Raw genomic sequence first — 72,089 nt, 5'->3', positions numbered from 1 at the left:
ACTAACTTACTATCAAGACTATAGGATTGGGGAGACCTCCACCATGATTCCATCATCTCTACCTGGTCCCTCCCACACAACGTGAAGATTCTGGGAACTACAATTCAAGATGAGATTTTTGTGGGGGCACAGGCAAACCATATCAAGCAGTGACTGTGATTTATACATCACATCACATATATCACCAAGAGTAGCAACAGAGTACCCTGCTCTTCCTTCATTTGTCAATGCACACTTGGTCTAGACCTATGCCTTGAACACTCAGAAGCATCCAAGCAAAGTTTTCATGACACTGAGTTACAATGAAGCATGAGCTATTTATACACACATATTAATGGTATGGCCACTGTGGGGAATGCATGTATATTATTTGTGTTCATTGGTCAGAGCTGAGAGGAAAGGGGGAACAGATGCAGCTGACCAAGAGGGAAAGAAAGACCAATTAATTAAGTTCAGTTAAGTGTTACTTGAGAGGTCTGGGTAAGGCAGGGTTAAATAAGTTTCTTCTATGTCTTGAAAAGCCATCAAGGAAGCAAGCACATCAAAAAAGTCATATTTCTGAATGGGAAGGAATATAATATACTAATTGATTTTATAGCAACAGGAGAACTTAGGTTCCCATGATTTTTGAAATGCTAAAGAATTGGAGAGTAGATACCATTTAATAAAAGTTGATGTTGGCTTAATAATTAAAATGCATTATGGGCTGAGCATTTTTTTGTATATGCATTGCACTGGAACAAGACTGTGAGGGATCTTGTGAGCTTTTGCTTTGCTTTGTGTGCTTGCTTCTGTTTTGGCAGAACCTGGAATTGAGAAAGGGACCTGGTAACTAATGTCAGAGGAGAATAAGGGACAGTGGACTCTAATTAAATCCTAGGTAAGGAAAATTCATAAGAACTGCCATCTTGACATACCTATTTCCAGGCAGATGAGGCTCTAGGAGATGAATTTATGAATAAAAAAGATCCCTAAGGCCTAGATACACAGTCCATCACCCAGGAAGCACTAACAATAAGATTCAATACGTAAACTGGGAGAGGTCCAGCTATAAATTTCTCAGGTAATAAAGAAATAAATAAAAGGAAGATAGTTCTGACGCTTACCTGAAGCTTAATACTCACTTCTGAGGCAAATGTGCTCTCCTTTGTGTAATATAACTTTTAGAGGAACAATTTACAAGTTGAGTAGTTTATGAAATTACAAATGTCAGTTTGCAGACTCTTAATGCAAGTGCTGCCTGAATTGCAATGACGTCATCTATGTATTGTAGGTGGTTCCATATTTGCTGCAGAACTACATTGAGGAAGACATGGGGTAATGTTTGTGATGTATTCAGTAAAGTTTCTAAACATGGTGGATGGTCAGAAATCGATATGGCAACTATAAATTTTTTACATTAAATTATAGCAATCCACAATGAAAGAATAATTAGAATCTTTTTTTTAAATCTTGAACACAAGAGCCAATCAGTATTTGTCTATTAGAAATAAAGATTGTTGCCAATAAATTAAGTGAAAAGGACATTTGAGAGTCATTGAATATAGGACTTGAGGGGCAGCACCTACAACAGAAAAGGACATGACAGCAAGTCAGGTGAGACAAGTTCTAGTATTCCATAGCACTGTAGAATGACTGTAGTTAGCAATAACATACAGTTTTGCATAGCTAGAAGAAGGATATTTAATGTTCCCAACAGAAAGAAATATTAAATGTTTGAGATAATAGATATGCTAATTATCTTGACGTGATCACTATACGTTACATGAATCAAAACATCACTAGGTATCTCATACGTGTGTACAATTATTATATATTAAATTTAAAATCAAAAAATTGAGCAAGAAAATAAAAGTTCAGAGCAGGAGACTCGGGATTCTGAATATTAATTTCAATGACATTATAGCTTAAACCAGGGCAAAACCCTGGAAGATCAACCTAAACTTGTCTTATTCAACAGGCAGCTCCCTTTAGAGTAGCACCAAGTTGCCAAGGAAAGAATCCTGGGCCCTGGCCCTCACTGATTCTGAGTGGGACCAGTACGTGAAGGGGTGTGTGTGATGGGAGATAGGTGCTTTAATACCTCTGGGCATATTTTCCTTTTAATTTAAATGAAGAAGTTTAAATTATTTACAAAAAATCAAATCTTAAAATAATTATTTCTACATTCTAATTTTTGTTGCTACTTATAGGCAGTTTGACAACTTAATGGCCTTGAATTGATGGCATATGAAGTATACATTAAAATAGATAAATGTACTCTATATGTTACAGTAAAATATCAATCACTCAAATTTAATTTTAATAACCTAAAAATGATTATCTACAGCTGGTTGCTTTTGTCATTTTCTTTTTTGTTTGTTTGTTTGAGACAGAGTCGCTCTGTTGCCCAGGCTGGAGTGCAGTGGTGTAATCTCTGTCACTGCAATCTCCACCTCCCAAGTTCACGCCGTTCTCCTGCCTCAGCCTCCCGAGTAGCTGGGACTACAAGGTGCCAGCCACCACACCCGGCTAATTTTTTTTTAATTTTAAGTAGAGACAGGGTTTCACCGGGTTAGCCAGGATGGTCTCAATCTGCTGATCTCATGATCCGCCCACCTCGGCCTCCCAAAGTGCTGGGATTATAGGTGTGAGCCACCATGCCCAGCCACTTTTGTCATTTTCAATTATTCGCATGTTCAACAAATACGTATTGGCCACCTACAATACATAAATAATGTGTTGTTTACTATGAATATCTTGAGGAACAAAATAGACACCACTTCATGGAATGTCAGTCTGTCAGAATGGATAACTATTGTTTAATGTAGTAAAGTATATTCTGTAATTTTTAACAATTAGTGCAGTGAGGGAAGGCTAAGCAGATGTGAGGAACAACATAATACAAAAGGCGTGAGACAGTATTTCTCAACTAGAATAATCAGAGATCTTATAATGATCTTCAATGATAAAAAGTGAAGAATACTGGGGCTCAACCCAGATACCTGCTATATCAGAATTTCTGCAGGTCTGGTGGGGAAATACACATTTTTCATAATTTCCTCTATTGGTTGGCTTCCTATATACAGTGAAGCTCAAGAACCAGTGCACTAGGTGGTGTATAACATTTTTACCAGTGACTAGAAGCAGCTGACTGCTTTTTTAGGTTACAAGTTACAGACCTTCAAAGGAAGACTTGTTTGCTTGGATGTTGCAACTTACAAGGATGTGATATTGAAGTATGTGAATTTGCATTTGGAAATGAGTTCCCACAAATGTTTCCCCATGGAAACACTAAGCTTGAACAATGTCAGGTGTTTCAAATACCCTCCTTGAATACGTGTACAATAGGAAAACCCATTATGACACTATGCATATCACTTATACTGCAGAATGCTCATTTGACAAGAAAATTCTTTCATCTTCTGATATTCAGAATAGAAGAACTTACAAAGAACTTGGGATTCCCACAAGACACTGAAAACTGAAAAAAAAAAAAAAGTCTCTATAGACATTCTTCAAAATTATATAGCTCAAACATTAGAGTGCATAAAACTTTTCTAAATCCATGAGGAGAACATACATAGGAGATGAGAGTACTCTAAACTTCAATTACACTTCACTGTGAAGATACTCAGGCAAGCAAGTTCAGCTCCATGTGGTACACAAGAGTGTTTCCACAAAGAATACACAGGAAAAAAAAAAAAAAAAGTGCAGCTGTTTCTTAATGGTGATGGGACTAGATAAAATCATGCAAAAAAGAACAGGTCCCACACTGAAGGGGGATATATTGTGAGAAGACCTGAGACATCAGAGCACTCACTACCAACAATCGGAATCGAAGGGGCTCAGAAGTACACAGGGTCAGTGGGCAGTCCTGAGAGAACACTGATTCTAGGTAAGAAGCAGTGGCTTCAATGGGATGGTGGCCCTTGGGGTCTTGGGGATGAAGGGACAGAAGAAAGGAGGTGATAAAACTTAAGAATCACGTAGAAAAATGCCAGGCATGGTGGCTCATGCCTGTAATCTCAGCATTTTGGGAGGCAGATGCAGGCAGATCACTTGAGGTCAGGAGTTGAAGACAAGCCTGGCCAACATGATGAAACCCTGTCTCTACTAAAAATACAAAAATTAGCCAGGAGTGGTGGCACATGCCTGTAATCCTAGCTACTTGGGAGGCTGAGGTGGGAGAATTGCTTGAACCCAGGAGGCGAAGGTTGCAGTCACCCAGATCGTGCCTTTGCACTCCAGCCTAGGCACAGAGTGAGACTCCATCTCAAAAAAAAAAAAAAAAAAAAAAAAAAAATTCACATAGAAACAAAAGCATCCTGGTGTCATTGGACATACCAACACCTTCCCAATGCTCTTCTTGAACCAAAAGGATGGGCACTTTTAAAATATAAAATCTAATAACTCACCCAAGGACCTCACCACTACCATAAAAATGCCTGTGACTTCTGGTTAAGTAACATCTAAGAAGGTGATTTAAGAATGTTAAAACACCTATGAAATGACAGATATTTGTGTAAGCTACCTTAAAATGAGATGGAAAATGAAGTATAAATTTTTCAGCTGATGAGAATACTTCCCAAAATATGAACCATGAAGCAGAAGAAAGTGACTACAAAACACTCCAACAAAAAATTAAATATTAATAAATGAACATTTGCAAATGTAAAAGAACAGCTCAAATCAGAATCTTAAAAGTTAGAAAATTAGAAAATATCCATGTAAAGCTTATCTAATCTAGGTTTCCTAGCAAAAGAAATATACCACCTTATTTACAATGAAATGAAATCAGGATGGTATAAGATTTCTTTTCCATTGCAAAAAATCAAAGCATGATGGAAATTAGCAACATTTTCAGAAGGAGGCTGGAAATAAATTTATGAGCCAAAGATTTTATATTTTGCCAAGTCATCCTTCAAATTTGAAGATTATAGAAAGACATTGTAGGAAGTTTATACTCAAGGGTTCTTCCTGAGGGATTGGCCCCATCATGGCTTAATCATATTCTCCCTCTCTCTCTCCTTTCCTCGCTCCCTCCATGCCCCCATCCACTTCATAATAGTGAACCGCTATTTGCAGTTCATCCTAGAGTAACTTTTTGAGAGTGGGATCAACTGTTTTTATGTTGCAAATTGTACCCCTCTCTTTTTTTCCCCCCATTTTTGATGAGCTGTAACAATATTCTATTGCTTCCTTCAGCAGGCTATTTGCCCCTTTTCCCCCTTGAGTCTGATAAAATCTACGAGAAAAGGAGTGATCAAGAAAAGAGACAGAGAGAAGTATGGTAGGAGACACAGAGTAAACTGCTGTTGTGGATCCTAAATTCAGATAAAAATTGTGGCTAGAGGGAGAAATAAGAGCCGAAAAAGAGTAACAGAAAAACAAAATGTTATTGGGAAAGTGAGAATAGGAAAAGGGAAAATATTCAGTCAAAGGACACAAGGTTAGATGCATATTTTTATTTGTGAACTTGTTCAAAAATGTCAAAGCAATCTGCAAGCAATCACAATTTTTACTGACCTTTGAAAGCCTGTGTAGGTCACATGTACAAGTGCCTCAGCAGGGTTGCCTCTGACATAATGGCATTTCGCATTAAACAAACAAAAAAACAAAAATCCTGAATTCAGTTACCATTCAAATATATAATTCTTCTTCTGTTTGTAAAAAGAATATTAATTTTATGAAAAAGTTAAAAGACATAAAATTCAGTCAAAGAATATAACAATAAATATTCTATTACTAATTAGAGAGAATATTAGTAGCATTTTGAATGTCTTGATTTTTTTTTTTTTTTTTTTTTTTTTTTTTGAGATGATGTTTTGCTCTTGTCACCCAGGCTGGAGTGCAATGGCACTATCTCGGCTCACTACAACCTCCACCACCTGATTCAAGCAATCCTCGTGCCTCAGACTCCCGAGTAGCTGGGATTACAGGTGCCCTCCACCATGACCAGCTAAGTTTTGTATTTTCAGTAGAGACAAGGTTTCATCATGTTGGCCAGGCTGCTCTCAAACTCCTGACCTCAGGTGACCCACCTGCCTTGGCCTCCCAAGAATGTGTGATTTTTAATCACGTGACAAAGTACTTCAAAATAGCGTGATTTTTATCAGACAAACTGTTCATTCTGTTGGCAAATTACGTAAGTACCAGACTCTATAACTACATATTTTCCATATAACATGTTATTTAAAATATTAATGTGCCTCATAAACATATTTTTAATAGTTACTGTCTCTCTTCCTTTTAGCAGTTGTCAGATAAAAAGACTCTGTAATCATTATATATAGGCTTCAGGATAGTTTACAAAATATTCTTACCTATCATGGATTCTTGAGATCCCTGTCCATTATGGAGTAAACATTTGATCTATTGTCCAATTTATAGACATCTTTATATTGTTTTGAAAGATGGAAAATATTATTGATTCTTATCCATCCCCTAAACTGTTTACTCTATATTTGAATACATTACAATATACATAAAATAATAAACAGACTAATGGAGTTGAAAAAAGAGCTCAGGGAAGCATCAATGTATGTATGAAAAGTGAATATATGATGAAGTCAGTAACATAAACAAACGGTGAAAAATAAGTTGTTTAACATGATGTTGGGGACACTGCACTTAAGTTTCAATACAAATAGAAAAGTAAAGATACAAATAAAAATGTGAAACCTAAATAGACTAAAAAACAATTTTTAAAATATGGATTTATGTTCTTAATATAAAAATGTAAAATAATATTTTCTTGAATTTCTATAAGTGATATATTTTAAGCAATACATCTAAAGCATAAACCTTGAGATAAAACTGCATTAATATGACTATACAAAAGCGATCAATTATCTTCAGAAAAGGGCACCATTATCAAAATTAATAGGCAGATGAGCAGATTGAGAAAGTGATTTGCTATGTCTAAAATGAAGAAGAAATTAATCTGAAATCCTGCATAACATGGAGACACAGACAGTTGCTTCCATGGGAAAATGGGCTGAGGGTATGCAGGTGCAATGAATAGCAGAAGGAGCCATACAAGCTAACTGGCAAAGAGATGTTTACATCCATTAGTAAAAACACCAAATACAAATTATACATATAAAATATCATAAGGTATCATTTATAAATATTTTTATATATAATATATTAGTTTTAATTGATTAAACTCATAGGTGGTTATTGCTAAACTTTAGCAGAAATATGAGCATAGAGAAACCTTCGTATTAGTGAAAGTGAGGATCAGTCCAGACCTACATTTGGCCACGAATTGAAGAGTATGACTAACTCAATCTGCAGCACTTGAAGTCCAGACCAGACAAGACAAAACAGCACGTAATGACCCCAAAATCCCCTGTGCCATACACTTGCATTACCCCATTGTCTTTCGGGATGAAATAACAGATGCATAGCGCAGGGTACTTTGTTAACTCCTATGATGTAATAATATAAATACAATAATTCAACATCAGAAGGACATAGAACTGTGTTTCATCATAAAATCAGAGGAACATGATTAAAGTCAGAGCTGCATGGGACATTTGAAGGAAATGAGTCAGTGGGAGGAGGAGGTGACTGAGGAGGAGAGGAAGTATGAGTGGGGAGAAGGGAGAGCAAGGGCAATATCAGGTGAAGGACAAAAGCAGTGCAAGAATGATTTTTTTCTTTTTTTCTTTTATGTTTCAAGGAATCATTACCACTTTCCTCCTCAGCTGAACTGTATCCCTGCAGTTACCAGTTATGCTCTTCATGCTGCTAATCATCAGGGGGTTTCTTCTAAGAGGAGTCCGGAGGGAAACACTGGGAGGAGGAGCCTAAGCCACGAGTCCGGTAGCCCAGTGGTCAGACCAACGCTACTGCCATGGGGGGGGAGGTCCCAGGGGACACTAGGAAGGTATAGGGATTCTAAAAGTGCAAGCATCTCTCAGGCTGTGTTTAGAAGGGTGCTGTGCACATTTTAAAATTCTCCTAGACCATCTGCCAAATTAACATCAGTTCCTGATAATTCAATTTATTAAGACTTCACATGGTGCCAGGCATTATGAAAATATGAATCTAAATAGATTATTCATGCCATTGAAAGATTCACTCTTAAGTAGGAACTATAAAATGTCCATTTCTAATTGCGGTAAAATATACATTCTCCATGTGTTAAAATCCTCATTGGAATAAAAGAATGAAATTTAATTTAAAGGGGAGATGATATTGAAGCTGAAACTGAAGCCCAAGATGTTAGAGCTGAGATTTACCCATCTCTCCAGGAAGAGGGATTTGTGTGTATAAATTTCATAAGGTAATTACTACACTTGTTTTTTATTGAACAAACACTGTGTTTAAATATCTGATTATATTATCTCATTTAACCCATATATAAACACTTAAAATTTGCCATTTTTATCCATCTGTAAAGAGTGAAGAAACATTAAGTCAGCTGCCAAGGGTGGGAAGCTCAGCCAGACAGTGACTGAGCTGCAGTTGTCTAACTAACTTCAGTTCAGTCTGCATTTTAGCCTTCCTGTATTTTCTCCCAGCAGAGAAACTAACGTAATATTTTGAGAAAGTTTAGAGCTATTGCATGGCTAGAACATAGAGGATATTATCCACGTAAATATCTAAGAAAGATAAGTTAGGGCAAGCTTAGAAGGACCTTAATACCCAACAATAAGACCCTGTACACAGTTGGAAAATAATATCAGAGATATCTTATTTGGCTTTATATTCTCTTGATTTTTTTTTTTTTTTTTTTTTTTTTTAATTTTGGGTGATTACCTTTTGGGAGATTGCTCAACTATGATTAACTCTTCAGAAGAGAATTTTTACCTTACCAGAGAAGGTAAATTGTATGGATATTCTCATATCAAAAAATATCCACAAATATGACTTTTACAATGGTTTGGGCAGGAGATGCTGAATTCCTTAATAAGACATAGAAGATGTTTGCTGAAGATTGAAAACAGAGGGATGTTAGCAAAAGAAGCAAATCAAGAACAGTGCCTTAAATAAAACGAATCAACAAATGCCCCAACTGAATCCAAGAGGCCAGAAAGAAGGCACAATGGAAGAATCACCAGAGGGTCTTGCTTTTTAGCTCTTTAAACTCTAAAGATAATAAATCAGAGTAAAGCTACATTGATTAAATGAACTGGATTCCACCCCCTGCAGAGAATGCTTCCACTCTTCCCTACCAGTTTTCTTTAAAGTTGTTCTGTTGATAGTCTTCTCTCTGCAAGTGAATGGATTTTCTGACAGGCCACAACATTTTTCTGTCACGATCAGGTATGTAAATAGGCTTCTAGCCACTCTCAAATGGAGAAAGACGAAGACTAATTGAGCAATCACGTGAATCCACGCTCTTCCTCCATTTAAGGTTTATCCCTGCTCAGTGCACCCTCAGCTTATTCCTGCGGGGGAAACCCAGCAGTGGTGGAATAGACTCCTCCTGCTTCTGCCTTTCAGGACTCTGCCCTCCCTTGCTATGAGCTACTACTTGTGTCCTCTCAAGACAATTATTTCCTCTCACTGAGAAAAAGATTAGGGGCAAAAATCATAGCTGTGTCTTATTGGACGCTTGTCACCTGGATTCATTGCCTCTTAAACACAACAGTAAACAGTTTCCTGCAGGAAATAATTAATATAGAAGAAATCTAAATAAATTTAACTATCAGGTTGAGAAAATTGAGCCAGAAAAACTGAGCCAAGAAGAGAATCTAGAGTCATACACTATTACTGAGATAAGATGGATGAAGTCAATTATTCCAAACACTTGCAGACTAGTGTTCCTCCCAAAGATCAGTACTGGTGCACAGACTACCTGGCTGACCCCTGAGAAACTAGTCAACGTAAATACATTGCAATTCTCAAATAAAATGAAGTAAGCGAATTGTTCCTATTATGATGGAATGATCTTAAAGTTTCACATTTTCTTTTGTATTATGTTTCAGTCACACAATAGATAAAATGTTTTCTTCTTAAATTTTATGCTTCATATAGAAATCAAACATCATTTAAAAATGTGTCTCTAGGGGAAGTGGCTTCAAGCAACACCAAATATTCAGTTTACTAAAACAAGCTTTTGTGATACAACCTATCTGTGAACTAGAAAGTGCTCCTATGTGCCTATTGCAGTCAAATTAGGAGAAAATTTGGATATACCATATATGCTACTTATACTTGATACACTAAAATAGAAAGTATCAGGGAAAACCTCACCCCCGATATTTATCATGGGTTCTTTTCTATTCCCTAAGTGTCTTGGCTGGTTTGAGAAATAAAGGCAAAGAGTACAAAGGAGAGAAATTTAAAGCTGGGTGTCCAGGGGAGACATCACATGTCGGCAGGTTCTGTGATATTCCCCGAGCTGTAAAACCAGCAAGTTTTTATTAGCGATTTTCAAAAGGGGAGGGAGTGCATGAATAGGGTGTGGGTCACAGAGATCACATGCTTCACAAGGTAATAAAATATGACAAAGCAGATGGAGGCAGGGCGAGATCACAGGACCACAGGATGGGGTGAAATTAAAATTGCTAATGAAGTTTCAGGCATGCATTGTCATTGATAACATCTTATCAGGAGACAGGGTTTGAGAGCAGACTTCCTGTCTGATCAAAATTTATTAGGCGGGAATTTTCTCGTCCTAATAAGCCTGGGAGCACTACAGGAGACGGAGGCTTGTTTCATTCCTTCAGCTTCAACCATAAAAAGGTGGTAACCTTAAGGGGGCCATCTATAGACCTACCCTCAGGGACATTCTGTTTCTCAGGGATGTTCCTTGCTGAGAAAAAGAATTCAGCGATATTTCTCCTATTTGCATTTGAAAAAAGAGAAATATGGCTCTGTTCCGTCCGGCTCACCGGCAGTCAGTTCAAGGTTACCTCCCGTGTTCCCTGAACATCGCTGTTATCCTGTTCTTTTTTCAAGATGCCCAGATTTCATATTGCTCAAACACACACCCTCTACAAAAAATTTGTGCAGTTAACGCAATCATCACAGGGTCCTGAGGCAACATATATCCTCCTCAGTTTACAAAGAAGATGATGGGACTAAGAGATTAAAGACAGACATAGGAAATCACAAGGGTATTGATTGGGGAAGTGATAAGAGTCCATGCAATCTTCACAATTTATGTTCAGAGACTGCAGTAAAGACAGGCATAAGAAATTATAAAAGTATTAATTTGGGGAACTAATAAATGTTCATGAAATCTTCACAATTTATATTCTTCTACCATGGCTTCAACTGGTCCCTCTGTTTGGGGTCCCTGATTTCCTGCCACAACAAACAACATCATTATTCTCATAGAATCTATAGTAAAATTATTTCTAATTGCCATGACTAATTTCTGTTCAACACTTAAGCCACTTTCAGGTGCCAGGAAACTACTTTTCTTAGAAAAAAAGAAAATCAACCTCTGTAAATAGCTAAAATCAGGAACAAATTGAGGTAATTGTCTCTAGTATAAAATATTCTACTTATAAGAGAATGATATTATTAATTTTTTTCAGAGAAAACAAACTCTTGATAACACAATTACCAACCAGTTACAAATATTGAAATATAAGTTAAATGATTAGAAGTAATGTGTGTGTGTGTGTGTGTATTCTCAACTTTATTTCCCTAATCTTAAATCTGAGGTCTGCACACTTCCTATACATACTATCATTTGTCATAGTTGTCTTTTGCTTTTGAATTGGCGATACCAATGAGTGGGGAACTGGGGACAATGGCTACTCTGAAAGCATTGGGGAATGTGATAACATATGCCAGGCACATGGTAGGGCCTCAGTAAATGATAATTACTCTCCTTTTTACACAGTCTTGTAATTAGCTGGGAATGGCAAATTGACAAAGTTGTGCTCTCCAAAATAGTAATACTGTAAATGTTCCTGTAACAATAGCCACCATATGATGTAATTCTGAAAACTAAAAACCTACTGTGAATTGAGGAAAGAAAGTTACATTGGAGTAGACAGTATTGTGCTAGAATATTTATCACAAACCACTTACCATCCATGCTCTTCCCACCAAGTTTAGACCACTCACTACCTCTCAGTGTCCTCTGCCACTGTTTTCTTCAGTTTCTCCTAAACAGGCTGGATGATACTCCCAATTTAATGTTATCACTCATCTCTCTTAGAAGCCAGTGCATTCTAAAGGCTTCAAATAAAGAAGGAGCTGCCTAGAGTAACACTTTTCTGTGTCTTCTCTATGAAATAGATCCTTACAAGGGGCTCATAAAGCTATGATCTGTTAGCATTGTATCAGGCAATGTTCACCAGAGAAACAGAACCAAAAAGATATATAGAATCATTGATCTTTAAGTATGTCAACTGACTATGGATGTTAACCACACCTACAAAGTATCCTCACAGCACCATCTAGATTAATGTTTGATTAAATCACTTGGTCATGTAGATTAGCCAAGTTAACACATGACTCTAATCATCACAAATATCTAAAAATTGAATTTTATATATTTTAATGCAGATTTTATTGATTGATTTTATTCTGTTGTGAAGGCCTTTTAGTGTCTATTGACATGATCATATAGTTTTTATCTTTGATTCTGTTTATATGGTGAATCACATTTGTTAATTCATGTATGTAGAACCAACTTTGCATCCCACTTGATCATGTTGAATTAACTTTTCTATGTGATACTGGATTTGATTTGCTAGCACATTGTTGAGGACTTTTCCAAGTGTATTTATAAGGAATTTTGGCTTAAAGATTTCTTTTTAGGTCATGTCTCTGCCAGATTTTGGTATCAGGATGATGCTGGCTTCATAGAATGAGTTAGGAAGACGTCACTCCTTCTTGATTTTTTGCAAACGTTTCAATAGGATTGGTATTAGTTCTTCTTTGTACATCTGGTAGAAATTGGCTGTGAATATATCTTGTCCAGGGCTCTTTTTGATTGGTAGATTTTCTATTATTGATTCAATATCTGGACTTGTTATTGATCTGTTCAAGTTTTTACTTCCTTCCTGATTCAATCTTTGGAGGTTGTGTGTTTCTAGGAATGTTTTCATTTCACTCAAGATTCTCTAATTTGTGTGTGTAGAAGTGTTCATAATAGTATATGAGGACCTTTTGTATTTCTGTGATATTGGTAGTAACATCATCTTTGTCATTTCTGTTTGTGCTTATTTGGAACTTCTCTTCTTTTTTTTTAAATTTGTTAACCTAGCTAATGGTCTGTCAGTCCTATTTATTCTTTTGAGAAATCAACTCTTGTTTTCACTGATATTTAGTATGTACTTCTGAATCTCAATTTCATTCAGTTCCTCTCAGATTTTTCTTTTCCTTCTACTCGCTTTGAAGTTGGATTATTTTCTTCCAGTTTCTCTAGTTGCAATGTTGGGTCATTAATTTGAGATATTTCTACCCTCTTGATGAAGGCAGTTAGCACTATGAATTTATCTCTTCATTCTGCTTTAGCAATGTCCCAAACGTTTTGATAAATTGTCTATGATTTCCATTACATTCAAACATTTTCTTAATTTCTGCCTTAATTTAGATGTACACCCGAGTTATTCAGAAGCGCATGTTTAATTTTCATGGTTTTGTGTAGTTTTGACAGATCTTCTTGGTGTCGATTTCTATTTTCATTCCAGTTTGGTCTGAGAGTGTGTTTAGTATAATTTTGATTTTTAAAATTTCATTGGGACTTGATTTATGGCCAAGCATGTGGCCATTCTTAGAATATGTTTCATGTGCAGATGAGAAGAATACATGCTCTGTGGTTGTTTGATGGAATACTCCGTAGTGTCTATTACATTCAATTGCTCAAGTGTTGAGTTTAAGTCCAGAATTTCATTGTCAGTTTTCTGCCTTGATGATTTGTCTAACGCTGTCAGCGGGGTGTTGAAGTCCCCCCTATTAATGTGTGGTTGTCTTTGTCTCTTCCTAGGTCAATAGGAACTGATTTCGTGAATCTGAGTACTCCTTTGTTGTGTGCATATATATCTAAGATAGTTAAGTCTCCTCATAGATTTGAAGGCATTATCATTACATAATGCCCCTCTTTGTTCTTCCTGGTTGTTGTTGGTTTAAAATCTGTTTTTTTCTGATATAAGAAGAGTGATTGACCGGGCGCGATGTCTCAAGCCTGTAATCCCAGCACTTTGGGAGGCCGAGGCGGGCGGATCACAAGGTCAGGAGATCAAGACCATCCTGGCTAACACGGTGAAACCCCGTCTCTACTAAAAAATACAAAAAACTATCCAGGCAAGGTGGTGAGCACCTGTAGTCCCAGCTACTCGGGAGGCTGAGGCAGAAGAATGGCGTGAACCCGGGAGGCGAAGCTTGCAGTGAGCTGAGATCCGGCCACTGAACTCCAGCTTGGGCGACAGAGCGAGACTCCGTCTCAAAAAAAAAAAAAAAAAAAAAAAAAAAGAAGAGTAATTTCTGCTCTTTTTCGTTTTCCATTAGTTTGGTAGATGTTTCTTTATCCCCTTACTTTGAGCCTGTGGGTGTTATTACATATGAAGTGCATCTCTGGGAGACAGAAGACGTTTGGGTATTCTCTTTTTATCCAGCTTGACACTCTATGCCTTTTAAATGAGGTGTTTAAACCATTTATATTCAGCGTTGGTATTGACATATGAGATTTTGATCCTATCATTATGTAGTTGGCTGTTTGTTTTGTGGGCTTAATTATGTAATTGTTTTATATAAATATAATTGTATATTTATATATACAATTATGTAATTGTAGTCTATGTGCTGGAGTATAGGTAGCAAGTTTCAATATTTTGCTTCCATGTTTAGTATTTGCTTGAGAACTTCCTGTAAAAGTTCTGGTGGTAATGAATTCCTTTGGTGCTTGCTTGTCTGATAAGGATTTTATTTCTCTGCTTTTAAAGCTTAGTTTGGCTGACTGTTATATTCTTGGTTGGAATTTCTTTTCTCTAAGAGTGCTGAAAGTAGGCCCCCCATTTCTTCTGAGTTGTTAGGTTTCTGCTGAGAGGCTGCTGCTACCCTGATGGAGTTCACTTTACAGGTGACCTGACTGTCCTCTCTAGCTTCCTTTAAGATTTTCTTGATTTTCGACCTTAGTGAATATGATGACTATGTGCCTTGGTGATGGTTATCTTGGGTAGTATCTTGCAGGGGTCTCTGTAGTTTTTGAAGTTGTATGGCCTCATCTCTAGCAAGGTTGGGGAAATTTTCATGGACTATATCCTCAAATATGTTTTCCAAGTTGCTTACTTTCTTTCTCTTTCAGGAAAGCCCATGAGTCATATGATTTAATCTCTTTGCATAATATATTTCTGTTCATATTTTAAATTTCTTTTTTCTTTTTTATTTTTTCTGAGTTGATTCAAAGAACTGATCTTCAAGCACTGACACTCTTTCTTCGAGTTGATCTATTCTGCAGTGGATGTGTGGATGCTTCTGATTGTATTGAGAAATTCAATTTTTTTTTTTTTTTTTTTTTTTTTTTTTTGAGATGGAGTCTCTCTCTGTCGCCCAGGCTGGAGTGCAGTGGCACCATCTCAGCTCACTGCAACCTCTACCTCCTGGGTTCAAGTGATTCTCCTACCTCAGTCTCCCGAATAGCTGGGACTACAGGTGTGTGCCACCATGCCCGGCTAATTTTTGTATTTTTAGTAGATATGGGGTTTCACTATGTTAGCCAGGCTGGTCTCTAACCCCTGACCTCGTGAGTCACCCACCTCGGCCTCCCAAAGTGCCGGGATTACAAGCATGAGCCACCATACCCGGCTGAGAAATTCTTGAAGTGGATTCTCAAGTTCTAGAAGTTCAGTTTTATTCTTTTTTAAGATAACCATTTGGTCTTTCAGTTCCTGGATTATTTTACTGGATTCCTCAGGTTCCTTGGATTGGATTTCAACTTTCTCTTTGATTTCCATGAGTTTCTTTGCCATGCAGATTCTGAATTTTATATCTGTCATTTCAGACATCTCAATGTGGCTAAGAACCATTTCTGGGGAAGTAGTGTGTTCGTTTGTAAGGGGGAATTCTGGCTTTTTGAGTTTTCAGAGTTCTTTTATTGATTCTCATGTGTGAGGGCTGATGTTCCTTTAACTGTGATGTAAGTTGAGTATAGTCAGTTGGCTTCATTTCTGGGTGTTTTGAGAAGGCCAGGACCCTGTACAGAATCTATTTGTTTTCCTTGTTTTTTCCTTGGTTTTCACAGACACTGTATATTGGCAAAATGTTTTGGTGCTGTTTCGGCATTCTGATCCAGTAGATGATGCTTAAGAGTATTGGTCGGCAGATAGGCCTTTATTCAGCCAAAGGACTCTTTTGAGTTTTGGCACAGTTGGCAGTAGTGCTCTGTGGTTGATGAAGAGAGAGATGACCCCTCACCTGAACTGCGCCTGAGCCTTGGAGAGCCTCCTCTGATCATTGGTTCCATGCCCACATTTCCCTGGTTAGGTGCTCTGGCAAGCAGTGGTTGTGGTTGGCAGATAGACCCTATGCTTTCTGTGCCAGTCCTGTGGAGGGAGGCACACCCTTCTCCTCCACCAGCCCATGAGTCCAAACACCTCATCCCTCCCATTGTTTCAAGAGTGAGGGCTCTCCCTTGCTTGAGTGCTACCATGCTGGCGAGTCCTATCTGCTAAGAGCAGTGGATGTGGGTGAGGTCACCCAATCCACTATCTGTGTCCTTCCCAGGGAGCATGGATCTGCAACCTCCCAGAAAGTTTAGGTAGAAATGGGTCCACTGTGTGGGAATCCCCAACTGGTGTGGCTTGCCAGACTAGGAGGAGCAGAGGTGGTTGGGGTTACCCAGGCCACTGACTGGGTGCTTCCCAGGAGGAACACAGAGCTGCACCCACCCACAGAGTTCAGGCAGAAGTGGGTCTGCTGTGCTGGTCTCCCCAAAAGGCATGGGGTTGCGAGCAACAGGGGTGGTTGGAATTGCCCACCCTGCTTTCCAGATGTTCCATGGGGGAACACAGGACTGCACTGGGCTGCACAGTTCAGGCAGAAGTAGGGCACCGTGCTGGAAGCTGGCACTGAGTCTTGTTTGGTGAAGGGGAGTAGAGCAAATTTACTGCTCTTGGGCACTGCTTCTGTGGCCTCTGCTGTGACTATGGCACTGGTGCCAGGTTGCTCCATGTCTGAGACCTGTGGAAGTCTCCATGGATATTGCGTGTTGTCTCCTGAAAAACTCTGGGCACTCTCTGTATAGTTTAGAGACCCTGGGGAAGTTCAGGATGTTCCTCTCATTTACAGGCTTGGGCAGGTCCCTGCAAAAAGTGTGAACCTCTGGGGGCAGTGACTCACTCACTCTTTCCCCATGTTGGGAGCTTCTCCTGGCTCTGCACTGGTCCTAGATGGGATGCTGCCCAGCTTTGCCCTTCTCTGTCCTCTGCATGCCTTGCTGCCTTGATGGATACTGTAATGTTTCCTAGGTGATTGGCTTACAGTCATTACTCAGGTCTAGTGTTCACCGTCCACCTTGTTTCCTCATCCTGAGAGCGGTTCAAGAGCTGCGTCTAGTCTGCCATCTTGACTTGAATCTCATTACATTTTGTTTTATTTATGGCTTGCTTTAAGCTGTTTTCCTATTTTCCAGCTTTTCTTGAATATATTTAGGTATTTTACTTTATTTGTTTTATTATCTTCCTTCCTTATCTTCCTCCTTCATTGTTACTTTCCTTCCCTTTATGCTAACGATGTTTTGCATCTCATTCCATTTTTACCTCCTACCAACTTTGAAAGTTATATACTCCATTACTGCAGTTTTAGTGGTTAAACTGAAAATGTTAATTTCTCTATTAAGAAGTTAAACTTACCATAGTATTGTGTAAGGTATGCAGTACACTTTAGTATAGGGTTGCTCCATATTTTATCTTTATCCTCACTTCTAAATTTAGCGTGTACATGTATTGTTCTATAAATCAATATTTATCATTTTATTTTATTTTATTTTTTGAGACGGAATCTCGCTCTGTCATCCAGGCTGGAGTGCAGTGGCACAATCTTGGCTGACTACAACCTCAGCCTCCCAGGTACAAACAATTCTCCTGCCTCAACCTACCAAGTAGCTGGGACTACAGGCATGTGCCACCAAGCTCAACTAGTTTTTGTATTTTTAGTAGAGACAGGATTTTGCCATGTTGGCCAGGCTGGTCTCAAACTCCGGACCTCAAGTGATCCACCCACTTTGGCCTCCCAAAGTGCTGGGATTATAGGCATAAGCCACCACGCCCGGCCAAAACGGTATTTATTTTTTACTTTTGTTTCATTTTAATTTTATTTATATTTCTTAAAATTAGAGATGGGCTCTTACTCTATCACCCAGGTTGGTGAGCAGCGGCTCAATCATAGCTCACTGCAACCTTGAAATCCTTAACTCAAGCGATCATCCTGCCTCAACCTCCCAAGTAGCTGGGACTACAGGCACACTTCACCTGGATGATCTTATTTGGACATTTGCCACGTCCAAATCTCATGTTGAAATGTAATCCCCAGTGTTGGAGGTGGGACTAGTGGGAGGTGATTAGATTATGGGGATGAATTTCTCATGAATGGTTTAGCACCATCCCCTAAGGCTCTCCTTGAAATATAGTGAGTGCTTTCTCTTGACATCTGGTCTTTTAAAAGTGTGTGGTACCTTTCTCTGCCTCTTACTGTTGCTTTTGCCATGTGACATGCCTGCTCCCCCTTTGCCTTCCACCATGATTGGAAGCCTTCTCAGGCCTCCCCAGGAGCAGATTCTAGTACTCTGCTTCCTGTACAGCCTGTAGAGTTGTGAGCCAATTAAACTTCTTTTCTTTATAAATCACCCAGTCTCAGATATTTATTTAGAATAATGCACGAATGGCCTGGTACACAGGATAATTTATTTTATTTCGTTTTATTTTTGCAGATGCAAGGTCTCACTTTGTTTGCCATGCTGGTCTCAAACTCCTGCTTTCAAGCAATGATTTCATCTAGGCCTAGCAAATTGTGGGGATTTCAAGCATGAGCCACCTCACCTGGTGCAATGCTTCTTTATGTTTGTTCACATGTTTATTGTTTTATTTTTCATTGCTTCCAGTATTTCAATCTTTTGTCTGGAAGTTTGCTACTTCTTATACTATGTTTTTGGAAATTCTTTGCTAAGATTATTTTGTAAACAAATTTCTCATTAATTTTTAAACTGAAATCATCTTTCTTCTACCCTGATGTGTAAAATATTATTTTCTTATGCTTTTCTTAATTGAAAGTTATTTTCTATCACCACACAATGAAGATATTTTCCTAATATCTTCTGACTTTCAATATATATGCTCTCACATATTTATTTATTATAATTTTCTCTCTACCTTAAAAATAGTCTTCCTCACTGTTTCTCATTTTCTGTTACTGTTTTTGTTTCACATAGATTTTCTATTTATTCTACTGAAATATGTTGTGCTTCCTGTGTCTGTAAGCCCATCAATCTTAGAACTTTCTAAACCATTATGTTTTAAAGCTTTATTCTCATAACTTTTTTCCTTTCTGCAGATCTGTGTAAATGTTTACTGTTCTTCTATTCCTTGCCTCCACATCTCAGAATTTTTTGAAATTTTTATTTCTCAAATTTATCATCTCCTAATATCTTTGTGTTCATTCTGAGAAATTTTTTGATCCTTTCTCCAGCTCAACAAATCTCTTTTAAATTATGTATACTCTGATATTTAACCATTGCATTGAGTATTTTATAGAAATTATGATTTAATACAATTTTACATGAAAATTTTATAACTGTAAATTTAATATAAAATTGAATTAAAGATTTATTCTAGAATAGACCAACAGTTAAAAATTCTATGTCTAAGCTCTTAAACCAGAAACATGAGCAGGCAATTTCCATTCTGCTCCCAGAAAAAGGGAGCGGTTGTTTGCTTGGTTGGTTGACTGGTTAGCTGATTGATTGATTGATATCCACCTGTTCCTTTGCCTGCAGGATGTAGCCTCCTCAAAATGTCCCAGCTGTATGTGGATGTGGTGATTATTTCCCTGTGTTTTTGCTCATTACAACTAAAATTCTTATTTTTGGAAGGCATTTGTCTTCAAGATATCCAGGTGTCTAGTTTCATATTAGTATCCATCTCTGAGTGAATTCCTGTACTTTTATGTTGCCTCAGCATTATTCTTTGACTGTAAGTTGTGCTTTCTCACACCAGACACAGGGCTTAGTCACCCTTGACACAATTTCTAGTTCTCTGCCCTCCCCAGTTCCTCAAGGCTGTCAATCCAGATAACTGCCTTATACAACCAGCTCCTGGTGACCACCTTTTTATGGGACAGCTCACTACAACCTACGCAACTTGTCCTACTGATTCCCATGTCCTGTGTGAACTGCACAGATACGGTACAGTGACCATCTCTCAGTCATACAGTGACTCCACATAGCTCATGCCTGCTTGCTTGAAACCCACCCATCAGAATGTCACAAGGGAAACCTGCTTGGTACCCTGGGACCCAATAAAAGCTTCAGCTCACAAGTCCCCCTACCTCTCTCTTGCTCTCCACTCAGTACATCAGTGTATGTATGTCCCAGACAGCTCCCACTTTCCACTGGCCTTCCAGGTGTGCTGCCCCCTGCTCTGTGGTATCTGTGAGTAGTAAACTGATTCTGTTATTTCATGTGTTTTGTCAAGTGGCTTCATCTTACCAATACACCAAAACCTAATTTCTTTTTTGGTCCTGTTTTCCCAGAGAGTGGCTATCTTCATAGGAATAAACTGAACACATGTCAGATAAGAGCCACAAGGGAATCTTCCAATATAAATAAGTTTCCTGTGAGAGGCACACCTGGTCACACTTCAGCATTAGGCCATCTCCTGCAATAAAGAAGTACCCTGAAAGGCACACTCTGCACATCCACGAACAAATTCCTTGGGCTGAGGTTTAGAGCCATTCTCTAGAGAAGGACCTCAAGATCAAATTACAAAAACAAATAAGCAAATAGTCTCCTATCTAGTTGATATATGTCTTATCATTTTTGCAAGCTCAGCTATGTTTCACATCATTTGCATAACATCTAATTTTTTTTTTTTTTTTTTTTTTTGAGACGGAGCCTCGCTCTGTTGCCCAGGCTGGAGTGCAGTGGCACAATCTCAGCTCACTGCAACTTCTGCCTCCTGGGTTCAAGTGATTCCCCTGCCTCAGCCTCCTAAGTAGCTGAGACTACAGGTGTGAGCCACCATGCCTGGCTGATTTTTGTATTTTTAGTAGAGACAGGGTTTTACCATTTTGGACAGGCTGGTCTCAAACCCTGACCTCGTAAACCCTGACCTCGTGATCTGTCCGCCTCGGCCTCCCAAACTGCTGGGATTACAGGCAAGGGCCACCACACCCGGCCCACATCTAAATTTTTTTAGGAGAAAGACTTTTTGGCTATGTACTTCATAGTACTGTTGGAAGATGAAGTTTGTGGTTATTTTTATAACTTAGTTATAGACCCTGATCATTAGGGACTCTGCAAGTTAATCATTACTATCCTAAAAAAAGCAATGAGACATCATGACTGGAAACTTCCAAATGTGATTGTACACATATAATATCTGAAATCTTTAAAGAGAGATAAACAATAAAGTCAATGTTTGTTATTTTTGGTCCAGGCTTCACACAGGTGAATATCCTTCACTACTAAGTATACATGCTGATATTATACACCTTAGAAGAGAATAACAGAACTGTTTCTAGACAAAATTGGTAACAAAATAAACATTGAGGTAGCTGTGCCTTTTCCATTTTTGCAGGAAAATCAATTTTAGTTTATAAATGACCAAGTTCCTGGATAATTTAAAATGTAATTAAATCAGAGACTGTGAATCTAAGTTTAGATCCAAAATTTCATGATTAAATATTGCTGAGAACAGAAATTACAAACTATTTTATTGTTTCCTATAGCATAGTCTAATGGATTTTGAAGAACGTACCTTCTAAAACTAGCTTTTATGTAGGAAATTTCTGAAATATTTAAGCAAATGCACGTGAGAAGGAATGAATACATTTGACACAAACTTCCATTACTTCAGATATGTGTAATGGTCATAACATTTTATAAGTTATTCCTTTAATAATATTCCTTTAATGCAGTCTTACTAGTTTGGGTCTCTTCTTGGCCTAATGTAAATGCTCAAAACAAATCGTAGTTTAGAATTTGGATTGTAAGTCTTGTACATAACCAGTAAACTATGTATGCCAATAAACTCTTTCATGTGTCTCAAAAATAGCAGTTTAAAAACAAGTGTGGTAAACTATGCAGTAAAATCATAATTCCCTCATTAGTTTGATGATTTATTGCATGAAATATAAACCTCTGAGCAATGGCAGATGCCTCTGTGGGAAATAACTTTAGAATATCCTCACAGGTTCATCTCATGTCTCAGTGTGTTGAGAAACAGGATGTTGCTGAAACATGTGTGTCATGTGTTCTGATTTTGATCTGTACTTATAAACTATTCATTCGTATACATACTTCAAAGGATATATTAGAAGAACTGTGTATACTATCTGGTTTCTAAAAAGGAGATCCTGCCATTTGCAACAACGTAGATGAACCTGGAAAATGTTATGCTAATTGAAATAAACCAGACACTGAAGGACAAACACTTCATGATCTCACTTATATGAAGAATCTAAAATAGACTCAGAGAAGCAGAGAGTGGAATGGTGGCTGCCAAGGGCTGAGAGGAGGGGACAATGGTGAGTTGCGGTACAGTGGATGTAAAGTTTCCTTCACGAAGGATGAATCACTTTTAGAGATCTCCTGTACAACATTGCACCTGCGCTTCGAGATGTGTTAAGAGAGTAGATTTCATGTTGAGTTCTTAGCACAGTAAACAACAACAACAAGTCTGCATAGTAGTCCATGGAAACTTTATTGGCACCAACTCTCTGAATCTGCCCAGAGCTTTCTTCATCAGCTCCAATTCTACTCAAGTGCCACTCTGCAGGTAGCATGCGGCTCATCCATCTCAGGTGTGAATATGTTTAGGCTGCTAATGAATCGTGTTCTGGGAACTACAGAAACGATAATGCTCCTATCTTTCCTTTGAACCGCCAAATTTACTCATCTCTGGGATAGCTCAAACTTGAATTGCTCTCATGGTAGTGAAATGGCAGAAAGTCTCACATTATTCCTGTTGATTTCCAAAGCCAAGTTTTACCTAGGTATTACCTGTTCTGATTTTTTGTTTGGAGTGTCAGAAAAAAGGTAAGATTTTAGAGAAAGGCTTCAGACCAAGCAGTGTTGGGAAAAGGAAGGAAAATGTAGATATCAATTGGCACGAGCAAGACAAAGCGAAAAATATATACAAATACTTGTACTTTCTAATTTCTACTTAGAGATAAAAGTTTGGAGTAACTAGGGTTAAGTAGGCATATCTTTCATCCCTTTGTTTGTAAGAGTAGATAACTCACAATGATGGAGCAATAAAATAAAACCTGAAGAATTACTAATTATAGGTATTTACATAATAAAATATGAAGCATATGTTTCCTTTACAGCTTAATATTGAGTTATAATACATGGATTGCAGCAAATAAATATCATAAAAAGTGTAAAATAATAAACATGATTTCTGAGTAAACCATGTTTATTTGAGATTAAATATAGTTTTCTCTCAACATTATTTTTGCAGGCAAACAAAATTTCTAAGACATATTTTTAGGAACCTCTCTTTCATGAAAAAAGGAATGTTTTCTGTGATTTTAAGATCCTCAGCAGAACATAGTAACAGTTTTGCACCTAAAGTAAAACACTCTCTCAGCTTGACTGTTTTATGTGTGAATTTTCTTCAGGCTAAAAAACAATTTGGGAGAAAGAAAGTAATTTTCGAGGTGGTGCCATCTCCATTCACACTTACATGGACGAATCAAGTGCAAAGAAGAGACTAGGGGAAAAAGTGATATGACACTATAGTAACTAATTCATGCTATGCCTATATTTTCTTATAAAAACTAGAGTTAAGCAGGAGGTCAAATTCTTTTTACCCCACTTGAGGTTTTAGAGTCCATAAAAAACTGTGAAATCCATTTTTTTTTCTAATAATTCATGTTTTCCCAACAGGTTATAATTTTCCCTGAAAGCTAAGCTGCAGGCAGGGTCCATTGAAGAGCAAGGTCCCTCGGCCCTAACCTGAGATCATTCGTATGTGAATTGACACAAATAGGGTGTCTGCAGAGGCTGCAAGGCCAAGTCCTGCCCACAGAGGCTGAGCTACCACTTCCTCTCCATGACTCATCCCGGCACTGAACATGCCCTTGAAAGGAGAGAGCTCTGGGTGGACTGCTCTGAGACAAAATTGAAGAGGAGATAATTCTAGGAGAAATGACTGGATATAGACAGAAGGAAATAAATCTCAGACATATAGAAGGAAAATTGTCCATGATATGCCCAGATTGAATTTGGTGACTTCTTTCTGTTCTTTTATATGAAAGTCAGCCAGGTACAGTCACAGAAGACACAGGAGAAGCTCAGGAAAACTATGTTTGTTATGCTTCCCCATCCTAGGTACAGCAGGCACCCATGTTTCACAGGTCACACAGGGAAGCACAAACCTTGGTCAGGAGGCCGAGGGGCAGGAACACGGGGAAGGACTAGGCCAGGCCATTACTGGAATTTCTGCAGGGAAGTCAAGGCAGAGCAGGTGAGCAGTTTAGGACTGGCTAGTTTGCAGAATTTCAGTGGGCTCTAAGCTGAAAGAATGATCTCCAGTTACCTGGTACCTGGCCCGGATATGATTAAACAGAGCAATATTGCCTCCTGGGGTGCCAGGGCCAGATAGAAGAGGTAGGGCTCTGAATCTGTTAGTTTGCATAACAGAGAGGCACTCCTGTCTGGGCCCTTTATATGGAAGACTTGGCTAACCCCAGGAAGGGCAGTTGCTTCCCTAACAGGAAAGTATGTAACATGTCAAAACACCGTAATATAGAGAAAGTGAAAAGTAAAAACAATCCAGTGACTTACTAATTTTTATTGATCATTAGAAGGAAGGATTATTTTTATGCCTATTTTGAAATAATTTTAATTAATTATATGTGAGATACAGGATATAACAAGTGATATTTTATTTTGCAGATCATCTGTTAAGTATAGAGAGGTGTTAGTGCAGGATATCAGGAGACAGTGTAGACACATGTTGTGGTGAGGAAACTTCAAATTGGAGCACTGAATGTTGAATTATGACGAAGACTGGTGGCTCTAAAAGAGTAGATAACTCAGAAGCAGGGTTTCCAAGCAAGAGTTTGCTGAATACATGTTTAATGGCTAAACCTTTAGAGTCCGAATGAGAAAGGTGTGGCTGGGTCCCTGCTGCTCAGCACAGCGGCCTGCAGTCTGGTACGATGATGTGATGAGGCAGGCTTGTCCCTGATGACAGGGTGCCGTCTGACCTTGTTTTGTAAATACTCTCAGAGAGATTATTGGGGCACAGGGGGGCCTGGAGAAAGGCAAGAGGAAGGAAAAGTGCAGAGAGGCGAGCATGAAAGTGAACTCCCCAGTTGCTCCTTGATTCGTAATCCATGGTACAGTAAAGATGTGTTACTGCCTGCTCGATGCTCCATACAGTGTTATGAGTTGCAATGATATTTTGTGACAATAGCAAATGTATAACTCATGGTTGAGAAATTGTTAGTAATGATAAGATTTTCATTCTAATTGTCTGATAAGTGTGTTCCTGAGTGGCATCTGCAAAATCTTATTGGAATGAATAACATTCAATCGAGTCCTTTCAACTGTGCCAACAATGGAATGAATCCATGCATAGTCCACTTCCAGCCAAAGCATCAGTAAACATTGACCAAAATGATCATATACACAGTAGATGAGGAATTACTCTTATTGAAACACTAATTCCCTCATAGCAATAACCCCCACAAATACATACATTAAATCAGTATTTCAGGGCATGAATAGATTTAATATGATCAATGGGTAGTTGTTGAGCTGTAAAAAGAGTTAAACCAAACCGCAGGTGAAAATTTATTATTTATTATTTTCTTATATTTCCACTGAAATATTCATGGCAATCTACAAGGATTTAGAAACCACTGCATGTAGTAATATTAATAAGTGATCCATCAAATTATTGAAATGTATTCATGAATAAAGGCTTATATGCAGTCCTCAGGAAATATAATGGGGACACATATGAGAAATGGTAGAAAATGTATATCCAGATGCTTCTTGTAGTAAAACTATAGTTAGCTCAGAGTTGCGGAATTCTTACTATATGTCAGGCATTATGTTAAATGCATTATCTTATGTAATTCTCTTTCAACACAGAGGTAGGAACTGTTATAGTACTCAATTTACCAATGAATAATGGGAAGTTAAAGAACTCACTAGGGTCACATAGTAAGTGATAAAAGCAGAAACTAAGAAACTTGCTGCACAAACTACACTTAACTAGAAGCCCAACTCACAGACATTAGAATTTTGCCTACTAAAGGATTTTGAGTCCAATGATACTGCAAAAACATGCTTGCTCTTTAGCCATACCAGCCACTGACTTTCATCCCTCAAAGTATAACCTCTCCAAGATAACCATTGGTTGGAAAAAGATCATCTATGCAAAAGGAGATGTGGCTACTCCAGAAAGTGAGGAATGGCCTGTGTGCAGTTGGAAGCAGATTGTAGTAGTCCATTCTCACAGTACTATGAAGAACTGTTTGAGACTGGGTAATTTATGTAGAAAACAAGTTTAATTGACTCACAGTTCTCCAGACTATACAGGAAGCATGGCTGGGAAGCCTCAGGAAACTTACACTCATGGCAGAAGGTGAAAGGTAAATGTGATGGTTAATACTGAATATCAACTTGATTGGATTGAAGGATGCAAGGTATTGCTCCTGGGTGTGTCTGTGAGGGTATTGCCAAAAAAGATTAACATTTGAGTCAGTGGGCTGGGAAAGGCAAACTCACCCTTTTTGTGGGTGGGCATAATCTAATCACCTGCCAGGACAGTCAGAATATAAAGCAGGTAGAAAAACATGAAGAGACTAGACTGGCCTAGCCTCCCAGGCTACATCTTTCCCCTGTGCTGGATGCTTCCTGCCCTCAAACATCAGACTCCACCCTCTTCAGCTTTGGGACTCAGACTGACTTCCATGCTCCTCAGTCTGCAGACGGCCTGTTGTGGGACCTCACCTCGTGATCGTGTGAGTCAATATTCCTTAATAAACTCCCTTCTACATATGCATCTATCCTATTAGTTTTGTGCCTCTAGAGAACCCTAATACATGAAGCAAGTATGTCTTACCATGGCAGAGCAGGAGAGAGACAGAGAGCTAAGGGGGAAGTGCCACACACTTTTAAGCCATCAGATCTCCTGAGAACTCACTATCATAAGAACAGCAAGGGGGAAATCTTCCCCCATGATCCAATTACCTCCCACCAGGCGCCTTCTCTAATTCAGACATGAGATTTGGTCAGGGACATGAATCCAAACCATGCCACAGATCATCTCTTAGAGAAAAAAAGAGGGAAGATATCTGTGGAGGTTGGGTGGAATTTTGCCCAATGTAATGTACCTGGTCAATAATTCTATTCAGAATAGAAAGGGAGAAGAAAGTACCAGCAAATTTTATTCTAGTAAAAGTGATGGGAATATATCAAGGATTTCGAGACAGTAGCAGAGAATGTCTTTGAGGTTGAATAGCACATTCACCACGGATAGTTTGTCTCTGTAAACCAAGCCACCAGTGCCCAAGGCCGAAGCAGTGAAGTTCTCCACTGCCTAGTACTTACTATGTTGTATGTGCCTGCAGAGCTTCTAAACCTGATTCCTGAACAAAGCAGGGCTTCCATGAGCAGCCCTACTGTGCAAACTTTCTGCTTTAATTTGTTAGAGTAAATATTGTTGTTTGCAACGCAATGTGCTAACTGGACTGCTAAAAAATAAACTCCTTCTCTCAAAATAAGGCACATGTCCATTAAGTAATTCCCAAAGAACTTATTGAACAATACTACATGTCAGGCACATTAATACATCAGTACAAGAGAGAAAGAAGAATAACACAATTACTATTTTAAAGAATCCAAACTAGTGGAAAGTACATAAAAGACTCATTTGCAGGACAGTGAATTCAAATGTAAATAGGAAAAAGTATTAAACAAACACGATTGTATGAGAACATATAGGAAGGTCAGAAAATCAAGTCTTGGGTTAGAACTTGGGAATAAGAAAAACAAAACAAAACAACACAGCATTGGAGAATTGACAGTGAGTTGAGTGAATTTACGCTTTAATCAGGAGAAGCGGTAGGAAGAGGTTTTCAGTCAGGTACAAATTTGCGTGCAAATCTTTGGAGATGAGAGTCCTCCTGGCACTTTTAGGGATCTGGTGATGGTTCCAGAAGAGCAGTAACTTCGATGGAGAGGGGGGATTGCAAAGAAATGGTCTGCAGATCTGCACAGGGGCATATGACAAGGATCCTCAGAAGCAGCCAGAGCACTGGGGAGGAAGTACCTTATTGGGCTGCAGAGCAGATAGCCCACTATGCAAAAACGTATCAACTCAGTAAAAGGTACAAAGCCCACAAAATCTTGGCTACAAGCTGTGCTCATCAAACATAATCTCAAATTAAAAAACAGGAAGATTGAATTCTCTCAGCAACCTAGGGAAATTTTAGAATCGGCTCATTTAATGGTATTTAATGGTAAATTCTAGCACTAGCTAAAACTCTATTAAGGTGAGCAAACAGGGAAAATTGACATCATGAAGCCAACAAAATACGATGAATTTAAAATAATGAAAAGATAAAGATAAAGAAAAGCTTTCCACACACGGGTTTGTTTCAGGAAAAAGTATTGCATTATAGAAAATGTTTTGTAATCTTGATAGAATTCAGGGAGAAATTAACTCTATCAACATGGTAAGAACGATATGGCAATTCTATATATAATGTAAATCTGCAAACATCAGTAAGAAATATACGACAACCCTGATAGAAAAAATAGTTTCTCAGTGATTTGGGGACTAGGGTGTGGAAATATTAGATTTTCCCATTATTTCCTTTTCTCTAACAAAAAAAGTCAAAGGCCTGATAATTTTAAATTGTAGCACATATAAGCCAGATGACATCATTCTCAAACACTAGCAATCAAAGTTATTTACATTAAAAAGACTGTGTTTATTTTCTGTCCTAATTAGTAAGAATCATGATTTTCTAGCAAAATAACCCTTCTCATACACTCTATGCTGATAGTAGTGATAGAGAAGCAGGGCAGGGAAGTCCTGGGTAGAAAAGAGTGGGTCTGGCTGGGCACGGTGGCTCACACCTGTAATCCCAGCACTTTGGGAGGCCAAGGCTGGCGGATCACGAGGTCAGGAGATCGAGACCATCCTGGCTAACACGGTGAAATCCCGTCTCTACTAAAAATACAAAAAATTAGCCAGGTGTGGCGGCGGGCGCCTGTAGTCCCAGCTACTCAGGAGGCTGAGGCAAGAGTATGGTGTGAATCTGGGAGACGGAGCTTGCAGTGAGCTGAGATCACACCACTGCACTCCAGCCTGGGCGACAGAGCAAGATTCCATCTCAAAAAATAAAATTAAATAAATAAATAAATAAATAAATAAATAATAAACTAGCCGGGTGTGGCGGTGGGCACCTGAAGTCCCAGCTACATGGGAGGCTGAGGCAGGAGAATGGTGTGAACCCGGGAGGTGGAGCTTACAGTGAGCCGAGATGGCATTGCTGCACTCCAGCCTGTAAGGTTCTGTCTCAAAAAAAAAAAAAAAAAAAGATAAAGAAAAGGGTGGGTCCCTGGCTATGGCTTCACCCTCAGGCCTATGCCCACGGACCTAGATGAGGACACGCCCTCCTGTTTATGCACCCAAGGGTTGCCTTTACCAAGAATCACCCTGGCCCCCTACTCCATCCTGTGCCAATAAAAACGCTGAGACCCTAGTGGGTACAGACACAAATGGCTGGATGTCCAGAGGAACACACTGGCAGAAGAACACACCAGCAGATGCGGGCAGGCCATCCACGTTGGAACCGCGCAGAGGCTGAGGGAATTTGGTTGGAGGAGAGTGTGGCTGAGGGGAATTTGACTGGAGGAAAGACCGGCCGCTGGGTGGCCCCACTCCGTGGGAAGACCACCTTCCCACTCCATTCCCCATCAGGCCTCCCCATCCACCACCCAATAAAAAACCTTACATCCATCCTTGAAGCCCACATGTGATCCAATTTTTCTGGTACGCTAAGACAAGAACCTGAAATACAGAAAGTTCTCTGTCCTTGCAATAAGGCAGAGGGTCTAACTGAGCTGTTGAACACAAGCCACCTGCAGGTGGCTAAGCTGAAAGGGCACACTCTAACATGCACTCACTGGGGCTTCAGGAGCTGTCAACGCTCAACCCTGGAGGCTGCCATGGTGTCGGAGCCCCAAGACCTGCCTGTCTGCATCCTCCCTCTAGGGGTAGGAGCAACAAGGTACTGAAGAAGCAAGCCACAACTCCATCACGTGCCCTATCATCGGGGGTAAGAGAACTTTTCCCATTTCAGTAGGAGTTTAAATAGGCAGATTTAAAATAAAAATTGTCAATGGCTGGGCCAGGCGCTGTGGCTCATGCCTGTAATCCCAGCACTTTGGGAGGCAGAGGTGGGTGGATCATTTGAGATCAGGAGTTCGAGACCAGCCTGGCCAACATGGTGAAACTCTGTCTCTAGTAAAAATGCACAAAAAAATTAGCCCGACATGGTGCCTCGTGCCTCTAAACCTGGCTACTTAGGAGGCTGAGGCAGGAAAATCTCTGGAACCCGGGAGGCAGAGGTTGCAGTGAGCCAACATCTTCCCTTTGCACTCCAGCCTGGGAGACAGAGAGAGAATCCCTCTGGAAAAAAAAAAAAAAGCCATTGTCACTAGCTATGAAATCATTTTTTTCTTCTAAAAATAATTGAACTATTTCACTTTTTTGAATATATTAACAAAAAGTTTTCTATGTGAATGTTCAGTCATATAGCATTTGAAATTAAAAATATTAGAAGTAATCTAAAATTCAAGAACACAGAAATTGATTAAATAATATGTTCTACATCCTTCTGGAAGGATTACCACTACCAAGAGGCTTTAAGAGCACAGGTGGTGAGATAATAGATTGCACAGTCCTCATGCTCCATATATTCCATATATTGTCAAGTGAGAAGACCATTTTCAAAGCTGTATATACAATGCAATTTCAATTATGTAAAAGTCTTGTGTGGCTATAAATTCTGACTTCATCTAGTTGTTTTATAACCAGCAATTCAAAATTTCATCGGATTTTCTGCGTATTACCAGGTAGAAAATATTATGCACCTATTTATGTTGATAGGTATTTATTTAAGTCAAAGAGCATATTACACATACATTTTATTTGACAATATTTGCTTATCTTTTGCTACATTTTAGCATAAAATTATTTTATGGAAAATAGTTACAGTAAGAGTTAAAAGAATTTCCTCACCGTGTTTTCACCACTGCGAAGAATCTTGGTGAGATTTCCAACTGCTACACCTTCCAACAGATTCCAAATTACCCTAAGAACATCTTACAGAACTTCTGTGGCCCACTATAGTTATTTTCTTTCATGCTTTGCAGACAGATATGAAACATATGCCTCCCTGCCGACAAGCTCCTACCAAGGAAGACATGGCTGATTATCTGATGTCGTTTGAATAACATCATCTTTGGGAATCTGTCTTTCTCAAAACCAGTGTTCAGTGTACTGCCAATGATCTGTTTTGGAGGCATGAACAATTATTGTTAATTTAAAAATTCCCCCTAAGAGATGAAATAGTCCTTTCCTCTCATTTTATTATACCTAATATGCTCACGGGAGATTCGGAATGAGACGCTTGGCATCAAGATTACCACGAACCATTCCTCTCAGGAAAAAAAAATCATAAAAAGGCGAAGTAGACAGGAGAGTGTTGACTAGGATTTTATTTTGCTATGATGGCTGAATATCTGAGTTACTTTAAAAAATTATTAACACTTTTTACGGAATATTAATGAAATATAAAGGTTGATGAGAGGAGCTAAATTATTATTTTAATGACAACCAGAAATCCTAAAATTTTTGTTATAGAGAAAAGTTTATATATATATATATATATATATATATATATATATATTATTTTATTTTATTTTATTTTATTTTATTTTATTTTATTTTATTTTTTGAGACTGAGTCTCGCTCTGTCACCCAGGTTGGAGTGCAGTGGCGCAATCTTGGCTCACTGCAAGTTCTGCCTCCCAGGTTCATGCCATTCTCCGGCCTCAGCCTCCCGAGAAGCTAGGACTACAGGCGCCCACCACCACGCCTGGCTAATTTTTTTGTATTTTTAGTAGAGACAGGGTTTCACCATGTTATTCAGTATGGTCTTCATCTCCTGACCTCATGATCTGCCCATCTCGGCCTCCCAAGGTGCTGGGATTACAGGTGTGAGCCACCGCGCCCAGCCTCTAACAGAAGATTTAAATATTTTTTATAAAATGTCTCTAGATGATATAGTAAGGTAAAAGGCAACATTGACATTAAAGTTGCACAAGTTTCATTATTGTTTTCCTAATCCAGGTGTTTGTTTAGTTGTTTATTTATTTTAGATTTGGGGGTGCATGTGCAGGCTTGCTACATGGATATACTGTATAATGGTGAGGTCTGGGCTTCACCCAAATAGTGAACATTGTACCAAATGGGTAAGTTTTCAATCCTCACCCCCTTCTCATCCTCCCCCTTTTTCAAGTCCCCAGTATCTATTTTCCTCTGTATGGCCATGTGTACCGATTGTTTAGCCCCCACTCATAAGTGAGAATATTCAGTATTTGATTTTGTTTCTTCTAATCCAGTCTATTCAAACATCATTCTTTCTCCTCTGCCTTGAAGCTCCAAGGCCTCATTCACCCTCAGCCACTCATTCATAACAGAACCACTCATTCAAAACAGAACCATTCATTCACAACAGAACTTCCAGCAAATTTTCACCACTGCCTCTTCTACCTGCAGGTACCCCAGCCACCCATGCTTAGCTCTTCGCTAAGCCTAGAACAGACCCTCATTCAAGCACTAGGGCCCAAACCTCCCTGCCGACCTACAGGTGTTGTTTCAGCAATTTCCAATCCCTCTTTCTGTCAAAAACTGGTGAAACATTAGTTTTTCACCTCTATACTTTTAATTCTCATCAATATACAAGTATTGTGCTATTACTCCCATTATGAAAGAAAATCTCACTTGACTCCACTTCTAGTATCCATGCACCCAAAGGTTTTGATGACCTTTTTTGTTTTAAATCAAAATACTTTAATTGAATTATCTCTGTCTCCAAACCCATTCATTCAATTTCCTCTCAACTCTATTACAATCAGTGGCTTAAAAGCACCATTCACAGACACTGCCTCCACTTGACTAATGCCAGCACTCGGTAATTCTCAATCTTTTATGACGTGGTCAAGTAACTACAGCTGGGATAGTTGATCTTTTTTTTTTTTCCTTCTAGAAACCTATCATTCACAGACTTCCAGAATGCCACATTCTCCTGGCCTGCTGGTTTTAGTCTCTTTCTTTTGTTCCTTACACCGCAACCCAAACTGTCCCAGATCTCAGTTCTGAGAGCTCTCTTTTCAGACACACTTTTGGTGAGCTGCTTGAAATATCTACTCTACTCTGAAAAGTTCACTTACAGACTCGACCACTCCACTGTAGAACATATCCGCAGAACCATGTGCCTTCCCTTCATTGCCACTGCATGCCAGACACCACAATGTAAACACACACCTAAACAGTACCAATGTCTGCTGCACTTACAGTCTTCCTTTCGGTTTATTAAAACTAAATACCTGCAATTGATGAAAGAGACTTCTGCCTCCTTGTATTTATTTTTCTCATACACACAGCCGTCTCATCATTTATGTTCCACCCTCAAAATCCAACCTGAAGGTGATCACTTTGCATGACTTCCACTGCCATTAACCTCACTCAAGCCCTGACTCTGACTGACTGATTACTGCAGTTGTCTCTTATTAGGGCCCTCCGTTCTACCCATTTCTTTTCCCTGTTTATGCTTAGCACAGCAGCCCAATGAGCCTTCCAACGTGCATGCAAACCTTTGCTAAGAATCATCTCATGGCCTGCTGCATCACTCAGTGGAAAGGGCAACTCATCTAGAAGAGACTGCAAGGCTTTGACAAGCAAGCGTCCAATATTCTTCTGACTCCATCTCTACTATTCTCTGCCTCCCCAGCTCATCTCCAGGACATCAGACTCTGGGATCTTCTGCAAACATGCCAGCCCTGAACCCATCTTTGGACCTCTGCACTTGCTGGTTCCTTGTTCAGGAACAGTCTTCCTCCAAAGTCCATGAGACACAAATTTTTGCTCAAATGTTACCTTCTTAAATTAATGTTTCCAACAGCCTTTGTTGCAACTCTTCCTGATATGTCGGCTTCATCTTTACTCATTAAACATATCACCTTTGAGCAGACCTAACTTACTTCTTCAGCTTGCCACCTGATTCTGTACCATAATGTAAACTTGGTGAAAGCAGAAGTTTTGTATGTGTTTAACCACAGTCATCCATACTTCAAATAGTTTACAACATCTAGTATGTGCTCTAAATATATTTTTTGAATGAATTAAGAATGTGGTTTTTCAAAGTCCTTCCCAAAGCATTCTTGCTTTTATGTTTAAATGCTATGTTTAATGTGCACCACTGCCTAGTTAGATAGGGAAAACCGAACGTTGTAGTATCTGGAGTCAGAGTCCTGAGCTCTAAACTCAGCTGTGCAAGCCACCACTGATAGACCTCCATTTCCTTCTTTGTACAATTAGGGATATTCACAAGACCTATCTCATGGGGTTGTGGGGAGAACAGAATGAGTAACTCCAAGTGAAATCATTTAAAGAACTAAATAGATACTGTATAAGTGTTCACTGTTATGAATTCTGTTACATTTTCAGGTTTTATTTTATCTGCCAAGGGTGTGTGTTTGAAAAAGAGGTTTTTGTTTTTATTTATTTTTTTTGGAGACATCATATAACATCAAGTTTCACCATATGCTAATGTTGTCACAATTTGGTCTTTGTTATTCTCACAATCTGTTAGCAGGAGCAACTCTTGTCTCCTGGTTGCTAAAGAAGAGCAGAGTCCTGGAACTTATGTAGAGATTTGGAAAGATTGGGAGGAGGGAGAGCTGCTCTGAGTGGAATTTAGATGTAACTGGCTTAGAGGAATATGGTCTGAACTCATTTGCCTAGAGTTCCTCCAGCCAGGAGCAGTTAAATTAGATAATTACCTCTGGGGTTAAACATCTCAAATGATGTTTAGTGAAAACGAATTGGAGGGAACAGACACACTGTGTTCTAAATATTAATTAAGGGTGCCAAAATTTTAGACCTTTTTATCTTATGTTGTTCTTAGCCTCCTCTCTTGCTCACTTTCTCTCTCTTTAATCTTTCTTAGTTTTCTCTATATAAGGTATCTGTGTTGCCATCTTCCCTGTATATTTCTAGAAACAATAAAATTAAATTTCTTAATATAAAATAAAAATTAACTTTTGGATTATGGTGCCATCTGATCAATAGCCCCAGTACAGCCTCATCAACTTTTCAGTATAGAACACATAAACGCAAAAGAAGACAACATTATACAATAGAGAAAATGGAAGTTAAGCCCAGTTTGCCCATATTTTGCTGCATGAGCAATTGCTTAGCTTTTCTTTTATCAGTGAGTGGGAGGTAAAAATACCTAGCTTTGGTTGTGATGGAGAGGGAAGGGATAATGTTTATAAAGCAATTAGCATAATGGTCTACAAAATCTAGGAATATATAAATTAAAATAAGCATACCTATAAACATATACATATAATCTTACAATGACAACTAAATATAAGGCTAATGGAGAAGGGAGTCAGATTAACTGCAACACTCACTAAACTTCAAAAGAACAATAAAAAAGCCTGTCCTTCCTATGCTGTCTACTTGCCAGCCCGGAGAATACGTTTCTCTAACAGTCCAAAAATGTAACAGTGATTTCTGATCTAAGATTAATGTTTTCAAGAATTTCTGTTGACCATGTGTCCTATTTTTATTGATTATAAAATAGTACAGTTTTCCAGTTAAAGGAGGAAAAAAGAAAGCCTTTCTCTTTTCCAATACTCCTTTGAGAACAATAAAAGACATAACTTAGAGATGAAAGTCCATCTTCAGGGGCCAAAACCATAGGTCCCAGGCTATAAAGAATAGCTACAAAATTGATAAAATGTGGCCCAGAATAGTGGCTAGGGAATCAATCTTCTCTTACAGCACACACATTTCTGCCTGGATTTGAAGGCCCAACGGACAGCCTCTGCCTTAGCCTACGCTTTTGCAGCCTGCAGGGACAGTGAGAGCTCAGAGGGCAGAAGCAGATGCCTGTTTTGGAGGGTCATAGAAATATTGGGGACAATCATCTTTTCAGCTGGTAACTAGAGTCATCTGAAGGAAAACACACTAATGAAATTCTCACTGTTAAGTACCTGAGCCTCCACTGGGGCCACACTCATCGAGGGTGAATGAAGCTTTGCTCTGACATCTAACTCCACTCCCACTGCCCACAGTCCTCACATGACTTCTCTGCCCAATGCCCTTCTCCATTCATCCACACATCTTTTTGTTAAGTGATTTTTTGGCTCAGATAGAGAGGACTTAAAATTATGACTTCAGGCCTTTGAATGGATACGATAAGAAAAGGGCAGGTAACAAATATCATTTTTTAAAAAAACAAATAACACAGAAAGAAAACTCAGGAAAGAAAAGGTGCTGGGCAATTCCGTTCCCAGGGTGAGAAATGATGCATCTCAGAATCAAAGGCTCAGAGAAACAGAAATTTTACAAACTCAGACAAAAGGAGAGGAAAACAGACCCAGCGGAGCAGAGAAACAAAGCAGAAGAGAAAAATAACTCCAATACAGAAATGAAAGGGACATTGGACAAAGCAAAATAGAAAATAGATGTTGACGCAAATAAAGTCAGGAACATGAAAGATGACCTTGTTAGACTCAGGCATAAGCGGTGGAAAACAGAAGCAAATGGTCAAGGATTAGAATAAACATGAGAGAGATGAAAGGTGAACACCTTGATGAGTGCATTTGCTTTCCTACAAACAGGGCAACAAAAGAGACAAACATAAAATTGAAGGTGAAACCAATGATGGTTTCCTAAAAATACAACCTGTAATCAATTTATCTCATCCCTGAAATATCAATGATAAAATATATCCTAGTGATTGTTGTAAAATTTTAAAAATAATAATAATAAAATAAGAAAGAAAAATAGATTAGAGATCCATTTAAAAAGTAACATCAAGGGGGGAAAACAGGCTTTTCTCAAATTTCCATGGAGTAATGTTCCATTTTAAATGACAATGTAGCAATGTTTGCCAAATCCAATAGTTAAGAATATAGGAGTCCCATAAAATAAGTAGTCTTGATAGGATATACCTGAAAGAGAAAAGACTAAAATTAGAAATTTCTAAAGCAAGACCATACTTTCAGGAAATAGTGATGGGATGAATAAATCTTTTGTATTCATTTACACACAAATATGTACAGCTTATTGTACATAAACATGTATTAATAAAGTTGTCTTAATAAAACAAGTTAAGACTTTCAGTTCCTAGTCCATCATGGAACAAATTTGGAAATCATTACTCTTGTCTACGTAACAAGAGAAAACCTGAACAAACTGAAAATCAACAACCCTTCTTATATCCGTGAGCGAATGGAGATAGCAGGGCACATCACTGCCCCCACAGATCGCAGAAACAGACAGGTAGAAACATAGAGTAACAGCTTCGCAGAGCAGCTGAACCCACAGACGGAAACCTCCATGGGCACCGGTATTGTGGAAGAAAAACTCAATTGTTTTTGACAAATGGCTGGTGGATCAGTGTGGAAAAGTTTGAGAGTGTTACAAGAACAACCTTACACAAATTAAATTTAAAATAGTTTAACTGAGCAAAGAATGACGTGTGAATCAGGTAGCCTCCCAAGCCAAAGTAGGTCTAGAGAGACACCAGTGCAGCTGCATGATGGAAGATTTAAGGACAGAAAAAGGAAATTGTCAAACAGAAAATGGAGCTGAGATACAGAAACTGCTGGATTGGTTACACCTTGGTGTTTGCCTTATTTGAATAAGGTTTGAAAAGTTGGACACTCTTGATTGGCTGAAACTCAGTGACTGGCACAAGAGTAGATTATAGTCTGTTTACATCTTCAGTTAGGTTATAGTTCATTATGCACAGAGAAACCTTCAGGCTGAATTTAAAATATTTAAGGGGCAGCTTTGATCTAAACTTAATTGAACAATTTCATCTTTTTGGTTATCTTCTCCAATATGAGAGATCAAAATGTGAGGAACATATCTCTGTCATCATCGCAATGTACTTATTCAGTCTCAAATCATACTGGGAAATAGCAAAAAAGTGGGTTTGGGGAGGTAGAAACAAGGTCTTCAGGTTATTTTTTAAGGGGTTAGAGTAGAGGGGACTTCTTTGTTCTGGCTTCTCCTATTTTGAGAAGAGAAAAAAAAAAAACTTGTCTGTTTTGAAATCTATCCATTTCCTTAATGATTTAGTTGAGTATGTCACATTTACATGTGATTCCATTTTGGTTTGGTCTTGTCTGTTGAGAACTAGTGCATGAGCTTTGTCTAAAACAATGGCCTCCCATAATTTTGTTTAACAATTTCCCTCTTTTGATCAAGTTGTCACTTATATGAGAGCGTGAGCAAAACTGAGGGCCTGAGCATCACTCTGTTACCATCATTTTGAATTCTGGTTTTAGCATGACACTCATAGGCTAAAGTTTTTTTAAAATATGGAGCAAAAGGAAAATTTATAACATAATACCTAAATTTGTATCTACTCAAACGATCTAAATTCGGTGAATTTAATGAAGAAAACTTTATTCTCTTGAGCAAAGTATGTATTTGTAAAGTATATATTTGAGCAAAGTATGTATTTAAAACAATCATATATACAGATATATTTTTCTTGGCTGCATAGACATTATAAATGCAGATTTTTTATTGATACAAAGACAACATGGTAGAGCTGTCATATCTCTCTATAGATATGACAATCTAAAAATTTAATTATTTTTAATAAGTGACAGCAGATATTCTTTATCTTGATTTTTTTTAAAGTTCATATAAAGATTTAAATGCTTGAGAATATCCAAAAACATTCTGAAAATAAGTTAAGTAATGACAGAGTACTATCATCATTTGTTAACATGTATTAAAAATTGCTGTAAGAAAAATACCTATGGGTGCAGCACACCAACATGGCACATGTACACATATGTAACAAACCTGCACATTGTGCACATGTACCCTAGAACTTAAAGTAAAATAATAAAAAATAAAATAAAATAAAATACCTTATGATGAGCATGTTATTTGAGAAACTGATCATAGGAATAAAATAGATACAATTAACACAATAATTCAGTCTATGATGATAAATATCATCAGAGAGAAATGTGCTATTAGGTAAACTAAAATGTTTTTAAAATCCATGTATAATTGTCATACAGCAAAATCTCCTCTTTGGTGCCCAGCTCTATGAGTTTTAACAAATAAATATTGTTGTGTAATTGCCAGAAAGACAAGACCCACCACCTTAAAATCTTTCCTCATACACCTTGATTGTCAAACCTGTTCCTCACTCCCAACTCCTAGGCACAGCTAATCTGTTTTTCATCTAGGTAGTTGAACTTCTCCAGAATATCTCAAAAGTTGAACCCTATAGTATGAGTCTGACAAATTTTTTTAAATGTTCTATGTAAATAATTGTGTCATCTGTGAGCAGAGACAGTTGTATTTCTTCCTTTCTTACCTATATACTTCCTATTTCTCTTTTTTGCCTTCCTGTACAAGCTAGGACCTTGAATTTAGTTGGAATGGTGATAGTGTACATCCATAATGTTTTACATTCTGAGGGAAAATAACTCAGACTTTGACCACAATATGTGATGTGAGTTGTTGTTTTTTGGTAGGAGCCCTTTTTCAGTTTGATGACATTGTCTTTATCTATAGTTTCCTGACATTTTTGTTCTGGCTAGATGGTGAATTTTTAAGAATGTTTTATCTCTATCCGTTAGGATGGTTCTGTGGGTTCCTTCTTTAGTGTGTATATGGGCAATTGTGTCAATTGACATTTTTTTCTTTTTCAAAATATACCAGAATTCATTTATTTACTTGTATGACTATGGACATATTAGTTGTTTCAAATTTGAACTCTTATAGGGACACATTGATCACCTTCAAGCATGTACCCTTGTGCACCCAGTCATGCATTTTCTCACATTTGCACCTAAAGATACTAAGGATGAGACTGGTGTAGGCTTTGGTTTTGTCCAATATACCAGATATTGCCAAATTCTTCTTGAATTTCTATGCATCAAGCAGCAACTTGTGTGAGTTTCTGTTTCCCTACGTCCTCTCCAAGACTTGACATTTCAAGATCCTTTGGTTTTCCCTGACTGGATGGCATGAAATAATTATCTCCTTGTTTTAATTATATTTCCAGATAACTAGTGAGGTTGTGTTGATTTTAATCTTTAATTATTGCTTACTTGCATCTTCTCTTCTAAGAGTTGCTATGCTATATCCTTTGCCCATTATTCTGTTTATTTTATATTTGTAGAGGTTTGTTATACAATCTGTATGATAATTTCTTATTATTAATATATGCTGAAAACACTGTTTCCAGCTTGTGACTTGCTTTTTTTATTAATATATCATAGTCATACATATTTTGGGGTACATATAATATATTGATACATATATGCAATATATAATGATCAAGTCAGAGTAATTGGGATATCCATCACCTCAAACATTGACCTTTTCTTTGTGTTGGGAGTATTGCAATTCTCTCCACTAGCTATTTTGAATGTTTAACCCACTTTGCATTTCTGGGATAAAATCCAGTTGAACACAGTATATTATCCTCTTTATATATTGCTAGAAGTAAGCTGTTAATATTTCGTTAAGTTTTTTTCATAAGGGATATTTATGACTACATTAACTCTCTGGCAATATCTTTGTGTGTGTGTGTGTTGGTTGATTTTATCAGCAATGTTGCCTCCAGTAAATAAACTGGGAAACAGACCCTCATCTTTAATATTTTAGAAGACTGTGTAGAATTGATATTATTTATTCCTTTAAAATTTTGTCAAATTTGGCCAGGTGCCGTGGCTCAAGCCTGTAATCCCAGCACTTTGGGAGGCCCAGGCAGGTGAATCATGAGGTGGGGAGATGGAGACCATCCTGGCTGTAATCCCAGCTCCTCAGGAGGCTGAGGCAGGAGAATGGCGTGAATGCGGGAGGAAGAGCTTGCAGTGAGGCGAGATCGCGCCACTGCACTCCAGCCAGGGTGACAGAGCGAGACTCCGTCACAAAAAAAAAAAAAAAAAAAAAAAAAAAAAATTGTTAAGTTTGCCCATAAAGCTATCTGAAATTTTCTTTGTTGGAAAGTGTTCAATTACAAATTCAACTTACTTAAGATATAGAGAAACTATTCAGGTTTTTTGTTTCATGACTGTACACTGGTAGTTTGTTCCTTTCAAAGAATTTGTCCATTTAATATAAAATTATAACAATAAAGAAAATAAGCAGAATATCCATTGTATCATTCTTATGCATTTGTATCATCATAGTTTAGCTCCCACTTACGAGTGAGAACATATGATGTTTGGTTTTTCCATTCCTGAACTGCTTCACTTAGAATAGTAGTCTCCAATTCCATCCAGGTTGCTGGGAATGCCATTAATTTATTCCTTTTTATAGCTTAGTATTCCATTGTGTGTGTGTATTTATCCACTCATTGATTGATGGGCACTTGGATTGGTTGCATACTTCTGCAATTGTGAATTGTGGTGCTATAAACATGCGTGTGCAAGTATCTTTTTCTTATAATGACTTCCTTCCTCTGGGTAGATACCCAGTAGTGGGAATGCTGGAATAGATGGTAGTTCTACTTTTAGTTCTTTAGGGAATCTCCACACTGTTTTCAATAGTGGCTTTACTACTTATATTCCCACCAGCAGTGTAGAAGTATTCCCTTTTCACTGCATCCACACCAACATCTATTATCTTTAGACGTTTTTATTATGGCCATTCTTACAGGGGTGAGGTGGTATTGCACTGTGGTTTTGATTTGTATTTCCCTGATCATTAGTGATGGTGAACATTTTTTTCATGTTTGCTGGCCATTTGTATATATTCTTTTGAGAGTTGTCTTCTCATGTCCTTAGCCCAGTTTTTGATGAGATTGTTCTTTTCTTGCTAATTTGTTTGAGTTCCTTGTAGATTCTGGATATTAGTCCTTTGTCAGATGTATAAATTGTGAAGATTTTCTCCCACTGTCTGGGTTACTTATTCTCCTGACTGTTCCTTTTGCAGTGCAGAGGCTCTTCGGTTCAATTAAATCCCATATATTTATCTTTGTTTGTGCTGCATTTGCTTTTGGGTTTGTGGTCATGAAGGCTTTGCCTACATCAGTGTCTAGAAGGGTTTTTCTATGTTACATTCTAGAATTTTTATAGTTTCAGGTCTTAGATTTGAGTCTTTGATTTATCTTGAGTTGATTTTTGTATAAGGTGAGAGACGAGGATCCAGTTTCTTTCTCCTACATGTGGGTTACCAATTAGCCCAGCACCATTTGTTGAATAAGGTGTCCTTTCCCTACTTTACGCTGTTGTTTGTTTTGTTGAAGATCAGTTGGTGCCAAGTATTTGGGTTTATTTCTGGGTACTCTGTTCTGTTCCGTTGGTCTAGTACTTATTTTTATTCCAGTACCATGCTGTTTGGTGACTATGGCCTTACAGTATAGTTTGAAATCAGATAATGTGATGCCTCCAGATTTACTCTTTTTGGTTAGTCTTGCTTTGGCTATGCAGGTTCTCTTATGGTTCCATATTAATTTTAGGATTTTTTTCTAGTTCTGTGAAGAATTATGGTGGTATTTTGGTGGTAATTCCATTGAATTTATAGATTTTTTTGACAGTATGGTAGTTTTTGCAATATTGATTCTACCCATCCATGAGTTTGGGACATGTTTCCATTTGTTTGCGTCATCTATGACTTCTTTCAGCAGTGGTTTGTAGTTTCCTTTGTAGAGGTCTTTCACCTCCAAGTTTAGGTATATTCCTAGGTATTTTACTTTTTTTTTTGCAGCTGTTGTAAAAGGGGTTGAGTTCTTGATTTGATTCTCAGTTTGGTTGTTGGTGGTGTACAGAAGAGCTACTGATTTGTGTACATTAATTTTGTATCCTGAGACTTTGCTGAATTTATTTATCAGTTTTAGGAGCTTTTTGGAGGAGTCTTTAGGGTTTTCTAGGTATACAATCATATCACAGCAAACAGCAATGGTTTGACTTCCTCTTTACAGATTTGGATGCCCTTTATTCTTTCTATTGTCTGATTGCTCTGGCTAGGACTTTGAGTACCATGCTGAATAGAAGTCGTGAGAGTGGGCATCCTTGTCTTGTTCCAGTTCTCAGGGGGAATGTTTCCAACTTTTCTCTGTTCAGAGTTATGTTGGCTTTGGGTTTGTCATAGATGGCTTTTATTACATTGAAGCATGTCCTTTCTATGCCAATTTTGCTGAAGGTTTTTATCATAAAGGGATGTTGGATTTTGTCAAATGTTTTTTCTGCGTCTACTAAGATCATAATATTTTGTTTTAGTTCTGTTTATGTGGTGTATCACATTTATTGACTTGTACATGTAAAACCATCCCTGCATCCCTGGTATGAAGCCCATTTGATCATGGTGGATTGTCTTTTTGAGATCTTTGATATACTGTTGGATTTGGTTAGCTAGTATTTTGTTGAGGACTTTTACATTTATAATGATCAGGGATACTGGCCTGTAGTTTTCTGTTGTTTGTTGTTATGTCCTTTACTGGTATTAGGGTTATAACTAGCTTCACAGAATAATTTAGGGAGAATTTCCTCTCTCTCTATCTTGTGGAATAGTATCAATAGGATTGGTACCAGTTCTCCTTTGAACTTCTGATAGAATTCAGCTGTGAACTCGCCTGGTCCTGGACATTTTTTTTAAATACCATTTCAAACTCACTGCTTGTTACTGGTCTTTTTCAAGGTGTCTAATTCTTCCTGATTTAAACTAGGAGGATTATATTTTTCCAGTAATTGATCCATCTCCTCTAAGTTTTCTAGTTTATGTGCATAAAGGTGTTCATAGTAGCCTTGAATGATATTTAGTATTTCTGTGGTGTTGGTTCTAATATCTTCTGTTTCATTTCTTACTGAGTTTCTTTGGATTTTCTCTGTTCTCCTCTTGGTTAATCTTGCTAATGGTCTAACAATTTTATTTATCTTTTCAAATAACCAGCTTTTTGTTTCATTTATCTTTTGTAATTTTTTCTTATTTCAAATTCAGTTAGTTCTGATTTGTTCTTGGTTATTGATTTTCTTCTGCAGGGTTTGGTTTTGGTTTGTTCTTGTTTTTCTGGTTCCTTGAGGTGTGACCTTAGAATGTCTATTTGTGCTTTTATAAACTTTTTGATGTAGGTATTTAAGGCTATGAACTTTCCTCTTAGCACCATCTTTGCCGTATCCCACAGATTTTCATAGGTTGTGTCATTAATATCATTAAGCCCAAAGAATTTTTAAATTTCCATCTTGATTTCAATGTTGACTCAATGATCATTCAGGAGCAGGTTATTTAATTCCCATGTATTTGCATGGTTTTGAAGGTTCCTTTTGGAGTTGATTTTCAATTTTATTCCACTCTGGTCTGAGAGAGTACTGGATATAATTTCAATTTTCATAAATTTATTGAGACTTACTTTGTGGCCTGTTATGTGGTCTATCTTGGAGAAAGTTCCATATGCTGATGAATAAAATGTATATTCTGCAGTTGTTGAGCAGAATGTTCTGTAAATATTGTTAAATTCATTTGTTCTAGAGAATAGTTTAAATGCATTGTTTCTTTTTCTGTCTTGATGACTTATCTAGGACTGTCAGTGGAGTATTAAAGTCCCCACTATTATTGTGTTGCCGTCTATCTCATTTCTTACATCTAATAGTAATTGTTTTATAAATTTGGGAGCTCCAGTGTTAGGTGCATATATATTTGGGATTGTGATATTTTCCTCTTGGACAAGGCCTTTTATCATTACATAATGTTCCTCTTTGTCTTTTTTAACTGTTGTAGCTTTAAAGTTTGTTTTATCTGATATAAGAATAGCTACTGCTGCTTGCTTTTCATATCCATTTGCATGAAATGTCTTTTTCCACACTTTTACCTTAAGTTTGTGTGAGTCCTTATGTGTTAGGTGAGTTTTTTGAAGGCAACAGATACTTGCTTGGTGAATTCTTATCCATTTTGAAATTCTGTATACTTTAAGTGGATCACTTAGACCATTTACATTCAATGTTAGTATTGACATGTAAGGAACAGTTCCATTCATCATATTATTTATTGCCTCTATACCTTGGTTACTTATTTATTATATTTTTATTTTATAGGTCCTGTGAGATTTACATTTTAAAGAGGTTCTGCTTGATGTGTTTCCAGGGTTTCAAGATTTAGAGTTCTTTTTAGCAGTTCTTGTGGTGTTGGCTTGGTAGTGGTGAATTCTCTCAGCACTGGTTTTTCTGGAAAAGACTAGCTTTTCTTCATTTATAAAGCTTAGTTTCACTGGATACAAAATTCTTCGCTGATAATTGTTGTGTTTAAGGAGGCTGAAGATGGGGCCCCAATCCCTTCTTCTTGTAGGGTTTCTGCTGATAAATACACTGTTAATCTGATAGATTTTCCTTTATAGGGTACCTGGAGCTTTTGTCTCACAATTTTGAAGATTATTTCCTTCATCTTGACTTTAGAAAACCTGACGACAATGTGCCTAGGCAATGATATTTTTGTGATGAATTTCTCAGGTATTCTTTGAGCGTCTTGTATTTGAATATCTAGGACTCTAGCAAGGCCAGAGAAATTTTCCTTGATTATTCCCATGAGTATGTTTTCCAAACTTTTAGATTGCCCTTCTTCCTAAGGAACACCAATTATTCTTAGGTTTGGTCATTTAACATATTCCCAGTCTTCTTGGAGGCTTTGCTCATTTTTTTGTATTCTTTTGTCTTTGTTTTTGTTGGATTGTGTTAATTCAAAAACCTTGTCTTTGAGCTCCAAGGTTCTTTCTTCTGCTTCTTTGATTTTTATTGCTGAGGCTTTCTACTACATTTTGCATTTCTCTAAGTGTGTCCTTTATTTCTTGAAGTTGTGATTGTTTTCTATTTGTGCTATCTATTTCACTGAAGATTTCTCCCCTTATATGTTGTATCTTTTTAAAAAGTATCTTAAGTTGGACTTCACCTTTCTCTGGTGCCCCCTTGATTAGCTTAACAATCAATCTTCCGAATTCTTTTTCAGACAATTCAGGAATTTCTTCTTGGTTTGGATCCACTGCTGGCGAGCTAGTGTGATTTTTGGGGAGTTGTTAAAAAACCTTGTTTCATCATTTTACCAGAATTATTTTTCTGGTTCCTTTTCATTTGGGTAGGCTATGGCAGAGAGGAGACCTGGGGCTCAAGACTTCTGCTCAGATTTTTTGTCCCATGGAGTGTTCCCTTGATGTAGTACTCTCCTCCTTTTCCTAGGGATGTGGCTTCCTGAGAGCCAAATTATAGTGACTGTTATTTTTCTTCTGGATATAGCCACCCATCAGAGTTACCAGGCTCAGGGGTGGTACTGGTGCCTGCATAGAGTCCTGTGACGTGAAGCATCTTCAGATCTCTCAGCCATGGATACAAGCACCCGCTGCAGTGGAGGTGGCAGGGGAGTTAAATGGACTCTGCCAGGGTCCTGTAGATGTTTGATGCACTAGTTTTGTGGTGGTTGACCTCCTGTCAGAAGGTGGTCCTTTCAAGAGGGCATCAGCTGTGGTAGTATGGGGAGAATCAGGCGGTGGGCAGGACCCTAGAATTCCCAAGAGAATATGACCTTTGTCTTCAGCTCCCAGTTGGGTAAGGAAGAACCATCAGGTGGAGGCAGAGTTAGGCGTGTCTGAGCTCAGACTCTCATTGGGCAGGGCTTGCTGCAACTGCTGTGGGGGATACGGTTGTGGTTCCCAAGTCAACGGAGTTACGTTCCCAGGAGAATTATGGCTGCCTCTGCTGTGTCCTGCAGCTTGTCAGGGAAGTCAGAGAAAGCCGGCAGCTACAGGCCTCAACCAACTCTTATGCAACCCAAAGGCTGGTCTCACTCCCGCTATGCCCCCCACCCCACCTCAATAGCATTGAATTTTTTTCCAGACAGTGGGTTAGTGAGGCTGAGAACTTGCTCCAGGCCACCAGACTCCCAGCTGAGAAAGCAAGCAAGGCTTTTGCACACCCATGCCTGTCAAGTCTGCACCAGATTTGTGCCCTCCCCGGAGTTCTGGCCAGGAGACTTCACATTTGGTTGGAATTGTTACAAAGTTTAACTGGATGTTTCCTTCTCACTGTGGTCTTTTCCCAGTTCTTCTGGCAGCCCTCCCCAAGGACCCCTGAAAGATAAATCAGAAATGACTTCCCTGGGGCCCAGGGAGCTGACAGGGCTTTTCCTGCTGTTTCCTCTACCCCTGTATTTCATTCAGCTTTCTAAATTGACACAGTTCCAGGTAAGGTAAGAGTCTTCTCCTGTGATCTAGACCTTCAGGTTCCCTGGTGAGAGTGTGGATGATCTCCATTTCCCATTTTCACAGTTTGAGCATTCACAGTATTTGAGCTGTCTTCTGAGTCCTGCAGGAGCAATCCACTTCCTTCAGAGGGTCTGTGGATTCTCTCAGCTTTCCTGGTCTGTTTCTGCTGTCGTTCTTGGAGCAAACATTCATGATGCATGTCTCCACATGCTGCTCTGTATGTCCCAGTGGGAGCTGCAACTTAACCCTGCCTCTTATCCACAATTTTCCCTCGTCCAAGATTTTAAAAAAACACTGTTAGTGGGAGAAACAATTGTAAGAATCGTGGAGGGGAGCCCAATAGAACTGAGCAGAGAAACTTTATACACCCTTAATGCGGTGTCCCCAAGAATACCCTGAGGATCAGTGATTCGTCAGAGGGACAAATGAAACTTTGAAATTGTTATACTCGTGGTTATAGTTTATGACAGGAAAAGGATGGAGGGCAAAATTAGCAATGGGAAAAGGCACATGGTGGGCATGGGGTGGAGTCTGGAGGAAATCAGGTCTAAACTTTCAGGTGCTCCTTCTAAGGAGAGAAGCATGTGATGTGCTTAATTCTTCCAACAGTGATGTGAGACAACACATGCAAAATTCTGCCAACCAGGGAGGCTCAGGTGAGCCTTAGTGTTTAGCGTTTTCATTGAGAGTTAGCTTTGTAGGGATATAGCACCAGTGTGATTGACTTCAGTTACTCGAGCTTCAAACTCCCATAGAAAAAGCACATGTTCATCCTAAATCACATTTTTACCATAATTTATCTGGACAAATGGGAAGAGTGTGGCTCAAGGTTTCAGGCATGCCAAAACACTCTTATCAGACAGGATTTTCCAACAGCTTGGTCCCTTGGAGCCAACCAAAATCCAGTTCAGAAAACAGGCCTTGCCTGGAAATGTTTAGGGTTTGAGCATCTAGACCTGCCCAGTTCGCTCTTTCCTGCATACGCTACAATCTAGGTTTTCCTATTCCATTCTCATTCCATGCACACAAGTTTTCTTCTTCTCCTTGTACAGCCTTTCATTTTATAATGTTTGTCTTGCCATTGGCATAGCCAAAAATATAAATATTCAAAAAGCTTGGGTATTGCGCAAGTCCTAGATTTGAATCAACTTTTCATAAAGTCATTGTCCATTTTCCCAATACAAGTGAACATTCTGCAACAGTAATATCTTTTTCTCTGAAATATTTAAAACTGTACTCAGCAGAAAATACATTATAAAATGATGATACTTTGTCATTATCAGAATTGAGAAAAATTGACTTAAAAGAGCAAACTACAGTGTGTGCTAAATAGTGCTGGGAAAAAATTGAGTTTGTACAAAATCTTCTTATACTACAAGCTGCAACTATGTATGATTCCTCCTTATTTGAAAAACAATCCAGTGCCTCCACACTCTGGATTGCTTTATATAAATATTATTTTTAAGTTTGACTGGCATAAAACTCTTGTGCCTGGTTACTTTTATTTATTGTGTTTGGACTTAGGAACCTAAGATTTAAATGTTCTATTGGGAATTTAAAGACTTCAGCTTTTAGCTCATATTTAAATCCACATCCACACTCACTAGGATTGAACAATTTAAGATACTTTTAAGATATTTTAATATAAAAAATAAAACAAATGACTTGTGACTTAAATAATTACCATACTATTCCTCAGCCTCTATATGGACTTGACATAGGCAATGCATTCACAAATACCTTGAAATATGTGTTTGATACTCTATTTATAACCTAAAATGCCAATCAAGATTTCCCAGAGAATGAATATCATTTTTAATTCACCATAAAGTTCCCACAAAAGTAGTTCCACTGATATGTAAAATCCTTAATTTCATATGTAAATGAGCAGTCATACTTTTTAACAATAACTTCTATTAGGCCATAATATGTTCTACTTGGGGTTGGGGCTTTATGACATCTTTAATGACTGAAAATTTTATCAACATTTTTCTAGTCCTAATACTAATTCTGTAAGATAGATCTATCTACACACATGTAGGTATACATGCATGTAAGGTATGTATACATTTTTGTGAACATGTATATATATTAAACATATGCTATTCTTAGATTGCTCCTACCACTCCAACAGAGAATTCTTCTTTAACAATTGGCAATTTAGTATGTTTGTTTATAAGTTCTTGGTGCATGTTTTCCCACTGCCGATAAAGTATCCAAATTTCAACAAGTAGACAAAATAAAATATTAGTGTCTCAGTACATAACAACACTCAATATGTAATAATCCGAGTTTAAAATATATCAACCTTTACTTTCTTTAAAAAAAAATTCATAATGCATTACAAGACAAAAGAAAGAATTTTTCTTCAAGGAATTTCATGCCCTGCCATGTTCTTATAATTCACATACCAATTTATATAAGGTTCTCTCTTAATTATAAGAAAATATAAAGCACAAATTTGTTTCGTGGTTTATAAGAAGGAATCACCTGTGTTCCCATCAGTCAGTCATATTCAATTTCTTCTAGAGACACATGTCTCTTCTCCCAGCCCAGGAGGGGTTGTGAGGCATGGCAGGGCAGAATTATTGTTCAGCTAGAGAGTATCAAAAAAGAATAAATCCTCCACTGCTGCTTTTCTTACCACTGCTCCTCCTCCACTGTCTTCCCTGTGGTATGAACTCTGAAATGAGCTAGGCTCACCTCAGACCCAGGAGAAGGAAGAGGGAGTTGCATGATTTTAAGGAAAGTGTCAGAAGAAAATATGTTCTTATTTAGATGTGGAATTATAATGTGCATATGAATAGGGAAAGAGCATTTCATGCAAACATGAATTTTTTTAAGAATATAGCATTTTCTTAAGGTTAATCAGGAAACTGACATATAAGCTAATATAATTTTGAGAGATAGGTTTTAGAGTAGCTTTCGATGCAATCAACACTCAAGAAACACACACATGCACACAGGAAAAAAAGTACCATCTTTCGTTTCATGTACATTTGAGGAAGGGAAAAGGGTGTTAAATTCATTTAATATAATATCATACATCCATTACAAATGACCACATGAGTCTAGGTTGTCATGGAAATATATTCATAGAATTACATCTGTGATAAGAATGTTTCAAGAGATATGCCTATTATGATTTCATTTTACTGAAAAAAATATATATATACACACACATATATATACATATATATATGAATACTTATTGTTTTGGTCCATTCTTGCATTGCTATAAAGAAATGCAAGAATTTATAAGAAAGGTGATTAATTGGCTCACAGTTCTGCAGGCTGTACAGGAAGCATGGCAGCATCTGCTTCTGGGGAGGCCTCAGGGAGCTTTTACTCATGGCAGAAGGCAAAGGGAGAGCAGGCTTCTCACACGTCAGGAGTGGGAACAAGAGACAGATGGGAGGTGCCACACACTTTAAAATAACCAGATGTCATGAAAACCTTATCACAGGAGCAGCAGAAGGGGGGTGGCACCAAATTATCAGAAACAGCACCCAAGATCCAATCACCTCCTGCCAGGCCCCACCTCCAACACTGGGGATGACAATTCAACATGAGATTTGTGCGGGGACACAGATCCAAACCATTTCACTTACAAGAGAGCTCAGGAAGAATTTCACAGTGAAATTATTCATGGGTTATAAGATTGTGTGGTGGTTAATACTGAGTGTCAACTTAATTGGATTGAAGGAGGCAAAGTATTGATTCTGGGTGTGTCTTTGAGGGTGTTGCCAAAGGAGATTAATATTTGAGTCAGTGGCTGGGAAAGGGAGACCCACCCTTAATGTGGGTGGGCACAATCTAATCAGCTGCCAGCATGCCAGAATATAAAGCAGGCAGTAAAACATGAAGAGACTAGACTGGCCTAGCCTCGCAGCCTATATCTTTCTCCCATGTTGGATGCTTCCTGCCCTCAAACATTGGATTCCAAGTTCTCCAGCTTTGGGACTTTGACTGGGTTCCTCGCTTCTCAGCTTGCAGATGGCCTATTGTGAGACCTTGTGATCATGTGAGTTACTACTCCTTAACAAACTCCCATGTACTTATATATCTGTCTCATTAGTTCTGTCTCTCTAGAGAACCCTGACTAATACAGACTGTAGGGATTATTTATTTAGTTTGTAAATTTATTAATCTGTTTAATGTTTTATTTACAAAAATGCAATTTATTAGATTACTAAAACAATAATCTGGAAGTAACAACCAGTTTTTAGAGAGAGAGAAAAGTGTTAGCATTAAAATAGAGGTCAAACAATGAGTGGCATATTAATATGCACATGTGTGTTATTTATGAAGATAGTATAAAATCTGAATCCATCTATGAACTATTTACCATCTATCTACACCTATATAACTAACCATGATCTTTTACTGCACAATGGCAGAACACATACTCTTTTGAATGCACAAGGTACATTATTAATTTTAACCGAATATGGGCCGTATAAAGCAAATATCAATAAACTTCAAAGAATTGCATTGCTTCTCAGTAATTTATTTAACCATAGAGAGATTAAGATATAATTTAATAGCAAAGGTGAGTAGAAAATCCTGACATATTTCAATATTATTTGATAGATTCGTATTTGCAAATAACTTCTGGTATAATTTTTCAATGCTATTTGCTCAGCTTCACACCAGCACACTACACACTTGCTCTGCTCAAGCTTGAGGATAAGGAAGACTGCTGCAGCTGAGGAACCTTTTTTCATCAAACCACATTGGCAAATGATTGCCGTTTGTGTAATCAAGGGGAAGACTCTATTGAAACTTGCAAGTAATATTTTAAAAAAGGAAAAAAAAAAAAAAAAGCTTGCTACCCATGATTTATTCTTTAAATATCTGTCCCTGGTTGTGTAGAATATTTTAGCTTGTACTAGCCAAAATATGTCAGCGAAATGATATTCTTCTATACAGCACATAAATATATACATTCTAAGTGTACTGAGGAATTGTATGGATAACACATAGACATTTATTTCACCAACCACAAAATTGTAGAATTTAGCTGGGACATCAATAAATAAGTTAACTCAAGGTTGTATTTATATGCATGCAATGAACCTTGAAGTTATGTCTGCAAATGAAAACTTTAGAAATACCGTAGAAAATTGTCAGTCTATTTTCATGTTTATGGGATAAACAACATGTATATTATATAAAAACATAATATCATAGCATAATATTCAAATGCTACCCATACTTGACTCTTATATATATATATGCAAGATTCATAGATTCAAAGGGTTATCAAATTTCACTCCCAAAGAAGGAGTGACATCGGACATGTAGTTTAAGTGTCACATTTTATAGCTGGAAAATATATGGTTTATGCAACAAATACCTCACCAATGTCTCACACGTATATTCTTATTGTAAAGAAAGTATCACCTAAAAAGGCTTTGTTACCTACAGTTTGATATTTGAGGAAAGACCTCTTTTAAGACCTTTTGTAAAAGTTCTTTCTCATTTATAGTGTACCTGTAGAACGACATCTGTGGTTGTAACGTAGACATGACATGTCTCAACTTATTTTAAAAAGGATATGGTGATTCACTGGCCAGTAGTATAAAAAATTGGCCTACCAATTAAATTCAAGGTAGCTTTAAGTCTATTTAATAGACACAGTATAAATGAATTACTACCAAAATCTTAGAATATTATACCTTAAGTATGCACTGACTAACCGTGCCAGACAAAATTAATTCTTATGTAATTGAAGCCAACAGGAGTAAAACATTGGCTAAAAGTCAATTTGTGTGATAAAGAGGAAGCTAGGCAGCCCCAAACAGCTTTTAGTGAATGCTTTTTTGCTTTTCTCCTATCATTGCTGAAGCTAAATGAGCAAGAGATAAAAGTCAAATACATGCAGACTATATTCTCCATGTCATTCTATTCTTTTTCTGAAACTAATAAATTGGACTGTGAGGAGTGTTGCTAAGGTTATATCTTTGCTCCTTAGAATAAATGAAAGAAAAGATAGAAAAGCCCCTGAGTTCAGGTCGATTTGCACAGCCAAAAAATGTGTTTCCTTTTACTGTATTAATGATTAAAATGGCCTGTACTGATTAATTATATTGATTGACTTTATAGAAATTCATCTATCAAATTCACAGTAGGTTCTGAATTAAAATGGAAAACTCTTGGAATAATGTAAGTGGACTGTATGGACGTGGGGCAACTTTAAATGTATGTATCTATTACTGTGTGTGTCTAGACTAGGGCTTCTCAATCTCAGTACTGAATTTTTTGACAGATAATTCTCTGCTGTATAATCGTGTACTCTGTTGCAGTCTGATGAACTATGGATGTTTAGCAGCACTCCACTAAATTCTAGTAGCACCTTCTTCCCCCAGTTGTGACATCCGAAATGTCTCCAGACATGCCCTGGGGTGGAGTGACAAAATTGTACTATTTGAGAACTATTGCCTACGTCTTCTTTCTGAGTCAGTACAGCACGGATTTGTGATACTTCTAGCTAAGTGCTAGTATAACGCCTATTATCTAATTCCCTAATTCTTCAAAAATAAATAATCTAAAAGTGATTACTTAACTCTAAATCCCAGTGTTGCCTCACAAAGATTAGCTGAGCTATGACATTTCACATTTAACTTCTACTCTAATGCTAGCCATTGAAGAGTTTAACTATTAAAAGTGCTAAACGTATTCTCTATGAACAGGAACAATCCACCTGCTTGACTCAGAAGGGTTTTTCCAAACCAGGGGCTCTTGACAAGCAGCATCTGCCTCCCCCACGTGCTGATAAGAAATGGACATTTTCAGTCCTACCCAGGACATAGAGAATTGGAAAATCTAGGCTTCATGAAGACACATGAGGACACATAGCATCATCAAACTGGACTAGCACTTTTTATTATTCACTACCTATCTAAGTTGCAAGCTGAACTAGCCACTTTTTAATGAAATATTACTTTTACTTGTAAGACTGGCAGGAAAACAAATGCTTTAGCAGATATTTTCATAAAAATTAACAGTGAGCTGGTAATTCCAAGGAAAGCATTTGATGGCCTTTTTTGCCGATGATAAAATGTGAGCATTCAAGTGATAACTCTCTGCATGTTGGGAACAACTGTCTATCCACCTCACTCAGTCCAAACAGCAGATAGCAGGCTTGTCATGAGGAAAGCAATAAGCAATAAGCGCACCTAAGCCTTCACCTTATGCCTCCTGAACAAAGTACGTCTGGCCTCCAGAAAATACAATGATTTCAGAGATGTTTTTTAGAAACAACAGATACAGAAATGGAAGAAGTGCACTCCCATGCATTGCCAACCAATTGCTGCATTATAGATCTCACTAAAGTTCAAAGTAACACTATGAAACCAATTTTGTCATCCCTTGGGAGAATGAATAATGAAGCTGTGAGAAGTGAAATGAATTGGGTAGCTTTTCTCTCCCAGTAAATTGTGAAGCTAGACTGCATATCTAGTTCTGGTTCACTTCTAAATCCACTTTCTTTTCATTATGCAATGATTTAATTATATTCAGGAATGAAACCAACTAACCCATGAGAAAGTGTTTCTCCAATAGTAGCTAAACAAATAAAGTTTCATAATAATAAAGAGCATAGTTTGTTAATAATTATTAAGTGTTTACTTATGTAATCACAGAGGTTAGGATCAGAATTTTAATTGTACTATTGTACAGAATATTTTCATAAGTCCCACCCCAATCCCAAATGCTTCCCTCACCCCAAAATAATGGGCACTCTGTCTGCCTTTTTCATGATCACTTCTTTCTCTTCTTTATAATTTCACCATCCATAGATTATGGTTAATGTATTTGACTTTTGCTTTTTTTCACCCAACCTCTGGCATTTTTGTTATCATTCTATAGCATACAATTTTATGAATAAACTACAATTTATTCTATCCCATTGTTAATTAATATTAAATTTTATGTAACTTTCATTGATTATAAGGAATATTATTAACATTTTTGTTCGCTATTGTTATTAATATCTATCCTGTTGCACAACCGCATGCACTTTTCCTTTTTTTTTTTTTTTTTTTTTTTTTTTTTTTTTTTTTTTTTTTTTTTTTTTTTTTGAGACGGAGTCTCGCTCTGTTGCCCAGGCTGGAGTGCAGTGGCCGGATCTCAGCTCACTGCAAGCTCCGCCTCCCGGGTTCACGCCATTCTCCTGCCTCAGCCTCCCGAGTAGCTGGGACTACAGGCGCCGCCACCTCGCCCGGCTAGTTTTTTGTATTTTTTTTTTTAGTAGAGACGGGGTTTCACAGTGTTAGCCAGGATGGTCTCGATCTCCTGACCTCGTGATCCGCCCGTCTCGGCCTCCCAAAGTGCTGGGATTACAGGCTTGAGCCACCGCGCCCGGCCCCGCATGCACTTTTCTAAGATGGTGGTTCGTATACATTTTGGTCTCAAACTTTTTTGTAATTCAAAAATTATTGAAGACTTCAAAGAGTATCTGTTTATTTAAATTCTATCTTATCAATTTTTGCATATTATAAATTAAATATTATTAAAATTATTAGTACATTTAAAATAATAAATCTACTTATGTTGATATAAATATGTTTTTTAAGAGATATGTTCACTCCACATTCACTGTCATATTATCCACAATAGGCAAGATATGTAGTCAGTCTCAGCATTCATCAGTTGTATGAATGGAGAAAGAAAATGTGGTGGATATTCAAAACAGAGCGTTATTCGGCTTAAAATAGAAGAAAATCCTGTCATTTGCAACAATGTGGAAGAACCTGGAGGAAAATTGTGTTGATGGTGAAATTAGCCATGTGGTATTTTCTATAGAGAAATACCACAGGATCACACTTATGTATGGAATCTTAAAAAGTTGAACACAGAAAAGAAGAGTAAAATGTGGTTGCCAGGGACTAGAAGATGGGGAGAGATGTTGGTCAAAGGATACTAAATTTCAGTTAGAGAAGAGGAATAAGCTAAAGAGGTTTATTATATAATATGGTGACTATATTGTATTCCAGAAAATTGATAAGAAAGTAGGGCTTAAGTGTTCTCACTATAAAAAAAAAAAAGTATGTGCATTTTAGAGTATGTTAATTAGCTATATTTCAAAACATTTACACAATAAATATATAGAATTATTATTTTTCCATTTAAAAACATCATTGGTATATATCACAATCAATGTCATTTTATAAATATAAAACCATATAATGGGCCAAAGAGAAATCTGAAATTATTAATACCAACATATTATGTTTTTTGCTGGATAGTATTTATGTATTATTTTACTTTGCCCAATAAAACAAGTTGGCTTAAATCAACCAATTACTTAATATCAATTTTAATGAAAACTATGACTATACTCTCCCAAAAATCAGCAAAATTACTGAGTGAATTAAAATTGGCTTACATTTTTATAAATTCCTTAATATCTGACTTAATTGAAGGCAACTGAATTCTGATAGCCACTTATTCATTAAATTTGTTGGATCACACACAGATATGTAACTGAAAAGTGGAAGACAATTTTAAAATTCTTTTTAGATTATTATGGATATTCTTATTTGATACTGCATTAAACAGAGCAAATGGTAATTTTTAAACATTTACTTGCAATGTGGGATTAGTGACTATTTCAATCTATGTAGCATTAAAATCTGCTGCTCTGTGTTGAACTTTGAATGGACCTTTTACTCATCCCTGACCTTGTAGATTCATACATTGGTCCTTTGGAAGATATTGGTTCACCAAATTATGTGGCTCTTCCAAGTGGTAATACCTTCAATGAAAAATTTTTAAAAATCAAGTTGAAGTTTACATTTTCACCAAAATCAAATTTGATCTCACACAGTATGAGAGAAGAGTCACTTCTCCTCTCACACGAAAAGTCTTTAAGATAGGGAAGTTATCAAGCTCATGATGATAGATGGATACATGTTTTTAATATTTTTAATTATCACTTGAATGCTCACATTTTATCATAGGCAACAAAGGCCATCAAATACTTTCCTTGGAATTACTGGCTCACTGTTAATTTTTATGAAAATATATGCTAAAGCATTAGTTTTCCTGCCAGTCTTACAAGTAAAAGTAGTATTTCACTAAAAAGTGGCTAGTTCAGCTTGCAACTTAGGTAGGTAGTGAATAATAAAAAGTGCTAGTCCAGTTTGATGATGCTGTGTGGCCTCATGTATCTTCATGAAGACATTTTTGACAGAACTCCAGCAGTGTGAATCACATAACATTTGCAACATCAGTGCAAGTGTCAATACAGTGAAAGAACTAAAATAAACCATATTAGTGCAGATGTGAAAATTGCTTTGAATTAATGGACCTCATTAAAAGTCCTGAGGATTCTCAGAGGTGCAAAGGCCACACTTTGAGAACTCCTGCTTTAGGATATCCACTTGTAATTATCCCTGATGCTTCCTAGGGTAAATATAATTTAAAATTTACAAGATTACACCAAGTTATTTGTTTCAAACTTATTACATACTAATATGTATTGTCGTCATTGTCCACATGGATGAGCATAATAAATTCCTAGTAGGCGTTTTTACTGGCTCAAAATATATATCCATTTCTACTTTTGTTAAATATTGTCAAAATATACTGATAGACTACATTTCCAATACAAATTTTTATCAATAATTTATGAATGACTGATTCTCCACATCCTCTTCAATGCTATTTGTAATTAATGTTTTTAAAAAATTGACTGTTAGTCAATTTTCACATTACTATGAAGAAATGCCAAGACTGGGTAATTTATAAAGCAAAGAGGTTTAATTGTTTCACAGTTCCACATGGCTGAGGAGGCCTCAGGAAACTTGCAGTCCTGGTGGAAATCAAAGGAGAAGCAAGGCATGTCTTACATGGCAGCAGGAGAGATAGAGCAGGAAAATCGCCAGATCTTGTGAGAACTCACTCACTATCAGGAGAAAAGTAAGGGGGAAATCTGCCCCCATAGTCCAATCTCTTCCCACAAGGTCCCCTCTCCACACGTGGGGATTACAATTCCAGATGAGATTTAAATGGGGACACATAACCAAACCATGCCATTGATTAAGTAAAAACACCCCAATTTCTCATCATTTTAACATGCATTGCCTTGATCAGTGGAGAGGTAAGTCATTCATCCTCCATTATCGTTTGTATTTTCTTTCTGTGAATTACATGGCTGGGTCCCTTGCCCACTGTTTCCTTGGTTAATTTGTTTTTTCTTTTTTTTCTTATTAATATCTAAGGCTTTCCTGAATATTTTGTGAATGAAAACATGTTTCCATGTTTCCTCCTACTGCATATGTTTTCTCCTAATATTTTAAATTTGTTAACAAGTTCTTCTAACACAATTTAAATTCATCAGTAATTCTGCTGTTTCTCCTCAGCTTTGTCCCTCACTTCAGAAAGCTCTATACATTTATTTTATTTTAACATCTATTTTAAAATGTTTGTATTTTCAACTAATACTTTTATAGGTTTTTTTCTTCTTTTATATTTAATCTACCTGATACTTACTTTTTAGTAGAGTATCTCTAAAGGATAGACTGTCACAATTTTTGTTGAAACGTCTTCTTTATTCATTTTTCATATAACATTTTATATAGTTACATTGTATCTTAATAGGAAAAGGAGAAAAGGGCAGTCTTATGAAACTAAAAACCTCTGAAAATGACTTAGTTAACTTGTAATACTAAGTTTAAGTTTCCTTCTACCATCGTATAATTTGAGTTCAGGTGGCAATGAATAAAGAGGCACCCGTCTATTTACCAAGGAGGCCTGCTTCTTTTAGTGGAGTGTGATATTTAGAAATTAAGATAACAAATAGAGGCCTTAGGCATGTTCAAAGGTACTATGACGTCTTATCTTTTAGTTCCTTTTAGTACGCAGTGCAAGAAAATACATGCTAAAAATCATGAGTTCATATTTATATGTGTAGTTTAAATTTACTATTGCAGTGTTTTGGCTAAACTTTTGATTTTATATTTTTTAGCTTTTTTTCTTATGATGAGACCTTGGCTTCTAACAACAATAGTACATTGACTTATGTGCTATATCATTCAATATACATATTTCACAATACTAATATAACTTATAAAAAATTTATCAATAAACTTTATAAATGTAGTTTAAATTTCATTTGAAGTACTTTTTATGCTTGAAATATATCTGCTAAGAATAGACATTATATTGTTTCATTTATTTGAAATAATTTCTTTCTTGGGTAAATATACTGCTGATTTGATAAAAATATTAGGCTCATGTGTTTCTGTTTATTTCAGGATTTGCTGTTTGATTATTTGAATGTGTCATAAAATCACAAAGTTCAAAAGGCAAAATCCTAGTAAGTGGAATACGCAGAGAAGTCTGGCTTCTAGGTCTGTCACCTCTAATTCACCTCCTCCTCCCCCAAGTGTGTATTCATAGCCTTTAGCTTCCATAAAACTTTCATTACTTTAAGTAAAAATAAGCAAATAGAAAATTAGCCTGGCATGGTGGTGGGCACCTGTAATCCCAGCTACTTGGGAGGCTGAGGCAAGAGAATGGCATGAACCAGGAGGTGGAGCTTGCAGTGAGCCAAGATTGTGCCACTGCACTCCAGCCTGGGTGACAGAGCGAGACTCTGTCTCAAAATAAATAAATAAATAAATAAATAAATAGATAGATAGATAAATAAATATATAAGCAAATAGATACAAGAATATTTTTATTTGTTTCTTATATGAAGGTAAATTAGTATCGACCAGGCACAATGGCTCAGGACTGTAATCCCGACACTTTGGGAGGCTGACATGGGTGGATTACTTGAGGTCAGGAGTTCAAGACCAGCCTGGTCAACATGGTGAAACTCCATCTCTACTAAAATACAAAAATTAGCTGGATGTGGTGGTGGACGCCTGTAATCCCAGCTACTCTGGAGGCTGAGGCACAATAATTGCTTGAACCCGAGAGGCAGAGGTTGCAGTGATCCACCACTGCACTCCAGCCTGGGCTACAGAGCGAGACTCTGTCTCCGCCCAATGCCCCCTAAAAAGGGTAAATTACTACTTACTCTTTACCCTCATCCTATTCCACACTTTGTCTAATTCACTTAATGAAATATCCTGCATGGAAGTCTTCCTCATATTTTTGAAGACTGTAGAGTACTCCACTGTAAAGATGCACTTGCTTCATTCAGTGGCCCTTTATTGGATGGCTTCATGGGTTGTTTTAAAATATCAACTATTACAAACAATTTTTCAGAGGAAAACACTGAATGCTTTATTTCACAGATAAATTGTATCCTAGGTTTCTTGGTTCTTTCAATCTCACACACATGCCACTGTTTTCTGTGTGTTGTGCATCTTTACAGTAAGAATGTCCTTATTCAACAGTAAGACCATTGGCCCTATGGCTGAAAATTTAGTTTGAATCATCTCTGTTTTTTAATTTATCATTAAAGTTATTTTGAATCAAAAATAGACACTGGATATCTACTATATCTTCTTAATTCTTAATTGAAAAAATAAACATTCTTCCTGATTCATGTGAAACTTTTGAGTTGAGTTCATTTTGATATTCCAAATTTGTGCCCCTGGGTTAAAATCATTTAATCATGTACTTAGAAAGTGTTCTTATAAAGTTTTACCTTTATAAATCCATATCAATTATCACTATAACTTTCTCAGATAGTGTACACACATTTATTGCTCATTTACTCTGTACAATGTGTTTATCCTCATTCGTTTGAAATGGATTTACATTGGGTTAAGATATACATATTGACCTATCCAACCATAGCAATTCTTTATGAAAATGTAAATGTCTTCCTGATTATGAAAATTGTGTGCTAGTCCCTTGCTATTTCCACTACAGATTCATTTACAAATGTTGCATAGTTAGTGTGTGTCTCAAAAATATGCCATATTTTAATACATTTCTGTAGAGCATTTTCTCATTTGTAAATGTCAAGAATTATCCTAGGAGACTAGAGGTAGATTGTTAAGAACTCCAGCTGGGAATGAAAATTTCATTTTGCTGCTGTCTTTTGTTCCCTTTAGTTTTTATTTACTAAGAATGATATATATTGCAAGAATAACATATTCACTCTTTTTTCACTCATTAGAGAAAAATTGTGAAAAATGAAATAGTATTTGTGACAAGTCACTTTCTCAGAGTACATTTTTACAATTTCCTCCAAGCAAGTGTTGTCCCAAATTATATTTCAAAAAATGCTGTTATTCAAAAACCAAAAAAAAAAAAAAAAAAAAATTAATTTATTATTAAAAAAATATGTGAAATTCTAGTGCTGACAGGTATCGAATACCCTGGTTGGTAACTCTAGAAGTCTTCATATAAAAGGTTTTGCTTAACTTTATTAAAGATAGCCTTTCTTAAAGTGTTATGAACACAAAGTGCTTCCTTTCAAAGTACAACTATGTGGATTCTTTATTTAGTTAGTTATTTGAAATCTATTTATTGAGTATTGATTATCAATACATTCTCTACCAGCATCCTGGAAAATCCATAGTAAGGTGAAAATCAGTTTTAGGTCTCAACTTCCCAGAGTTTTCACTTCCTTCTTGCGCCCCTATTTCTCTATCTCAAAATACAAATGTTTTCTTCATGTCAGTGTGATATTTCATACAAAAACTCACAATACAAGCAAAAATAAGCATGAAAATAGAAAAAGTTTCCCAATTATTTGACCTTAAAAATTAGAAGACCAAAGTATTAATTGAAATTTTAAATGTAAGAGTTTATAATTAGTGTCAGTCGTTTCATCAACAAAGAGTTTGGCTTTTACCAACTACATCTGTCAAAAAGCCATTATATTTGACTGATCATGAGGTAGAGTTTCATGAACCTAATGATACTTTTTCCAAGGGCTATATATACATTTCTTTTAGTTTCTGTGACATTACATTTTGGCTGAGAGTTGAAGGAATTCTTTTTCTTGATTCCTGGAATCAGATTTTCCTTTTCTGTGTTGCAGGAGACAAAATATTGAAATATTCAAAGACCCTCCATGCTTCAAAGCTTTGAAAAGGTGAGATATTCCAAGCTGGCAGCTGTGAATTACCACATCAAAAATATTAAAAAACAAATTGTGGAATTATTTTTCTCCTGCCTGAGGATGGAGAAGAAATTTTAAAGTGAAGCCTTAAATATTGTGATTTTTATTGATTATTATTGATAAATTCTATTTAGTTAACTTTAGTCACAGTTACAAAAGAAAAAAAGGAGGAAAAGAAAAAGAAATAATAAGTGAAAAAAGTGGGTATGTGGTTTGTAGTTAGAACTCAATTATGCAGCAGTATACATTTATCTCTATAACTAGAATGATTGTCATGAGCTTCCATTTTGTATTAGTCCTAAAATAGTACTTAGTCTTTTCTAAGTAAATTGATTCAAACTCAGATTCCTCTGCTATTTTGATCATCAGAGGACATTTTCCTGCACCTCCCCACTCCCCAGGTATGTGGCTGCATGCCACCTCTTCATTTGTACAATTGATATCGTCCTTCCTTGTGTATGATCTCTTAATTCCCTGTTACCTTATTCCTTCATGTAGAACTTGTCCTATATGGTCCTTACATGTATCACGAGGATCTATCTCTTGAGAGGTAATTGAGTAACTGAAGTAATCTATAATATCCTTCCTTGCCCAAGTCAACAGACCATGTACACGACTGTGTCCTGTGTCTTTGCCAATCTCAGAATTAGAAGCCAAAGGAAGGAAGCTTCCAATACGTTACTGCACTAACTCTTGGCCACAAGTAAATGAGCTGGCTGCCTCCAGGCCTCACACTCTGTCTGAAAGGCCATATGCACAAAGAATGTCCGCTCTTGCCTGTTCATCTCGGGGAATCCAGGGAGTGAGGCCTCTCACATATCCCTAAAATCAGAGCTATTTCTGGGGTGCCTGGCACCAGGACTCATCATGAAAGGTAGTAAATGCCTAGGGATCTCATTCTGCTATGACATTGAGCTTCTTTTCTCATATTCTCCTGCTTCCTTCCCTAGTAGACACAGTCTTCGTTTAGTTCAAATAATTTGAAAGAGGATGATTCACTTCTTTCATTTGCTATCACTGCTAGTTCTTAAATTGCTTCATTTTACTAATGACCTCATAGTTTGGAACTTCAAACGTAAAGATCTGCTGCTTTTTTCTCTTGCCACATTGTTCTATCTCCCATTGCACAGTAAGTGGTGACCCAATATCCTATAACCCACATTGGTTATGAGTTCAAATAGTGTAGGTAGGAGAAAAAAAAATTGCTATCACAAATCATTGAAGTCATATAATCTGATATTAGAAAGTTCTGTATTTTATTCTTGACTCTTCAGTTTTCTAACGGTAACCTTTAGTGGTTTACTTGCTATCAGCTTTTAAATTTACCATGCACATAATAATAATATTAACTGAGACTGTTTGTATGTATTGCATTTGTTCTCTTCTTTACATCATTTAATCCTGTCAAAAACTCAGTGAGTTTGATGGCCCTCGTTTTTTAGTATTTATGGAGCAATTCCCATTAACTGCATTATTGGCATAGAATAGAAGGTATAAATAATAGTAACTCTTCATGAGATGGTTGAAAAATAAACATAACTGGCGATCAACCTGACTCTGAAAACACATTCATGGGGACAATATGTATTCACATAGATAAATTCTAAAGGGATATTATCTATCAAAATATATAACTATTTTCTGGGTCTGATCATATCTATGAATATATGAAAACATAGTTTTTCTTTTATCCTTTATTCCTTCAAATAGTTGTAATTAAGCATCTATTAATATTAAGGTATAAAATGAGGAAAATTCTATTTAAATCACTAATTATTGTATTTCTCTTCTGTAATTTATATTGGGAAATTTATTTTGCCTAAGCTTTTCTGGTGAAGAAAAAACTTATTTTTATATTTTCAAAATATTTCCCTGAGCATGAAACCTTAAAAGTTTCTTGATAATCAAAGTATTCTTCTCCCATCTGCTTGGGTTGAGATTAATATAAATATTTAGGGTTGGCACACATGGGATGTTCTAAATCTGGAAGCATTTTTTTTTTTACAGAAACTGGATCATTTAATAATGCTGTTATGGAGGCCGGAAGTATTAGACAGGATGGTGGAGCAGTGGTTGGCTAAGGTATCCTCTACATAAGTGTTCTGACCTGTTTTGAGTGCTGAAAGAGATGTCAAGGGTCTGCATTATGCTTTAAACCAATGCCATGTGTTTTATCTGCAAATCAGAAGATTCCATGGAAACGAAAGAGGACTGGATAAAGTCACAGCAATATTTTTGTGTTAAAGAGGTAGTTCTCACATTTCTTTTAAGGGTTCTCTTCTGATTACTGACACAACCAGTATGATGTTTGGGAGAAGATCAGGAAATCCAAAAATCAGTGTCTATGAGGAGAAAGGAATCTGTCCTTTTTAGATCTGCTACTCTGGTCTGGCAGTTTTGTGTGCATTACCTACATTTCCTTTTGCATTTTGTGACTGGCCTTGAGGAAATAAAAGGTGTAACAAAAAGTGAACACATTTGACACTCTAATTCTTTTATTGATTTTTCTACTTGCTTTGTCTTGATGACTGAGTCTCTCCAAGCCTCGCTGATGGTTTTGTTTGCAAACTATGCTTTTTCTATGGCTGGAAAAAAATCATTTCTTATTATTCTGGCATGGCAATGTTGTGAGGTTTTCATGGAAACAAAGTTAATGAAGTCAGCCCCTTGTGCAGGTACTTTGTAATGATTTCATTAGCATCCATACAAAAACTCCATAGCAAATGATATTTGCAATATAAATTCCCATTGCAGACTTAGCATCTTTCAAAGTGATAGCACAAAGTGTAAAATAGCAGTGTGCTGCCTTAGTGTCAGAGTTTGACTGAACTGAAGTTATATTACAGTTTTACTTTCTTCTCTTCTCTTCCATATGGTGTCACACACCAGCACAGAATAATGCTAATGCCATTGCCACAATAGATTGTAAAAGATAGGTTTGTACCTAGTAATGTTTTTAGATATTTCAGTCCATACATTTAATGCCTATGGAAAAGTTGTTCAGATTTCAGATGTGGACTTTATTGACAATCTGCTTTATTTTGCAGCAATGTTATTTATTTGTTGCCTGCTTAAGAGTAGCACCAAATAGAACCTCCTTTTTTTTGTTTGTTTGCATGTAGGTGGAGTATGTAGGTAGAGCAGCTAATGTATCTCTGAAATGAATTTCTGGATATGTCTTGGTGAGGACACACAAGTTTGTGTTTTGAAATAGCCGGTGTTTAATTAACAGCTGTAGCTGTGAAAGTTCTGACTGTATAAACAAGACAAATACACAGACATAAAATTAGAGTTGACTTATTTTACAGTGTTTCTTCAAGCTAGAGATGTTAGAAGAAAGCAGGCATTATGTAAAATATATTGCATTTTACTATTTTCACACTCTACTGTAAGAGGAAGGAAAAAACAGGTAAAAAACAAATTACAAAGAAATAATCAGGCAGGTAGTTTTAGAAATATTTACCATTAGGCAGACATGGTCCAACTGCAAGCCTAAAATTTTAAAATAGAAGTTGGTTCTTTGAAGATAACAACAAAGTCAATAAATGGAGTAGTAATTGTATCTTTTAAAGATTCTCAAGTTGATGACCTCCTAGATGAAAAAATAAAGAATCAATTAGAGTTTCTTTTAAGCAATGTGGTCACAGGTTAAAGGTAAAACTGGCTAAAATTTGAGATGCTTGGGCATTTAATATATGCTCCTAAAACGAGAAGCCAGCCATCTACCAGTAAAGTCAGGGCATGATGTAGAGGCAGTTTGGGGGCTTCATGCATAAGTAAGTGCAACAGTGACCTTGGCTGTCAGGAAAGAAAAATCAACAAGCAAATAGTTGAATAGATATGACAGATGGGAGTTAACAATGTGATTTTACTATTATTAGTCACTGAAGAGAATGTTTGCTGATTTTGAAAACATGGATTTTAACTCCATATATGAAAAATAAGCCACAGAGCAGCATAATTTATTAATAAGAAATTTGATTTGGTTATAATAAATTGAACTAGGCATTTTTATCTCCTAAAAGACTAATGAGAACTAGGCCTATACATTATCATGTTCAAACCCAAAACGAAAAATCAGCTTAGATGCTCTTGTTGTAATGTGCGTAAACAACACATATAACCTTTAAAGGGAATGTGTTACGTAACTCTCACATCAAAAGACATAAAATATACCCAATAAATAAGTTAAGTTGAATTGCGTAGTATGCACTGATGAAGGCAGTTGTAATTTCGTAATTAATTGTATTTTATAATCTACCTAGTGAAAGAACAAACACGTCAATGTATCCAAACAGGTTTTTGTATCACTGGGTTTTCTAGTTTATATAAGATTATCTGGGAGTAATTATGAGTGTTTATTGAGCTACATATTTCTCTTTTGCCTTAGTTAACTTGTTACATAACGATTCAGGAGATAACAATGAAAATAATTACAAATGACTTCATATTGCCATGATATATGATTATATTAGAGTTGAGAGTAAATAATGGGCATATTCTTCAATGGCTTTTAATTATCCTTTAATGCAACTTTTCTAAAATGTGAGCCTGCTCTTTTTATTAAACTTAATTTTACTCTTGTTTGCTGAGTGAGGGTGTCTATAAGATGGAATAGCATACCAACAACAGCAAGTCAATGAATTGTTGTTATAGTTTTTTTCATTTCTTAATTATAATGAGCACATTTATTTCTTAAAATTCATTTTTATTTTATTTTTATCTCCTCACATTTGTTTTAGCAACATAATAAGCACATTTAGAAAATAAAGAGAACAGAAGCACATATATTTCAGTGGAGCAATAGGGATGGCGTCTTCAGATTAAAAAGAAAAATCACATGTTGTCCCAAGAATAAGCGTTAGAAGAAGAACTTTAAACAATACCTAAAAGACTGTTTATAACCCACATTGCATTAGTTCATCGAGCCAGGTGCAGCAGGGGTCACTACCATGCCTGAGTTTCTCATTTGTTATTAATATCTTGGGCGAAGAGTAAGATGCGTGTTAATAAAACATGTCAGTGCTTTACAAATTGATAAGAGGCATGATATGACCCAGTCATGGATTATGGAGAACTCACATGCTCCTCATGGACCTGAATGACAAACTGCAGTGCCTGAAGTCTCAACAGTTCCTGTGAGAATGTGCCCTCCACTTTCAGCAACAGGATTTTGAGAGGTTCATGACTTTCAACTTTCCTAAGGCTGATGAATCTGAGAATCTACGGTCCTGTCAATTTGATCTTTGCCCCTGTATTTGTCCCACAGAAACATTTGATTTTGTCTGCTGCTCTTCATTCTTTTGATATTTCTGACCTGAGCAGGTTAATCAAAGGTTATTCTGAAGTGAACATTTTCCTCAGGGTGCAAGTCGCAGGCCATTCGTGTGACAGCAGAAGACCAGGCTCAACCCACAAGTTATTCCTTAGAGCAAAAGGTCTCAAAGACTTTTGTCTGTTACATTCTTGCAAGAAACAAATTTAACTTTAATAAATACAAAAAAAGTGGATTCCACAAAGCTTATGTAACACTCTCAAAACAGGTATTGTTCTGGTTTCCTTAAACTTATTTTTTCCATTTCCTTACTTGTTGATAAAGGTTCTAATTTTATTTCTCTATTTAGTGGAAGTCTCCTGAAAAAGGAATCCTGAATATGAATTACAATCATCTTGGTGTTAACATAACAAAGAGCCCTCTCTGGGTTTTGTCCATGATAGTAGGGGCTATGGAATGTTAAAATAAAGTAGGAAATTTCAGTTGTAACTATTTGCTACATACTAGTACAGTGAATAGTTATCAGAAAAAAATCACTCAAAATCAGGCACAAGAACTCTGATACATGATTTTTTTTTAAAGTTACAATTTATCTAAATGGGTTACATGAAATTCTTCATTTTAAATTGTTCAAATACTAACATCATTCTACTTTTCTTATTTTTAAGGCATTCTAGGACAATAAGTTATCAGTTGCAAAGAAGAGATAGTCAATTTTACCTGAAACTTTATTTTAATGACATATATACATATATTATATACATATATATGTAAAAAGTTTCTGAATTACAGTCATAGGACATTTTTTCTTCAGCATTTATAATCTCTATGACCTTGAATAAGCCAAATATTCCTTACTTTCTTAATTTTGCAGCGTATTAAAATAATAGTGATAGAAGATTAGATTTAGGAGTGACCACAACAGTCATCTCGCTGGTTCCACCATATAATCCCTTACCAAAAAATCATCTCTCATTTCTTTCTCCAAAAAGTTCCTATCCTCACAGTATTGCAGAATAAGTAATATAGGTAATGTAAAAAACTTATTTAATAATTTGTTTGGAAAATGGAATAAAAACTTAGCAAATCATAAATTAGTTATTATCCATGAAAGCCGAAATAAATTAGAGATAATGTACAAGGTTGGATTTATAAATAAAGCAAATAAAGAAACCCTAAGTTATTAAATATTTTCTCTAATACTTATATAGCCTGTCTAATGTCATGAAAGAGAGGGCATTTTAAGACTAAGATTTGTAGATTGTAACAAATATAAAATTAAAGTTTTATTTTTCAAACAATAAGCAACAGTTAAAGGCAAGATATCCAGTTTTGTAGAAATTGAAAAACTGATACTAGAAATGCTATGGAAAATAGCTAATAATGATTAAGTAAATCTGAGAAAGGAATTTAGAGGACTGATACGTTTTTTATTATAGTTATTGGAATGTAATTAAAACATTGAAGTATTGATACAAAATAAAATGAAATAGAGATTTTAGAAATAAGTGTACACACAATAAGTATTGATACAAAATGAAATAGAGATTTTAGAAATAAGTGTACACACATGAGTTCACCTAATTTAATAAACAACGACAGAAAAAACATGGGGTAGTTTCACTTCATTACAGTGAGAATAAATGTTCAGAAGATGTGCTGGAACAGTCAGCTATCCAAAGGAAAATGAAAAGTGAGTATTGACCCCTACCTCACACTACAGATAACATTCACCTGACATGGATCATAGGATTAAGCTTGACAAATTCAAGACACAGGATTGAGGAAGACATTTGCAATACGGGTATTTGTCAAATGACTCAAATTCAGAATGTGTAGCTACCCTTTTCACATGAATAAGAGAAAGGCAGAGGATTCAACAGGAGAAGAAAAAGAAGATATCCAAGTGGCAGACAAACAAAGACAGATATTCTCAACAGCTCTGGTTACTCATGGAAACCCAAACTTAAATTAGCAGCTGATATGGCTCTCTACCCATATAGAAGGCTAGAAATGTAAACACCAGTCTTACGGAGGGTCTGCAGGAAGGAGTTTTATGCTAGTGAGAGTTTGAATTGATACAACTACTTTGAAAACAGTTTTGCAGTGTCCACTGAAGCTGAGTATATGCATATACTCTCTGGCCCAGAAATCCTGCTCCTAAGCACACACCCTAGAAATGCATATATGTTTTCACCAGAAAACCTGTGCAAATATTGTAATAGCATCACTGTTTGTAATATAGCTATAAGCCAAAAACAAGCTCAGCACAGTCAACATACCTCCAATATGTTGCTGCACTGTGATGTTGTTGTTTACATATCTGCTTCTGCCCAGAGGAAAACTTCACATGATCCATCAAACACTGACAGTTTCCACCTCAAACCTTCACCCTTTCCTATTATTAATCACTGTTATTTAAGTGACTCAGGCTTGTTCTTTCAGTATCTCACAAAAATTAGTGAAATACATTTTGCATATTATCACCTCTCTTTCAATCCTCTCTTTAAAAGTAAGGCTTCATTCACTTGCAGTGCTCCAAGAAAACCTCAGAGAGGGAGCTTCCTATACAGATCCTTTGTGATGAAAACAAACATGTTTGCTGAGTAGAAGTGTTTTCTCAAGGGAATAGCTAGCTGATTGATCACCACATCATTAAACAGACTCTTGGAAGTCCAGCCCAGCAGTCCACCTAATGTCAACGTACAGATGCAATGCATAAGCTCAAAATCATTTTCTGTATATTTACAAGAGGAAAATAGCAGATGGGGCCAGCCACTGTGGCTCATGCATATAATCCCAGCATTTTGGGAGGCCAAGGTGGGAGGGTCACTTGAAGCCACGAGTTCAAGACCAGACTGGGCAACATGGCAAGACTCCATCTCCATAAGAAATAATAACAAAAATATAATTAGCTAACTGCCAGGCCATGTGCCTGTAGTCCCAGCTACTCGGGAGGGTGGGGTGGGAGGATCATTTGAGTCCAGATGTTGGAGGCCATAGTGAGTTATGATCACACCACTACACTCCAGCCTGGGCAACACAGCAAGATCTCCTTTCCAAAAATATTTTTAAAGAATTAAAATCACAAATAATCACTACATATGCAGTTTAAGAATCAAGAGTATATTTGAACATGTTTTGATGAAAAGTATTTAGTAATCACTTGAGTTAATTTCATACATATAATTTACACATTTGTCTATTGGAGTTATCTATATAAATGAGATATAAGTACAATAAATATCTGAAGAGGATTTTTACAGTAGTTGCCAATATTATCTTCCCAGGGAGTATCTTTGCTTTCTGTTCAAGTGTGATTATTTCTTTGCTCACTCTTTTAGTTTGGTCTTGCCTGGCCATTATGTTTTAGTTATGAAGTAGTTTAGTTTAAATGGTTATTCCTTGAACTATACAGGCAAAGGTTTTGAAATTCTCTGTGGCATTAACATAATGAGCAGAGAAATCAGAGTAGGCTGGCATGTCCCTTAATATTTAATAAGAAACATAATGAAGTGAAGATAGAAAAAGCACTAGGAGAAGAAGAAATAAAACCCTCTAAGTTTGAAACCATCATTTAATCTGAGGGAACGTCCTAGCTCATTTTGTGTTACCCAAATGCAATACTCAGTATTTGTTGATTTTTGATAGCATTGTCATCAGATAACTAATTGCAGCATTAATGGTCATGGGGACTGAATAGCTGGGCAGTTTCATTCCACAAATAGCTGTAGCAGTCAACTGTAAAGGAAAGGAAATAGGAGAACTGGAATAAGGCAAAGAAGGCAATGCTTCTTATTGCACCATGGTCAGATGGAAGAGCTATGAACCAGCCGCAGGACTTAACCTGAGTAAGCTTGCCTAGATCAGAGACTCTCAGATGGAGATGCAGTCCTGTGCAAGGTGGATAATTGCCTTGTCCCTGGCCACATTGTGAATTAGAGCCAGGGTGACACAATTTCTAACCCCAAAACCAATGGGCTTTTTTGGTTTTTTTTTTGTAATTTATTCACTTTTTAGCCTTAGGTTGGTGCAAAAGTAATTGCGGTTTTTGCATTGCTTTTAATTAATAGCAGATAATTCTAAAATCAGCTCAATTGCCCTAGAAAAAAAAAATGAGAAATTATTTACCACAAACTTTCAGTGTTTTAAGCTGAA

Source organism: Rhinopithecus roxellana, chromosome 6, assembly GCF_007565055.1.
Source record: "Rhinopithecus roxellana isolate Shanxi Qingling chromosome 6, ASM756505v1, whole genome shotgun sequence".
NCBI classification, from domain to species: domain Eukaryota; kingdom Metazoa; phylum Chordata; class Mammalia; order Primates; family Cercopithecidae; genus Rhinopithecus; species Rhinopithecus roxellana.
This window is presented reverse-complemented; position numbering follows the sequence as displayed.